At 45.2% G+C, this 71,164-nt stretch overlaps 4 protein-coding genes across 15 annotated transcripts; 3 read left to right on the top strand and 1 right to left on the bottom strand.

Annotated features, from left to right (window-relative positions):
• The first annotated feature begins 25,498 nt into the window (after nt 1–25,498).
• LOC109787223 (probable alpha-amylase 2) lies at nt 25,499–29,972 on the top strand. 12 transcript variants are annotated; one of them, XM_020345782.4, is made up of 13 exons: nt 25,499–25,766; nt 25,894–26,090; nt 26,198–26,237; nt 26,341–26,378; nt 26,967–27,093; nt 27,176–27,402; nt 27,643–27,788; nt 27,901–28,019; nt 28,312–28,400; nt 28,479–28,601; nt 28,715–28,750; nt 29,187–29,285; nt 29,370–29,972. In XM_020345782.4, the coding sequence occupies exons 2-13, from the start codon at nt 26,082–26,084 to the stop codon at nt 29,559–29,561; spliced, it is 1,245 nt and encodes a 414-aa protein (XP_020201371.1). In that variant the 5' UTR covers nt 25,499–25,766; nt 25,894–26,081; the 3' UTR covers nt 29,562–29,972. The 12 variants fall into 12 exon arrangements, with proteins under 12 accessions (XP_020201371.1, XP_020201368.1, XP_073364695.1 ...); XM_020345779.4 differs by having other exon boundaries at nt 25,894–26,093; XM_020345784.4 differs by having other exon boundaries at nt 25,518–25,748.
• An 854-nt stretch (nt 29,973–30,826) lies between these two features.
• LOC109787222 (uncharacterized) lies at nt 30,827–36,788 on the top strand. The gene is made up of 12 exons (XM_020345778.3): nt 30,827–31,832; nt 31,929–32,063; nt 32,260–32,404; nt 32,512–32,793; nt 33,016–33,277; nt 33,427–33,593; nt 33,686–33,796; nt 34,398–34,449; nt 34,541–34,650; nt 34,753–34,881; nt 35,473–35,562; nt 35,878–36,788. Exons 1-12 carry the CDS (start codon nt 30,892–30,894, stop codon nt 36,403–36,405), a joined length of 2,952 nt encoding a protein of 983 aa, XP_020201367.1. The 5' UTR covers nt 30,827–30,891; the 3' UTR covers nt 36,406–36,788.
• Nucleotides 36,789–41,553: 4,765 nt separating this feature from the next.
• On the top strand, nt 41,554–44,921 carry LOC109787225 (DNA cross-link repair protein SNM1). Its single transcript, XM_020345785.4, has 9 exons — nt 41,554–42,181; nt 42,348–42,528; nt 42,635–42,874; nt 42,946–43,090; nt 43,532–43,666; nt 43,755–43,821; nt 43,906–43,983; nt 44,340–44,392; nt 44,472–44,921. Exons 1-9 carry the CDS (start codon nt 41,665–41,667, stop codon nt 44,571–44,573), a joined length of 1,518 nt encoding a protein of 505 aa, XP_020201374.1. The 5' UTR covers nt 41,554–41,664; the 3' UTR covers nt 44,574–44,921.
• Nucleotides 44,922–45,447: 526 nt separating this feature from the next.
• On the bottom strand, nt 45,448–48,683 carry LOC109787229 (protein indeterminate-domain 7-like). Its single transcript, XM_020345790.4, has 3 exons — nt 48,331–48,683; nt 47,449–47,845; nt 45,448–46,534 (listed from the first exon to the last, which is right to left on the bottom strand). The coding sequence occupies exons 1-3, from the start codon at nt 48,467–48,469 to the stop codon at nt 45,685–45,687; spliced, it is 1,386 nt and encodes a 461-aa protein (XP_020201379.1). The 5' UTR covers nt 48,470–48,683; the 3' UTR covers nt 45,448–45,684.
• Nucleotides 48,684–71,164: the final 22,481 nt, after the last annotated feature.

The raw sequence follows: 71,164 nt of genomic DNA, 5'->3' as shown, positions 1-71,164 counted from the left end.
ACATGATATGCAATGATGATCTATGTATAACATACCAAATTGAAAATTTGGGATGTTACAACTGTGTGCATGCTTGCACACGTTTCCTCTCTGTGAACCGTCTCGGATTATGGTGTATATCGCAAACGTTTGTGTTTTACCAACCGTGTGTGCCGTAATGACCTGGAGAGCGTAATTTCACCGTAATTTAATTGCTGTTATTTCAAATTGTACCGAATTTGAATTTGAATGTATGCTATAGCTTTATTCATATCCATCAGGTTCAAACAACCATTGCGTTATTCGATTCATAGGTACGTATGTTCAAGAATTACATAAGAACCAAATAAAGAATAATGAACCATAGTTGTATACTTGTACTATTAAAGACGGTAAAGAAAGAGGCGAAATACATTCTGGTTGCTGAACAAGGTGAAGCGGAATGCGAATGCCCATATTGTGCCCTCCTCCATGCAGAAGGCACACACGACTCTAGTCCAACCCCTTGTGATGGCCACCGCCCATCCTTCACGGTCTTCATGAAAACATCTAGATAATCATCGTGTTCTGGTAGAAATACTTTAACCTTTGCATGCCCACCAATCATGTAGTTTGAGAGGTAATCTTGAGTAAACTGCTTTGGCAACCACTGCAAAGGAAAAAAGATTCAGACATTGTCATCTAACACAACTCATTATGGGCAGTAAAAAGAAGGCTGCAGAGTTCTTACTTACCATCCTGCAGTTCGTTGTTGTCTTGGATAAAGTGTAAACAAATAGTTTAATTGCCATCTTTGGACTCATTTTACTAATAATCTTTATCGGCTTCCCCACTTGTTGCTGGTTCATCGATATCTCATTGCCCCATACGCAGAAAAGGTCGAAGCGCGGATCTTTACCAATGACATATGTACCTAAAAGCACCAAGTTAATATTAGAAGCTAAACATCAATTGCACAATGATGTAGTACAACACTATTTTATAATATCTTATAACATCCAATATACTCACATATTAGATGAATTAACATCTTATATTATGGGCCAGAAGGAGTTTATTGCATTCTTACAATTTATCAGCTGATTAACTGCTGATGTATCCCTGGGTTATAGTTAGTTTGAGCTAGTTCGGGCTCAAATAGCCCTAAAGTATATCTAAACATGAGGGCTAGTTTGAGCTAGTTGCATCTATAACCCACCCAAAAAAACTATCCAACCCAAGAGGTGCTAATTGGAGCTAGTTCTCCTAGTGCATTTATTGTCAATCTAACCCTACCATCCAAACAACTCTTTGGATGGAGTTAGTTCAGGGTTAGTCATGAGCTAGAAACTAACTCTAACCTCTAACTAAGTTGAGTCAGGGTTGTGTTGTTGTTGTTGCTGCTGCTGCTGCTCTTCTACGTATATCTAGACATCATCAGAACATTAATGTAACACTCTTCCTTGTTGCTATGTAGCCTAGGATTGCATATTTAGACATTAAGTACAGTGCATGTTGCTATGTAGCCTCAGATATATTACATATGGCCCTAGTTAACCTAACGATAAATGGGTTGCAGATATATTCGGTTAAAAGTCCGATTCACCGATTAGTCCCTTATCAGCCCCCGGCCTATATGGTACCAGCTACCGATATCCTGAACAGTGAGCATATATAAGCCATGGGACGAAACTAACCTCGATGGAAAATAGCAGTCGTTCCCAAAATTGTCCTGTGTAGGTACATCGAGAAGCATGTTAAGCACAACAGGCTAAACATGAACCAAAATTATCCATGGCAGACAAAATAATCTCCAAAAGATAGCTTCAATGTGCAAGTTTAAGCACACTAGTAAAGCAAAACAAGTGGAAAGGTGTGTTAACTGCAATAGGCCTAACATTTAAGAACAAGCAAACATAGTCATTCAAACTAGTATTGTGCCGGTCTAAGTACACTGGTTATTGTTAAATAAAAATGGAAAGGCATGTTAACTACAAGATGCAGCAACCAAATGTAGTCATTCATAGTGGTATTATTGAAACTGGTACTGATGAAATTGAACTGCATAGTTCATACTTGCAAATATAGAACATCACGTTGTGAATAACTGGAATAAACAAGGCATACTACGAACAACCAAAGATAGCATTTGAAACTGGACATATGCTAACTACAAACAACCAAACAATCAAAAAACTTTAAAAGAGGCATATGCTAGCTATAACAGGCTTAACAGCAAGCAAATATATGCATTCCTATCGGTATGTTTAAACTGGATTGACGAAATGTACTGCACAGTAAATAATTGCACATATAGAGCATCACATTGTGAACAACTGAAATAAACAAGGCATACTACAAACAACCAAATATAGCAATTAAAACTGGACATATTCTCACTACACTACAAAGGGGACTCGACAAACAAATCATGGGTTTCCCCCTATGAAGAGGCACGGCAAAACAAATCATGGGTTTCCTCACTTGTCACAGATGGGCTCATTCCCGTGGGAAGAGCACAGACCCTGGATGCGCTCCATGTTGTCATAGATGGGCTCCTTCCCCTTGGACGAGCACGGCTGTAGGGTGCCCTCCCTGATGTCGCAGACGGGCGCTTTCCCCTTGGAAGAGCAGATGGGATCTTTAACCTTGGAAGAGCCGGAGAGGGTGCCCTCCTCGTGGTCGCCGTCGATAAGGTCTGACTTGGAAGCTGTGGATCCCAAGCCAGCATCGTAGAATGTGTCCTTTAGAAATGACAAAAGGGGCTCGAGTGGCGATGTAGGATGGCAAATTCTTGACAACGAGCCAGAGGAGATCAGCGGCGGGGCCATGGTTGAGATCGATGGTGGTTGAACCCGAGGGGTTGGGGGTGGGCGACTTAACCTGTGACATAGCCTGCCTCAGACTGTCGCTGTCACCGACCTCGATGTCGTAGCCGGCGTCCGCGACGTACCCGCATACTCTAGCCCGCTGATTGAGTGTCTCCGGCCAGTAATGGTCGTCCCTGTTCAAGAATTTGTCCAATTAACCAGTTAACTTGCTGATTAATACCTACTCATAGGATCACCGAGTAGCTGATAAACCGATATATCGTCCGATTAATTGATTAAATGGCTGATTAACTTGCCAATTAGCCTATTAATCCCCTACTCGCCAGCCAACTGAGCAGCTACCAGTTAAAGATTTCCTCAGCAGTGATGGTCGTCAGCTTCCTCGGCGATGTCGGGCGAAGAGACCGTGATACACCTCTTTTGGGCCAGTCGCTCCTCGAGCTCCACAGGAAGCGTAGCCGGGCTTAGGCTGCGACGCTCTAGAGTGGGGGATGGGGATGGGGATCTATGGGAAAGGGGGCGTTTGGCAGGCGTCATCTAAGAAACTCAGGGCAGCCTGGGTATGGAGATCGGTGGGTAAGCTGCACGGGCAAACCGGCAGATGTTGACAATAGAGGCCTTGCGGCGGCGGCGGCGGGGACCTTGCTAGGGTTTCGAGCGAGGGAGGGTGTGTGTGTGGGGGGGTGTTTGAGGAAATGACACGGGTACTGAAAATTTTACTACGCGGGAGTGAAATGCCGGGCCTATTGAAAATTTTGATGATGGTGCATCGCACACGGTCTGGAGATAACAACCGTGTGTTATGAAATAGAAAAACCCTCGAGGCGGGCAGATATTTTCGAGGGATGCAGGCAGGATTGGGAACAGGAAACATCACACACGGCCGAAACACAATAACCGTGTGTTATCAAACAGAAAAAAGCTGCCGGTGGGTAGATATTTTTGAGAGGGGAAGCCTCGTGGAGCCAATGCACATGGTTAGTTTGAGTGAACCGTGTCTGTTGCGTCATCCGACTTGTCTAATGTTCATAAATTTGGCGAAAAATGACGCGGGAGAGGGTCAGAACACAAACACGAACACACTTGCATGTGGACCAAATTTATGTATGAAAAGGGTGGTTTGATTTTCAAATACCAAATGCAACTTCGATGTGGCACCTATCTCGCAAAGCACGCGGTATTGCTTGCCCCCCTCGTGTCGGCACAAAGGGAATCCTAAGCTATGAATGCATGCCCCCTCCCCCCCAACCGAGGTTCACCTAGCAAAGTGCGAAGTAGCTAGCAGCCCCCTCCCTCGTGTCAGCACGAAGGGAATCCTAAGCTATGAATGGATGCCCCCCCCAACCGAGGTTCACCTACAAAGTGCGAAGTAGCTAGCAGCCCCCCCTCGTGTCGGCATGAAGGGAATCCTAAGCTATGAATGCATGCCCCCCAACCGAGGTTCACCTAGCAAAGTCAGCCCCCCCCCCCCACACACACACACTTTCAGTCGGCGGGCCAGAGAGGCATATCTCACCAAGATGGATCATAAAATGGACCAAGAATAATCCACCTTGGTCGTACAACCTCTCTCTTGTTGTTGGTCAAAGTGATGGCCGTCCATGCGACCCCGGAGATGGGCTAGCTCGCCAATAATCACGCAAGTAGCTAGTCCCCAAAGACAACCACTACATGCGTGTGGCCCAAACATATGTATGGAGAGGTGTGTTTTTGAGTACACAATGGAACAACTTTGATGTGGCACCGTGATTTCGAACTAGAAATCCCCGCACTGAGTGAGGGTTAGGTTGACGATGCATGTGTATGTTACACCGCACTTCAAGCCGACGGCGGGGATTCATGCATGCATGAGTGCATAGTATATGCGCTCAAACTTAATTAGGTCTGAATCTCACCATGACCTGTACTACGATAACACGAACCAAATGAAGAATCCGCCATGGTAACCTATCTTGTTGTCAGTCAAGGTGATCATGGATGTCCACGCGGGCCCATGAATATATAGGCTTGTCGCCGATAACCACGCGAGGGAGTGTACCGTTCGAAGGCAACCACTACATGCATATGTATGGAGGTGATGTGTGCATGCATGTTTGAATACCATTCCACAACATTGATGTGGGCGTGCGTCAAAAATCGTACACTTCCCACACAGAGCGAGATCGGTTCATGACGTGTCGTTGTACTAGCCACTTCGACTCGATGGGAGGGATTCATGCGTACACAAGCATGTGTGTGTGCTCAAACTATATCATGCATGTCATCCCAGAGCATGACCTATATATATACCGTATTACAAGCAAAAATAATAATCCCCTCCTAAGTCAAATTAACCTCTCTCGTTGTCAGGCAAAAAGTAGTGATGGACCAAGCGGGCCCACAGATGGAAAGCATCGATATCGCTGATAACCGCTTAAGTGGGTGCGAGAGGACAACCACCATCGCTTTGCATGTGGGCCAAACATATATATGTTGAATACCCAAAATGCACAACTTTGATGTGCCACATGCCTCAAAAACCGTAAACCATGCACCCACACAGAGCGAGGTTCATGAAGCGTACTACATATGATGGTCCCCTTCCCCCCTCTTTGACGCATACTATATGCTCCTACCGTAATACGTACAACCCAAAAAGAATCCTCATTGATGGTGAAATTAAATAACCTCTCCCAATGTAGGTCAAAGTGATGCATGCATGCATCAAGGATGGCCTCGTGGGCCCACAGATGGAAGCATCACACGTGAGTGTCCTAGCTAGGATAACCACCGCATACATGCATGTGGCCCAAAGAGGTGTTGTGTGATGTTTGAATAGCCAATTTCACAATTTTGATGTGGCACCTGCCTCGGAAACTGAAAAGTCCCGACACTGCGTGAGGTGTACTTGTTCACGGACGCGTACGTATAGTATATATGCTAGTCCCCTCCCACCTCTTCGACGCGTACTATATACCACCATAACACAAACAAAAAAGATTCTACCTTGCTAGTCAAATTAACCTCACTGCCGGCTGTTCGTCAAAGTGATGGACGACGACCTCGTGGGCCCACAAAAAGCGTCACATGCGAGTATCGACTGTCGTGTAGGACAACCATCGAATGCATGTGGCCAAAACATGTATGTATGAAAGGGTTGTGTAATGTCTTAAATAACGAATTCACGACTCAGATGTGGCACCGGCCTGCCTAACAAAACGGCCAACCCACACGGTGGCTCACAACTCGTAGTGTACTGCGAGCCACCCGCCACCCCCCAGACGCACACACCCACACACACACCGCGAATCCACCGCAACTACGATGCATGTTAAATTAATTATCCCATGGTGAACATATGTTACCAAAGGAGGGACGTTTTAATTTCCAAAAAAAAGAGATCATTAAGAAGTTTTAGTACATTAATTGATTGATTTTCTACGGGTATAATGTGCAAAAGTCAAAGTTGAGCTACATGCACACGTAACAGTGCACCTAAATGGATTGCAAAAACACATGTGTCTCACTGGGTGCATGTGTACCCCCGTGCAACAAATTTCAAACATTGAGAATCTTGATTTTTAAATTATAGTACATCCAAAACTTATTTGAAGTTCATGAAACTTATCATGTTGTCATATGGACACCAATACAAAGTGGCATTGTACTTTTTTTGTCAAATTTGAGACTAGTTTTGATGTAATCTTAATCTAATTACAAACGGGAGATTATTAATAATTGGGAACCAATATCCCAAATGGATTATTTATTCAAACCGTGAGCGTTGACCAATAATGGATACGTGCCATGCTTCGGTTAAGCAATAAAGCGGCAACATTAATCATCCAAATAGAAAAACAATATACGTGCCGCCACGCGACCCGTGTGTCGTGCGAGCAGGTGTGAGTTGACGGGACGCATGCGAGCAGTCCGCCGCGTAGGCAGACCAGGAGGCGTGCGTGCAGGTGTGTGAATTGACGGAGGCGTGGTCGCTGCGCAATGTCATTGGGAGGCGTGCGAGTAGCTGTGTGAAACTTTGGTAGGCATGCCAGCAGTCCGGTGCGCAGGCTCACCGGGAGGCGAGCCATCGGTTTGACCGCCGCCCGCCTCTCTCCCACAACTCCCACTACTCCATATTAATGGTGCGCCCGAGCAGCCACACCCCCCATCCTCGCCACACACACAATCCTCTCTCTCCGCTTGCATCCTCGACGCCGCTCTCAGTCCTCAAAGCCGTCAGTGTATGAGGATGTCGCCGAAGCGCCCCATCGGAGGGAGTGGCGACGCCGGGCCTGGTAAAGCACCGGAGCACGGCATGGAGATGGAGACAGAGGTTGTCGTCACTGCCGGCGAGTTATCGCTGCACCCTGACGTCATTGACGGCGTCGAGCTTCCACGGCTGGAGGTGGAGTTCCACATCGACTCTGGTGATGACCCCGGCGATGACTCCAACGACCACTTCGGCGACGACTCTGACGACGACGGACAGCTGGTTAGTCATCTATACCCATTTATGTGTCAAATAGATCATAGGGTTTCTCTGGTTACTCCTGCCTCCCCCTTTTTGGAATAGAAATCCTATGGTTATGTTCTCCCAATCCATGAAATCTGAGTAAGTTTCATTAGATCCGTGTAGTGTATTGATTGTTTGAATGGTACAAGTGATAAGTGATTAGTTGTTTCATCTGTGCAAATGATTTCTGCTAGTAATCCGACTAGGGTTAGTGTTCGTGCTAATAATTCCTAGCCAGGACTTGACAATTGATTTTGAATGACCTACATATATTTGTGCCATTATTTTCTTCAAGATTTGTCTGTACATAGACGATTGTGCTTAAAAATCGAACCATAATCTCTGGATATGTATAAATAAATAGCCATAAATTCCTAATCCTACTTCACGACATGTAAACATTGATTTGATGCCAAATTTGTTTTACTATTTGTATAGGTGCTGTCTGACGATGTGGATAGCGAGGATGAAGATGACCAGAGGAGGTACAAGAGGCAAATATTGAGGGAGCTTTATGCGGGAAAGCATAACAGGCGTATTAGGACCTGGAACGGCGGCTATCGATGCCCATTTTGCAACCACAAGCTTCATGACGCGTATCTAAGTGTTCTGGCGCATGCAAGAGGACGGGCCGTTGGCTCCTTCAAGCAGAAGTATTCTCGCAGGATGGCGCACGACGCGTATGCCGAGTACCTGGAGAAGCTTCAGGATCGTGCCGACATGTGAGATGAGATGTGGAATGGAACTATGTACACTTGACTATGCTTAATGACGGTTGAACTATGTACTTATGGTTGAACTGTGCTTGTGTACGTGTACACTCACTATCTATGTCTGAGTATGTTTAATCTATGTTTACTTATGTCTAACCGTGGGATATGGATGCAATCAGTTCGGTTGATGGAATCTACCTCCGTCTTGGTTTATTGGTCCCCTTTGTAATTTGTGTTAAATTTTGACCAAAGGTTTAACTGAAAAATGTTAGTGCAAGTCAGCAAAAATTATATCGTTGGATGGGTATTTGAGCATAGTGTTCAATGATATAATTTTTTGTGACATGCATAAACATTTCTTAGTTAAATATTTGGTCAAAATTTGGTAAAAATTACAAAGGGGACCAATAAACCAGGACGGAGGTAGTACATCAATCACACACGGTTCCCAAAATTGGAACCGTGTGCAATGACTTTCATTTGCATGTTGCGTCAATCACACACGGTTGGCTCTAGCAAACTGTCGCCTCCAAAATTCTTTGTGGGATAGAAAACCCTCACCACCCAATTCAAAAAAGAAAAAAGAAAACCCTCACCATCCCCACATCACAAAAACCCTCACCCCGCAAGCCACCCCCTCTGGTCCCCATTCACACCTGACAAGCTCCTCCGCGTCTATGCATGGCACCGCCTATCGCGGCGGTAACCACTTAGCTCGATGCCTGCCAGAGCCGCCAGGCTGTCGGCAAAGCCCACCGCATTTCTCCACTTCCGCTTGCCGCCACCTATCACCATCGACTTTCTCGACGCTACTCGCATTCGACCCAGCTCCGCTCGGTTGGGGAATCTGCCGTACCGAGGGTTCTTTCTCATGGACAACAAGGTAACTAATTTGATGAGATATTATCTCATCTCTTATCCCAGTTCATCTGCCTCCTTTAATCACCCGACCAAAATTGCCGTGAATTCATTTTTATTCGAGCTGATTTGAGGGTTTTCTTTCGTTCATACACATCAGGACCTTGCAGCCTCCGCCAGACATTCCATCTCACCGTACTAGATGACTTGAGGATGCGCGCGGTATGTTCAATCTCACCCTAAATCGGCTGGCATGGCCTACTTTCCTGAACATATTATAAATATTACTACATTTGGATAAAAGGTGCCACATGCACCATACACGTCAAAGGGGATTTTCCCCCTCTTCTTTCTATATTAGGCAAATTAATGATGTATTGTTTTTTCGATTACTCTCATATTTCCATGACATCATGTTTACCCTATCTGTTTAATTATAGATTTTTGTCCTTCGATTTCGACTGATGTACAGTTCTTTCAATTTGGGCCCATATTTGCATGTTACCATATTTTCTTTAACAATCCTACCACTTTTTGCAGCGCGTCCCTTGCTATGCAACAGAATCTGTAGTGCACAATCTTTCCCTTTACATAAATCAAGACTGCAGGGATGTCATACTGCACACAAACCATGGATTTACAATCGTTGCTACTGTAAGACTTGATGAACGTGGTGACTCCTATTTTGGCACTGGCTTTTGGAAAGAAATTTCTAAGTTTTATGAATTGAAAGCTGGCACTAGAATTGCACTGCACATAAAAGGGCGTGGTCATGAGATATATGCTAACTTCCCCGATGATATCATCCGTCCAGACTTTGTTCGAAGTAAGTTTTCTTTTCAACTATCTGCATGTTGACTTACCCAGCAATGTCAAATGAATTGTGTAGTATTTAAGCAACCAATTGTTATTCCCTTTTCTTACTATATCCTACCTAATAACTTCTAGTTACCAATACACTTTTCTATTGCCCTGTTTTAACTAAATATTCCCTATACTCCCATTTCTATCAGAAAGCGCCGCTGACAAGGAGACACCGGAGGTGGAGAACAGGGCTGCCAACAAGCGGAGGCGGGGCGAGCTAGAACCGCAAGCGACTCCAGCAGGCCTAGACTTCATCAGCAGCCTCCCCGATGATATGTTGACAGTCATCATCTCCCTCCTCCCAATCAAATATGGGGCACGGACAACCGTCCTTTGCCGGCGGTGGCGCCCCCTATGGAACTCCAGCCCTCTCGACCTCATCGACACCCACGAGCTTGGCCATGGCTATCGCAAAGCTTGGATGCATTCTCCAAGATCCTCGGCGGTCACCTTGGCCCAACCAGAGGCCTTAGAATGGGCAAGTTCCATTCCAACGGCAAGGACCGAGCCAACCTTGACGACTGGTTTCGATCCCCCGCCCTAGATCAGCTCGAGGATCTCACTTTGATGATGGGCATATGCGCTCGCTGCCAACGTCCACGCTCCGCCTCGCGCCCACGCTGCACGTCGGCAAGTTTAGGAACTGACATCCCCCCTTAACGACGCACCCGCTCTTATTCTACCATGACTGAAGCACCTCGAGCTCGTCGTCGCCTGCCTCTCAAACAGTGACATGGAGCACCTGCTCCGTGGCTGTACTGCACTCGAGTACCTTCATCTTCAGGCGATCAATGGGCTGAGTACCTTCCACATCACCTCCATGACTCTCCGGACTATTTATGTGTGTTGCTGGTGTGGCAGGAAGACATCACAAGATGTGTACCATGGTATGGTCATTGAGGACACACCTGCACTTGAGAGATTACTTGTAATTGATCAAGAAGGTCCAACAAGAATCAATGTCATTTCTGCGCCAAAATTAATAGTGGTGGGCTACTCATCTGACAAATACTCCGAACTTCTTATTGGATCCACACCCGTTCAGGTACAACGGCCACCTTCTACCTCTTCTTCTAAAAATTAACATTATTTCTAATTTTGAAGATGTCTGTTCGTCTGTCATTCAGAAAATGATTCCGACAAGCTTGACCCCGAAACTGCGCACAGTGAAGGTCTTGGAACTAGAATCTATCAGCCCCAACCTGGAGCAAGTTGACAGTTTCTTGGGATGCTTTCCGTGCCTGGAGAAGCTATATATTGAGGTGATGCTCCTTTCCTGTTAAATGTTAACCATAAGGGAGTTCGATTTGTGACACCTTTTTCCAAGTTTACAATGACAATGTACTACGATTTCTGAAGGATTCTTTTGGAGGATTTTAGTACATACATGTCCCCCCCATATTGGTTGCTTGATCCATATGGTTACAATCAATAAGCATCTCTCATTTGGATTCATCTGTACTAGTTTTATTAGGGACTTTTCATCCACTCCAACCTCTAGTGAAGAAGGCTACATTTTTCTAGAATGTAATCAAATGCCCATGTTAATCATGTCAGATCGAAGATGGCATGTTAGTGCATTTTACAAATCCTGCAAACCAAATAGGCCTGTAGTAGTGTTCAAAACTGCATGTAGGCACTAACACGTTTTCTTCTTTTGTAGATAAGATTAGGCCCAGTGGTGGATAATGTGATACAATATAACAATCACGTCAAATGCCTAGATCTGCATCTCTCAGAAATTACTTTGAACTCCTACCGAGGGACCTTACCGGAGATTATATTCACCAAGTTCTTTGTTCTCAGAGCAAGGGCAAGGTGGCAGGGACCTTTGTTCAAAGAGATAACCATATTGGCCTCCTGGAATATTTGGAAGCAACGCAACAGAGAGATTTTTGATGGAGAGGCAGCCACGCATGCTGAGTGGCTGAGGAAACTCAAGGAAGATTTTGTGATCTTGGGTTACAGGATCAACCCTAAAAAATTAACCTTGTTAGAAGGCTTTAGCAACTCTTTATCTTTGTAATATCTTGTTTTACATAGGCTAGTCTAGCACCTTCCGAGTTCTTTTTAAAGCCATGTAAAACAGCCCTTATCTATAATGTTAACCAATGGTTAACATTTTAAAGAAATAAAGAAAAAAGCAACAGTAGGAGGCTCTCCTGCTGTTTTCACTGGTCAAAAAAAGGTAATGAGGTTTTCCCTACATTTATTTCACAAAAATGAATGGTTTGTTGATCAGCGCCGGCGCCTGTGGCAGAATGGAATAGGCTCCAAAAATGTTGCATCTCATTTTGGAACTTCAGATGACAGAGTAATCAGAAGTCATCGTGTCAACCCCATACATGACTTCTCAGTGGCTGACCCCTTTGCAAAAATTGTGAGGTTATGAAACCAGACTTAGAAGTGGTAATATTACTTTGAACCTCTCTGATATCCATGTTCAGCGGATTAGCGTGAGCGTTTGCAGTTGATGAGCTGAATTTCATTTCTAATATCAGTTTGAACCTTGTAATCTTTGAATTTGAGCCATATAACTCTGGAATTTGAACCTTGTAATATTTTGAGCTTTTGTGGTACAATCATTGAAATGGCATCGTATGAGACTCGTATATTGGTAGCACTATTTTGACCTTAATATGCAATGGTCTTAGATTTTATTAACCATTCTCGAATCTGTTTACCTTGTCAATCTCACAGCACACGATCTATATAGCTAACTCGACTGCGATCTTCGACGTTATTGCACACAGTTGGTTTCTTCCACCGCATGCCCTGTAGAGCGCATAATTAATTATCGCACTCGAGTGTCCATCATCACCCTTCTGTGTAACTTTGACCTCATCACCCACAGGTAAACTTATGACCGAAGTCATTCCACACACTTCGTTTTTACAAAGCTTTTTGCCAATAAACACCCACGATTTGTCCCTCTTCTAGCCGACGCGTGGCCAAACTAGCCGGGCGGGAAGCTTGCGCGGTAAACTACGTGGTAGCGCGGGAACAGGCTCACCGATGATACATTTGGCGCCTCTTCGAGCCCACACGTGCGGTGTGGTGTTGTCAAGCGTGCATTGGAATCCTCCGCTATGAACGCCGTGACAAGACGTGACGATTACAGGCCGACCGGCCCCCATTTATTATAGCGGTCATTTAACCCTTGTGTCTCTTCAACCTTTCGAACGCGCCCCACCATTGCAAGAAGCACACCCACCACGAGAATTTCTTAGAGGGTATCCTGCGTGGCTCCAATGGCGCTCCGAGCGGCTGCCGACGACGAGCAGCAGTTCACCATGCGTGCCGTGGTGGACACCCACAGAAGGTTCATGGACCTCTCGGTGGTGTACACCAACGACCCAGTCTGGGTGGAGCACTCCATCCACATCATGGAGTTGTTGCTTGCCGAGGAGAAGTACAAGGTGGTCGGGTTCGACCTTGAGTACACCCGCGCTCGTGCCGGGTCTCATCCCAAGGTCGCCGTCGCCTAGATGTGCGTGCGCCACCACGTCCTCGTCTACCACTACTGCCTGGCCACAAGGCCTTGCGAGCGTTTCGCCAGGTTTGTCAACAGCCCCCACTACATGTTCGCTACGGTGGACATCACCAGCGATGTAAAGGCGCTCGAGAATTCAGGCATCGCCTGCCAGAATCTTGTCGACATCCAAGGCCAATACAAGATCTGGGGCAGCAAGGAGCATGAGAAGGACTCACTGGTTCACCTCGCCGAGGCCATCATCGACCCCTACTACAGAGACATGAAGAATTCGTGCAACAAGGACAAGCATGCCTGACACTCGGCCTGGATGGAGAAACTCAATAAAGCTCACGTCGTGTACACGGCCAAGGAGGCGTACACGAGCTACGACATGTACAGGTGGATCGTTGACATGAGGAAGTGCCTCCTTCCCCAAAACGGCCAGGGATCCAGCCGGAAGCAGAGCAATGGCAAGCGTCGTCGCAACAATAAGTAGATGATTATATCCTCGTTTCTCCTAGTTTAGTATGCATGTAATTGCTTACTTTGGTGTGTGGAAATGTTATGTGTGTAGTCACTTGTGTAATTGTATGCTTAATTTGGTTATGCAATGCTGTCTTTCTAAGTATATATGTTGATGCTTTGTAGACAGAGCGTAGATGTTGCACGGACAAAGAAAATCACATCGCACACGGACTAAACAATGGAACCCGTCGGTGATGTTTTAATCAATCAATCACAATTGTATACCAGCAATCGTTTGCTCACAACACACACAGCTTGTTAGCAGCAATCGTCTGTGTTGTTATCGGTCTTCGCACACGTTTCCGATTACTGACCTGTTTGCCGCGTATCACACACATCTTGTTAAGTTGAACCGTTTCTGTTCTCTTGTCTCAACGCAAACAGTTCATCCGAGTGAACCGCATGCCGTATATCACACACACCTTCATCTGGCTGCCCGTTTCTTTTGTTCCTCCTCATCGCATACAGTTAATTGAACTGAACGTAAGCCCTGCATCGCACACGCAACTAAAATCTGAACCGTGTTTGATGCATCCTCCATCGCAAACGTTTTGCACCTTTTTTGAAGGTTTTTTTACACCACCGTTTGCGATTATTGCATCGCACACAGTTTTGTCGAAGGGTCTCTGATCGTAGTGTCGCGTTAGCAGCATCCTGCAGTAGTGATCGGTATGTATTATTTCCAATAAGTCACTGGCTCGCTTCATTGTTCCGGAGAACGGAGTTTTAGTCATCTTGCCCATGAGGCATGGTTCGCAAGTATCAAATGATTCATAATCAAGTGATTCCAAAAGTCCATCTGCATGGAGTTTCTTCATGCGCTTTACACCAATATAACCTAAACGGAAGTGCCACAAATATGTTGCACTATCATTATCAACTTTGCATCTTTTGGCATCAATATTATGAATATGTGTATCACCACAATCGGGATTCAACAGAAATAGACCATTCTTCAAGGGTGCATGACCATAAAAGATATTACTCATATAAATAGAACAACCATTATTCTCTCACTTAAATGAATAACCGTCTAGCACTAAATAAGATCCAGATATAATGTTCATGCTCAACGCTGGCACCAAATAACAATTATTCAGATCTAAAACTAATCCCGAAGGTAGATTTAGAGGTAGCGTGCCGATGGTGATCACATCGACCTTGGAACCATTCCCGACGCGCATTGTCACCTCGTCCTTAGCCAATCTTCGTTTAATCCGTAGCTCCTGTTTCGAGTTACAAATATGAGCAACCGAACCAGTATCAAATACCCAGGCGCTACTACGAGCATTAGTAAGGTACACATCAATAACATGTATATCAAATATACCTTTGTTCACTTTGCCATCCTTCTTATCCGCCAAATACTTGGGGCAGTTCCGCTTCCAGTGATCAGTCCCATTATAGTAGAAAGCACTCAGTTTCAGGCTTAGGTCCAGACTTGGGCTTCTTCCCTTGATCAGCAACTTGGTTGCTGTTCTTCTTGAAGTTCCCCTTCTTCCCTTTGCCCTTTTTCTTGAAACTAGTGGTCTTGTTAACCATCAACACTTGATGCTCCTTCTTGATTTCTACCTCCGCAACCTTTAGCATCGCAAAGAGCTCGGGAATAGACTTCCCATCCCTTGCATATTATAGTTCATCATGAAGCCTTTATAGCTTGGTGGCAGTGATTGAAGAACTCTGTCAATGACACTATCATCAGGAAGATTAACTCCCAGCTGAGTCAAGTGGTTATGGTACCCAGACATTTTGAGTATATGTTCACTGACAGAACTATTCTCCTCCATCTTGCAGCTATAGAACTTGTTGGAGACTTCATATCTCTCAACTCGGGCATTTGCTTGAAATATTAACTTCAACTCCTGGAACATCTCATATGCTTCATGACGTTCAAAACGTCTTTGAAGTCCCGATTCTAAGACGTAAAGCATGGCACACTGAACTATCGAGTAGTCATCAGCTTTGCTTTGCCAGACGTTCATAACGTCCGCAATTGCTCCTGCAGCGGGTCTTGCACCTAGCGGTGCTTCCAGGACGTAATTCTTCTGTGCGGCAATGAGGATAATCCTCAAGTTACGGACCTAGTCCGTGTAGTTGCTACCATCATCTTTCAACTTAGCTTTCTCTAGGAACGCTTTAAAATGGAACGGTAGCACGGGCCATTGATCTACAACAACATAGATATGCAAAAACTATCAGGTACTAAGTTCATGATAAATTAAAGTTCAATTAATCATATTACTTAAGAACTCCCACTTAGATAGACATCCCTCTAGTCATCTAAATGATCACGTGATCCATATCAACTAAACCATGTCCGATCATCACGTGAGATGGAGTAGTTTTCAATGGTGAACATCTCTATGTTGATCATATCTACTATATGATTCACGTTCAACCTTTCGGTCTCAGTGTTCCGAGGCCATATCTGCATATGTTAGGCTCATCAAGTTTAACCCGAGTATTCTGCACATGCAAAACTGGCTTGCACCCATTGTATGTGAACGTAGAGCTTATCACACCCGGTCATCACGTGATGTCTCGGCACGACGAACTATACCAACGGTGCATACTCAGGGAGAACACTTATACATTGAAATTTAGTAAGGGATCATCTTATAATGCTACCGCCGTACTAAGCAAAATAAGATGCATAAAGGATAAACATCACATGCAATCAAAATATGTGACATGATATGGCCATCATCATCTTGTGCCTTTGATCTCCATCTCCAAAGTACCGTCATGATCTCCAACGTCACCGGCTTGACACCTTGATCTCCATCGTAGCGTCGTTGTCATCTTGCCAACTATTGCTTCTACGACTATCGCTATCGCTTAGTGATAAAGTAAAGCAATTACATGGCGATTGCATTTCATACAATAAAGCGACAACCATAAGGCTCCTGCCAGTTGCCGATAACTTTTACAAAACATGATAATCTCATACAACAATTTATATCTCATCACGTCTTACCATATCACATCACAACATGCCCTGCAAAAACAAGTTAGACGTCCTCTACTTTGTTGTTGCAAGTTTTACGTGGCTGCTACGGGCTTCTAGCAAGAACCGTTCTTACCTACGCATCAAAACCACAACGATTTTTCATCAAGTGTGTTGTTTTAACCTTCAACAAGGACCGGCCATAGTCAAACTCGATTCAACTAAAGTTGGAGAAACACACACCCGCCAGCCACCTGTGTGCGAAGCACGTCGGTAGAACCAGTCTCATGAACGCGGTCATGTAATGTTGCTCTGGGCCGCTTCATCCAACAATACCACCGAATCAAAGTAAGACGTTGGTGGTAAGCAGTATGACTATTATTGCCCACAACTCTTTGTGTTCTACTCATGCATATCATCTACGCATAGACCTGGCTCAGATGCCACTGTTGGGGAACGTAGCATGCAATTTCAAAAATTTCTTGTGCTCACGCAAGATCTATCTAGGAGATGCATAGCAACGAGAGCGGAAGAGTGTGTCCACGTACCCTCGTAGACCGAAAGCGGAAGCGTTATGTTAACGCGGTTGATGTAGTCGAACGTCTTCACGATCCAACCGACCCAAGTAATGAACGTACAACACCTCCGTGTTCAGCACACGTTCGGCTCGATGACGTCCCTCGAACTCTTGGTCCGGTAGAGGGTCGAGGGAGAGTTCCGACAGCACGACGGCGTGGTGACGGTGATGGTGATATGATCTACGCAGGGCTTCGCCTAAGCACTACGACGATATGACCGAAGGAGTAAACTATGGAGGAGGGCACCGCACACGGCTAAGAAAAAACTGTTGCCCTTTGGGGTGGCCCCTGCCCACGTATATAAAGGAGGGGGAGGAGGAGGCCGACCCAAGGGGGGCGCGCCAAGAGGGCGGAGTCCTACTAGGACTCCGTTCCTAGTAGGATTCGCCCCCCTTTCCTTCCAACGGAGAGGTGGAAAGGGGAAAGGAGCGAGAAGGAGAAGGAAAGGGGGGCCGCGCCCCCTCCCCTTGTCCAATTCGGATTGGGAAAGGGGGAGGCGCGCGCCACCTCCCGTGGCCTGCCTCCTCTTCTCCACTATGGCCCATGAGGCCCATTAACTTTCCCGGGGGGTTCCGGTAACCTCCCGGTACTCCAAAAAATCCCCGATCTTCTTCGGAACCATTCTGGTGTCCGTATATAACCTTCCAATATATCAATCTTTACCTCTCGACCATTTCAAGACTCCTCGTCATGTCCGTGATCTCATCCGGGACTCCGAACAAACTTCGTTCACCAAAACACATAACTCATAATACAAATTGTCATCGAACGTTAAGCGTGCGGACCGTACGGGTTCGAGAACTATGTAGAGATGCCCGAGACATATCTCCGATCAATAACCAACAGCGGAACCTGGATGCTCATATTGGTTCCTACATATTCTACGAAGATCTTTATCGGTCAAACCGCAATGACAACATGCATTATTCCCTTTGTCATCGGTATGTTACTTGCCCGAGATTCGATCCTCGGTATCAACATACCCAGTTCAATCTCGTTACCGGCAAGTCTCTTTACTCGTTCCGTAATGCATCATCCTGTAACTAACTCATTAGTCACATTGCTTGCAAGGCTTATAGTGATGTGCATTACCGAGAGGGCCCGGAGATACCTCTCCGATACTCGGAGTGACAAATCCTAATCTTGATCTATGCCAACCCAACAAACACCTTCGGAGACACCTGTAGAGCATCTTTATAATCACCCAGTTACGTTGTGACGTTTGATAGCACACAAGGTGTTCCTCCGGTATTCGGGAGTTGCATAATCTCATAGTCAGAGAAATATGTATAAGTCATGAAGAAAGCAATAGCAATAAAACTTAATGATCATTATGCTAAGCTAGCGGATGGGTCTTGTCCATCACATCATTCTCTAATGATGTGATCCCGTTCATCAAATGATAACACATGTCTATGGTTAGGAAACTTAACCATCTTTGATTAACGAGCTAGTCAAGTAGAGGCACACTAGGGACACTCTGTTTTGTCTATGTATTCACACATGTACTAAGTTTCTGGTTAATACAATTCTAGCATGAATAATAAACATTTATCATGATATAAGGAAATATAAATAACAACTTTATTGCCTCTAGGGCATATTTCCTTCACGTCTCGCCAACTATTGCTTCTACAACTATCGCTAACGCATAGTGATAAAGTAAAGCAATTACATGGCGTTTGCATTTCATACAACAAAGAGACAACCATAAGGCTCTTGCCGGTTGCCAGTAACTTTTACAAAACATGATCATGTCATACAGTAATGTATATCATATCATGTCTTGACCATATCACATCACAACATACCCTGCAAAAACAAGTTAGACGTCCTCTACTTTGTTGTTGCAAGTTTTACGTGGCTGCTACGGGTTTCTAGCAAGAATCGTTCTTACCTACGCATCAAAACCACAACGGTGTTTCGTCAAGTTTGCTATTTTAACCTTCTTCAAGGACCGGCCGTAGTTAAATTCGATTCAACTAAAGTAGGAGAAACAGACACCCGCCAGCCACCATTATGCAAAACTAGTTGCATGTCTGTCGGTGGAACCGGTCGCATGTGCGTGGACATGTAAGGTTGGTCCGGGCCGCTTCATCCCATAATACCACCGAATAGAAATAAGACGTCGGTGTTAAGCAGTATGACTATCACCACCCACAACTCTTTGTGTTCTACTCATGCATATCATCTACGCATAGACCTGGCTCGGATGCCACTGTTGGGAAACGTTGCATGGAAAAACAATTTTTTTCTACGTACACACAATGATCTATCCATGGAGATGCATAGCAACGAGGGGGAGAGTGTGTCTACGTACCCTCGTAGACCGAAAGGGGAAGAGTTTGACAACACGGTTGATGTAGTCGAACTTCTTCTAGCTCCGACCGATCAAGCACCGAACGTACGACACCTTTGAGTTCTGCACACGTTCAGCTCGGTGACGTCCCTCGCCTTCTTGATCCAGCAAGGTGTCGAGGTAGTAGATGAGTTCTATCAGCACGACAGCGTGGTGACAGTGATGGTGAAGTGATCCGCGCAGGGCTTTGCCTAAGCACCGCGAGAATATGACCAGGGGTGTGAACTGTGGAGGGGGCGCCGCACATGGTTAACAATTGATGTTGTGTGTTCTAGGCGCCCCCCTTCCCACATATATATAGGTGGGAGGGGAGGAGAGGCAGCCAGGGGGCGCCCCAAGTGGCGCCACCTGCCTTTTTTCATCGGAGAAGAAAAGGGAAGGGGGAAGAGAGAAGGAAGGGGGGGCGAACCCCCTCTTTTCCTTCTCCCACTCGGCCTCCTGCCATAGGGGGGCGCGCCACCCCTTGTGGGATTGTGTGCTCCCCTCTCATGGCCCATATGGCCCATATATTCTCCCCGGGGGTTCCGGTAACCCCTCCGGTACTCCGATAAATACCCGATACACTCCGGAACACTTCTGGTGTCCGAATACTATCATCCTATATACCAATCTTTACCTCTCGATCATTTCGAGACTCATCATCATGTCCGTGATCTCATCCGGGACTCCGAACAACATTCGGTCACCAAATCACATAACTCATATAATACTAAATCGTCATCGTATGTTAAGCGTGCGGACCCTACGGGTTCGAGAACTATGTAGACATGACCGAGACACTCTCCGGTCAATAACCAATAGCGCAATCTGGTGCTCATATTGGCTCCTACATATTCTACAAAGATCTTTTATCGGTCGAACCGTTATGACAACATACGTAATTCCCTTTGTCTATCGATATGTTCAGGCCCGGTCCTGAAAATCCGGGGGCCCGGGGCAAAACTATAAACCGGGGCCCCTAATATAAATTCTAAAAAAATGATTGACATATGTATATATAAAATGTTACCAACAAGCACATTTTAATTAGTAAAAGGGTATCCATATAAAATAATTTGTGCATACAACCTTAATTTGTTTTTCTAATGTATTTTTAATGCATATTTGAATGACATAAATGTGATAAAATTTGAAGAAGAAATTACTAATTCAAAAACTGGTGCGAAGTTAAAAAGGTACTAGACAAACTCAATAAAATCATATCGATTATCACGTTGAACTCACAAAGGTCAATGCTCAGATTATATATATCCCTAAAAAGTATTTAATCAATTGACTATTAATAACCCTATTAGAATAATGGAGACATAATATTGTATTTTATAAATCTTTACCCACTATATGATAAAATCACATAGGCCATATGTTTCTTGAAGATGGAGACATACCTTTTCCCCATGGATTGGAATCACACGATCGCTGGTGGACACGATCGACGACGCCTCCCCTTGGATGGCTGTCATCTCCTGCGATGCGGTGTCCTCTGTCTCTGGCCAAAGAGGCTTGCTAGCCCCTAGCACTAGCGATTGGGTGAGCTTGCTAGGGAGCGATTAGAAACAACTAGTGTTCAGGAGAAAGAGAGATGCAGATCGATCGGAAAAATTGGAAGATGGATCGATCTATAGATGCACAGGGAAGATCTCGTCCCGCGACCTCGCGGCGTGGCTATCATCGTTCGTCCCATGGGCCTGCTGTTTCCTAATAATATTACTGCTTCGGGCCATACGCAATAACCATGTCACCATACAAATTAGCTAGCTGGGCCCCCTGGATTAAGGGCCCTGAGGCAGCCGCCCCCTGCCCCCCATCAGGGCCGGGCCTGGGTATGTTACTTGCCCGAGATTCGATCGTCGGTATCTTCATACCTAGTTCAATCTTGTTATCGGCAAGTCTGTTTACTCGTTTCGTAATACATCATCCTGCAACTAACTCATTAGTCACTTTGCTTGCAAGGCTTCTTATGATGTGTATTATCGAGAGGGCCCAGAGATACTTCTCCGATACTCGGAGTGACAAATCCTAATCTCGATCTATGCCAACTCAACAAACACCTTCGGAGATACCTGTAGAGCATCTTTATAATCACTCAGTTACGTTGTGACGTTTGATAGCACACAAGGCATTCCTCCGTTATCCGGGAGTTGCATAGTCTCATAGTGAAGGAATATGTATTTGACATGAAGAAAGCAATAGCAATAAAACTGAACGATCAATATGCTAAGCTAACGGATGGGTCTTGTCCATCACATCATTCTCCTAATGATGTGATCCCGTTATCAAATGACAACCCATGTCCATGGTTAGGAAACCTTAACCATCTTTGATCAACGAGCTAGTCAAGTAGAGGCTCACTAGGGACACAGTGTTTGTCTATGTATTCACACATGTATTTTGGTTTCCGATCAATACAATTCTAGCATGAATAATAAACATTTATCATGAATAAGGAAATATAAAATAACAACTTTATTATTGCCTCTAGGGCATATTTCCTTCATGAAGAGGACGGTGCGGTGGCGGTGATCTCCGGCGACCGAAGGGGAAGGCGGGGTTAGACGCGTCGTCTTGGTGCGTCTCCGGACAAACGAGTGCACGGGGGCGATGAGGACGAGCGCGAGGAGGCTGCCGGACCGGTTGGAACAGCGAGAGGAGGACGGTGGCTATGGCTACGCCAGTGGCGCGTCCATGGCGGCGCTCGGGAAGGAGAGACAAAGAGGGAGAGAGGGAGTGGGGGCAAGTGGGAGAGGGGGCCGAGGAGGCCGCGGAGCTGGCATCCTTATCCCCTCCCTGCGAGGCCGGTGAGGTGGTCGGGTGGCGCCTGGTCGGACGAACAGTGGAGGGGGGAGGAGAGGAAGGCGACAATGGGGGTTGCTGGGCCGGGCCGGCAGGGCCTATCCCTGTGGCCTAAGGCCCAGGGGCAAGGGGCTTTTTGCCTTTTCCATTTCTTTTCAGTTTTTTTTTCTTAGCTTATGTTTGCAATTTCTTTTGACCACCAAATGACTTTTGTAAAATATGCAACTTGCCACATAATTTAAATTGCATTAATTGGCACTGCCACAAAAAGTTTGAACCTCATTTGAAATCATTTGATTTTTGTTTGAATTTAAAAGTGATGGAAGGGTGATGTTGGGTCATTCAAATGTAGCTAGCGGAATTATTGGAGTCTCAATTAATGTTGGTTTTATTTTTATAATAGCTTTGGGAATTTTTGCAATATTATGAACATTTTTGTTTTACTACTTGAAGAAATACTTTATTTGACTTAATTTTATTTGAAATTGGCTTTGACTTTTATCAAGTGGCAATTTGGCTTAGTTAAAACTTGATTACACGGCACCATTAGTGTGAGTCACTGTAGCATGACACTGGGGGTGTTACAGAGGGCCAGAGATTTCTCTTTGTCACATGGAGTGACAAATCCCAATCTCGGTCCATGCAACCCAACAAAAACCTTCGGAGATACCTGTAGAGCACTTTTATGATCACCCAGTTACGAAGTGACGCTTGATAGCACACAAGGTATTCCTCCAATGTCCGGGAGTGACATGATCTCATGGTCCAAGGAACAGATACTTGACATCAAGAAAGTTGTAGCAAATAACTAAGTGATACGATCTGATGCTAAGCTTACGGTTGGGTCTGTCCATCACATCATTCTCCTAACAATGTGATCCCGTTATCAAATAACAACTCATGCCTATGGTTAGGAAACCTTAACCATCTTTGATCAACGAGCTAGTCTAGTAGAGGCTTACTAGGGATATAATGTAGTTTATGTATTCACACATGTATTTAAGTTTTCGATCAATATAATTCTAGCATGAATAATAAACATTTACCATGAACAAAGAAATATGATAACAACCAAATTATTATTGCCTCTAGGGCGTATTTCCAACAACAAAGACAATGAGTACACACCCGACCTTTGCATAGTTAGGATGCGCACAGCCAACACCAACGCACACAAATAAACACGCCCGCAAATAACAAAGTCATATTAGACCAAAGTTTTGCCTAAGTGAGGAAAAAGAAAAGACAGAAGCAACCAATGCAGCGATCGACACCTACAAAAACGACTAAATCCGCATCGATCTTATCCCGACACCACAAGGACAACAAGAAAGATTCTTCGACGATAATCCCTTCTGGGAGGGAGCGATGCTCAAGCACCGCCATTACCAGATCCAACCACCAAAGGCCAGATTCTAAGTTTCCACCCTAAAGAACAAGTCTGAGCATACCCGAGCAATGCCTTCAGCAAGGCTACGACACAAAAACATCGCAATTGCCAGGTAAAACCAACTCGGTTCATACCTTGGGTTTTCACCTCGGAGCTCCAGACTGGGTACTCGAGAAGCACCAACAAATCGAAGTCAATCATGTGTTGTATCCGCCACTTCTCGCAATCCCAACAACTACATTTGTTGTGTCAATAATCCCACTGCCACCGCTGCACAACCATTCCTCCATGTCAAACCGTTGTTCATAGGTTGCATCTCGCTATTGAAAGCAAACATGCCGAAGTGGAAGCCGCCAAAACTCACAAAGAGCCTTCCGTCAGCATCTCACAACATAGCGAGTACAAGCCACCCGCAATAACCACCAGATCTGGAGAGTTTTCGGCGTCCACTCCCGAGGGCAGGCCGGTGCCGCCATGTTTAGATCAGCAGATCCACCCCTCATGAGTATCCACCCGATGAACTAGTCCGCACGGCCGGCCGGATCCAGCGCTTGAGCCATTGCTGCTTAACAATTCTATAGGATGCAGTGGCGCGAGCGATGCAACCGGCTGCCACACGCATAACCGCCATCATGCTCGCACCAAGCCGTCGAATCCACGGGAATTGCTGACAGACGACTAACTCCATGTCCAGCCCACACACACCATCATGGAGGCTTGGCTCGCTGCAGAACAAAGAGCCGGAGGTCATCACCATGCCTGGATCGCCGCCCTGCTGCTACAATGCCTCTCCGCCAGTGCGGATCGTGGCTGCTGCACCATGTGCTGTTGCCGTTGCATGTACATCGCTTCAAATCCGTTGTCGTATGTCGCCGCCATTACCGAGTATAGAACCGCCTGGACCCCGCCGCCACCGTCACCCATAGGGGCTTTGCCCGGCGGCATTATCCGGCAGCGGGGAGGGAGCGAGCTACTGGCCAGGAAGCGGAGGAGTTAGATCGGCAATCACCCGTGCCGTCCGTGCGACCGTGCCCATGCATGTATGTATACATAAGAGCAACTGTTAAAATCATTGACAATTACTTATAGTATGCAACAATTAGAAATGTTTAATGTCCGGCCTGGGTTGAAGTATGTACTTTTGAAGGACCATGTAGAATTTTTATCCCATTTTTGTCTTCTTATTATGAGAGTTGAGAGCTTTTGGACCGAAGAAATGAATTTACCACTAAAAAAAATCCCTGGCTCCTTGGACGATGAATCTTATTTATCTTAAAAAGAATCTATACTTTTGTGAAGCATTGCCTGCAAATCCGTACATGGTTTTGTGTGAGATTTAAGAAATCGTACCATTTCAGCCATTTTTTTATCATCATTCTAGAATATTGCCACATGGGTCCTAAATTTTCCAGGCAACATAAAGATCATAGCACCAAAATCCCCCTCAATTCGCAATTATATATGTCATTTTAAATATTGATACAATTTCATCATTTAAATTCAACAGTTTTTTTTGTTTGTGTGCGTATAAGTTTGAAAAAAAATATGATTTATTTTTGCCATGAGAAAGTGATTTTCAGTTACATATCTTAACATTTTGTACATATCAATTGTAAAGTTACCAAAGTTTGAATGCACGTTTTTTGTGAAGCCATACACATTTTTTTTGGGGGTAAAAGTACCGATTTTGTTTTTTGAGAATTAGAAAAAGTACCGATTGACCTCTCACCAATCGCCATTGGGGAGGGACAGCACGGAGCGCTGTTCCTCTTCTTCCCCCAACCTCACTCCTCCGCACGAACAAGCCTCCAGGGTCCACTCAAAAAAAGAAAAAGAAAAAAGAACAAGCCTCCAGGGCTCCGTCCAGCGGGCGAAGCACGCCAACTCGAAGGATTTCTCTCTCTATAGTCGTCGCCATCCACATAACCCGCTCTACCGAACTTCCGAGGAGAGGAGATCCACCTGGTCTGGTCGATTTCTTCTGTTGGTGACGAACCCCTAACCTGCTTGGATTGTTCTGTTTTTTCCCCCTTCTGTGAGCAGTCCAATCCACGTATTTCTTTCCGGGACTGATATCGACCCATTCCTTTCGCCGCGGTCTCGTTTGCAGCATGGTCATCGTGGAGTTCTAACTGCAGTTGGGTTTCCAGTAATTTTGGGGGTTCAACAGTTCAACAGAACCCCAAACCCTACGTTAGATCCGCCCCCCTGCCGAGCTCCGCTACGTTTATGATATTGTGACGGCATCGTATAGTCCTTCGCTGCTTACTTGGCGCATTGTTGAGGCTGAGACTTTTAATGGGCCAGGTGGTGAGTGCGCCACTGTTGTGCTTTAACATTTTACAAGGTTGTGTGCTCGTCTTATCTGACGACTGAGCCTGTTCTGATGCCCCTGAAATGACGAAATTGTGCAGGTTTCCGATGCTGTTGTCCAAGAACAGGCAGCTGGCAATGGTAATCACGACGTAAACTTACATCTTCTTGCAGCATGTTGTTTTGGTTATTTGTTTGAGCTCCTGATTGGTATGCGGTTGCTTTGTGGCATTTTCTTTGCCAGGCGGAATCATTAAGAATGGGAGGGAAATCCTATTGCAGGTGAGAATATGTCTAAGCATGTATTTCGTATCATGCTGTGTATCAAATCCAGAGATATGGATCTTAGAAATGCGACTGGACTTAGAGACTGTTCATTCCAATCGATAGATATCAGGATATGTGCTCACTTGCTGTGAAACCACAGCCAATAAGAGTGTTCTGTAAGCTGCACCACATAACTTTTTTTCAATTACTATAAAACAGAAATAATTTCATTCTTACCGATAATTATTCGGATGTATCTGATCGGCATCGGTGTGGAAACTCAATGACGTATCAGGGTAATCTAGCATTTAGTTTCTGTTTAGTTTGAGTTATTTTGCTCCTTGTGCAAAGTACAAATGGGAAAGAAGCTATTGCTTATAGTAGTTGGTCTTGTGGTCTTAAGGTTGCGTCATGTCTTGGTGAGCATGCATTTGTGCATCGTCGTAATTTGCATTTAGCTTGACATGTTTCACTCACCAATTCAAGATAAGCTATGATTATTTCCCTTATGATAATGGCAACAGGAGTAGTGCCTTACATGAATACAGAAAAGCTCATTTAATGAACAAGTACGAGTTCTCTCACATATCTTTTGTGTGTCAGGCTTTTAACTGGGAGTCCCATAAACACAATTGGTGGAGTAATTTAGAGGGCAGAGTTGCCGACATTGCTAAATCTGGGTTTACATCAGTATGGTTGCCTCCACCGACACAATCGTTATCTCCAGAAGGTAAGCTAGTCATGAGTTCACCATTACTCTTTTTTATCAAAAGAATAGTTGCAGAAAGTCTGACTGATGTGTTTCTCCACAGGCTATCTGCCACAGAACCTGTACAGCCTTGACTCTTGTTATGGTTCTCTTCAGCAGCTAAATTCGTTGATTCAGAACATGAATGACCACAATATAAGGGCTATGGCTGATGTAGTTATTAACCATCGAGTTGGAACTACTAAAGGATCAACTGGGATGTATAATCGTTATGATGGTATCCCAATATCATGGGACGAACATGCTGTTACATCTTGTTCTGGTGGGAAGGTAGCCATTTTACAAAGACTAAGAATAAAGAATACAAAGAACAAAAAGAAACCCCCGTATAAACACAATGACTAGGGTACTATCGACCTGGAGTTCTACTTAGACTTATAGTGATGGATAAGTATGACTTGGTTTGTGCAAGATATTCCTATTTTGTACAGCCTTTTACTTATCACCATACCTTGATGGCTAAGCACTGTTATTAAGCATTACTCAACTTTGGTGCAACTTATTTATCAGGGGAACAAAAGTACTGGTGATAACTTTGATGGGGTTCCCAACATAGATCATACCCAGCCATTTGTAAGGAAGGATATTATTGAATGGCTGATCTGGCTTCGGGAAACCATTGGTTTTCAAGATTTCCGCTTTGATTTCACAAAAGGGTAAATAGTCAATTGGCTAGAAACATACTATTATGAAACAAACAAATTGACTACTGTTGCCATATTTTGCATTGTGAATGTGCTGATTTGCCACATTTTCTGTTTAGTGCAGTTATGCTTCAAAGTTTGTGAAAGAATACATTGAGGAATCAAAGCCTCTTTTTGCAGTGGGGGAATACTGGGACAGCTGTGAATATGCCCCCTCTGACAACCGTCTGAGCTACAATCAGGGTAAGAGATATGTAATGGCATCTGTACTGATTACTATGCCACAATGATGTAATTTCTAACCAAAGTACTCTTAAGACCAATCCCTTGACTGACTACCATGAATATTATTACCACTGTCTTGGTTTCCTCTCATTTGTCTGCCCATCTCTCTGAACCGTTCTTGGCATGGAAGGTTTAATTTACTACTACGAATGCAAGGCAGTTCTGTAACTACATCAGATTGTCTCCACGCATTTGTCATATTGATGAAACCAAATAAAGATATACAAGCAACATCTTTCATTTTTTACAGATAAACATAGGCAGAGAATTATCAATTGGATAGATAGCACTGGAGGACTTTGCGCTGCGTTTGATTTCACAACAAAGGGTATTCTTCAGGTTAGAAATGATCATGGTTCTACAGGAGTAAACGAGTCTTTGGTGATTAGTTTGACCAGTTTGGTGTTGCTGGAGCAGGAGGCTGTGAAAGGAGAGTTGTGGCGTTTGCGCGACCCTGAAGAAAAGCCGCCTGGTGTGATGGGGTGGTGGCCTTCAAGATCAGTTACATTTATTGAAAATCATGACACAGGGTCAACTCAGGTCCATCTTTCCCCCCTTCTTTGCTCAAGGCTAACTTTTCCAAGTTAATATTTGCTTGGAATTGTTCATAGGGTGCTATTAAGCACATCTAATTGGAAGTTCTATTATTTCAGGGCCATTGGCCATTTCCATCTGATCATGTCATGGAGGTATGCCATCAGTTGTTTGCACTACTTATCCATAGCACTGGTTTTCGTTAGAAGTGAATTGCATGTTCGACGTCAATTTATACAACGATGATGATTTTATAAAACCCTGACGCCAGTTAAATAATGATCGTAGTTATCAAAAAGTTGTTCGTCACATTAAGAATTTCAAGACAGATATCATCAATAAGGATCACATGTTTATATTTGAATAGACAAAGATTTCACCCATATTGTATCTGACTTGATCTAGATAAACTGTTAGTCTGTTTCAAGATGTGACCACTGACCATGCTGCTGCAGCTGGAACTAGTATAGAAGTGAATTGTGTGTCAACAGACGCTTCCGCATCATTTGCTTTAGAACAAGCCAGCTGTTCTCTTCGGAGATATAACTGTTAGTCATTTACTAAACACATGCACAAATAATTGTCTTTCAGGGATATGCTTATATACTTACGCACCCTGGAATCCCCACAGTGTTCTACGATCATTTCTTTGATTGGGGAGATTCTTTCCACGATGAAATAGCAAAACTGGTATTCTGCTCATACCAATCTATTCTAGCATACATCTATGACAGCTGTTTGCCCTAAACTTTGAATATTATTTTGTGTACCCAGATGGAGATTAGGAAATCCCAAGACATACATAGTCGTTCAGCTGTCAAAATTTTGGAGGCAAGCTCAAATCTGTACTCGGCAATAATCGATGATAAGTTGTGCATGAAGATCGGAGAGGGCCCCTGGTGCCCAAGCGACCCAGAGTGGAAGCTGGCGGCATGTGGAGACAGATATGCCGTGTGGCACAAGTAGGCAGCGACAAGCCGCATCAGCGTGCCATATTTCTGCTGAAGAGAAGATATTAGCCTGGTAACTGAAGTACACCACACCAGATTACCGCAGCATACCTACACCTATCTATTATGAATAATGATATGTGTGAGTGGAACCGGGTATTCCTGAAGAGGCGCTAATGCCGCGCTTCTCCTGCCCGTCTAGGTTCGAGTTCTGGGACATACCTGACGGCCACCTTACTTTATTCAAGTGCCAAACTTCGAAAATAGAATAAATTGTTATGAGTGCACCATGTCACTGCATTCATTTGGCTAGCCAATAATATAGGGCATCATCCTATCTCTTTATGTATGAAATGCAGAATGTACAATTATAATGTGACAACTACACACAGCTGCTTGATTATATAGTACTCCCTCCGTCCCACAATATAAGACGTTCCAAAAAGTCACTTTGGTGGACGGGTGCATTGGAGCCCTATATTTTGAATAGTGTCAAAATGATATTTTGAAGTTTAAAAAAATTCCAAAAAAATATTCCACATGTACATATTGATGTATGTTACACAAGAGGAAATTCTGATGATGAAATAAGTAACCAAGTGAGTTACACACAAATGACAAAATCGTGATTTTGGAAAGATGAATAGTGCATGTATTATTCATTACTTAGATATCGTCATTTTATCATTTTTACATAGCTCAAATGCTTACTTATTTTATCGCCAAACTTTACACATGTGTAATATCCATCCATATGATCATGTAGAACTCTTTTCTTTTTTTTTTTTTAATTTTAAATGTGATTCTTAAACTATTTATAATAAAGTCCTCCAATGCACCCATGTTCCAAAAATCCACTCTTAAAAAAACATCTTATATTGTGGGACCGAGGGAGTAGAAAAGAAGTTTCATGTTTTAGTTTCCTCGGTGTTATGTATTCGTGGAAAGTGTATCTGGACAGGTTGAGGCAATTTTCAAAGGTCGTGTGCTCTCGCAGCATTTTGCCTGTTTGCATCATGGCAATCTTCCCTCGGAAGGAGGGATTCCTTCCCCTGCAAGGAGCCAAGGAGTCGCCTGGCATTCTTGCACACAACTCCCTTAGTTCCTGTATATGTACTATGCAGTTCTTAATCTTCATTACAATTAAGTCCGTTTCCCTCTCTTCGCTAGGTGTTGGAGAGAGGGCATATTCTGTAATAATCATCTTATGAGTATTTCGGAACAAAAATCTCATGTATATATACTCGTGCAAAACAAATGGCGGGAACAGGTACAAAATATAAATCCCTGGCTCACCTTCCCGCCGCCGGCTCTTCTCCCCTTCCCAGTTCCGTCCCTCCCACCTCATGGCGGTGGAGGCGCCACCCAGCAACCACCACGGCGACCCATCTACTCCTGGCGGCCTGGGCTACTTCCATCTCCGCCTCCTCGGCCCCGCCGCGTCGCTCTTCCTGCTCCGCTCCGACCGCCTCTATTCTCTCTCCTTTTCCCGCCGCCGGGGCTACCGCCTCCGCCTCATCGCGTCCCCTGCGCGTCGCCGCAGGCGCTGCCGCCGCCGCGATCTTCTGCTCAGCACTTCTGGCTGCGTCCTCCGCCTCACCCACTGCTTCTCCAGTCCCGACGCCGTGCGCGTCAATGGGCTGCCCCTCCACGGCGGCGGCGGCCCGGTCGATCTGGCCGTGGGCGACGAGGTCTCGCTGCTCCTCCTCGGCTCCAGGTACGGATTTGTGGCGGAGAAATTTGTCGCTTGCGAAAGGGGTGACAAGGTACCGGGGTCCTGCGAGGAGGTTCTTGTGCTGAGGGCAGAGTCGCTCCGGAAGCGGCTAAGAGCGATCTCGGAGAGCCAGGACCCTCTTTCTTTCTTGAGGGATTCACACTGTGCACATGCTGGAGTGAAAAAAGCGAGAGAAGGGGGTGGTTTATTGTGCCAGGAAAATCCAGTTAACTCTGTTCCTCAGGATAATTTGCGGCAACAAGAATGCAATTCTGATCAAAACAGATTGGAACACCAACCCGATGTTACAAACGAAGATACAGTTCAGTTGCCTCAAAGAAGCAAACGATGCAGCAATGTAGAGCTCAAAGGATGCAGCAATGGGAATGTAGAGCAGCATCACACGGAGGGTCGCTACTCAGACGGGAGCACATTCTTCCTGAACCGCCTTACCAGCATAAGACCTGAAATGCGAGCGGAGCAACGCAGTGGAGTGACCCTTCCACAGCTTCTCCACCCTATTGGCAGCTTGTTGCGAGTGTTTATCGCAACGTTCACCTCTGACATTTCCTGGTGTGTGCTCTCTCCACTGTTGAATTTTCCCCTTTGTCATGTTGAGATCCATGATTAAATTCCCCATGGAAGTCCTAATTGATGTACATCTCTCAGGTTCCTGGACTACTGTAAGATTCCCCAGTACCTGCCAGTAACAATAGCATGCCACAACAAGGACAGATGCTGGAGTGCGAACAGTGAAAATAGAACTGCAGCCCCTTTCGAAAACCATCCTAATTTACTTCTAGTGTAAGTGGCAACCCAAAAAATCTTGCAAGCTATAATATCTCATGCTTTCATATTTTGAATCCATAGGGTGTAGGCAAGTCAGATACAGCATCTTAGTTTGCAGTATTTGCTGAGCTTTATGGTAGATCAAAACAAGATAAGCATAACTTTCCTGGAGGATTAATACTGATTTGTTGATGTGTATTTTGCCTTTAAGATACCCCCGATTTCCAGAAGTGATAGCATTTGGAAAGGATAGGAAGAATCAAGGAGTTGCATGCCACCATCCAAAGCTCATAGTGTTACAGAGAGAGGACAGCATGCGTGTTATTATTTCTTCAGCTAACTTGGCACCTAGACAGGTCAGTGTTACAGTTCATGCCATAATGCCTTGTCTTGAACTCTTTATTTTTTTGCTGGTGATTTCTGTTACTATGCTCTTACTGAAAGTAAACTATACTTTGTGCAGTGGCATCTCATAACAAACACAGTGTGGTGGCAAGACTTTCCCCGTAGGACATCCCCCGATTATTCAGGTCTTTTTAGTGCATTCGAGGGACCAAAATCTGATTTTGCTGCTCAGTTAGTTTCATTCATAGGATCCCTTATCAATGAAGTCCCTAGCCAAGCATATTGGATAAATGAGATAGCAAAGTATGATTTTGAAGGAGCTGGTGGGTACCTTGTTGCTTCAGTACCAGGGTTGTATATGCCAAGTCCTTGTTATTTGGAGTCCAATTATTGCCTTTCAGTAAGTCTACTCTTATTACTGATATAATATGTGATGTATATTTTCTTGTTTACTGAAGCCCTTAGGAAGAATAACTAAACATATAAACTATATTCAACTAAACAACATGCTATCTATGATTTGCGTACATTCTCAAGTAGAAACACTTGTCCTAACTTCTAGTTCTTCATTAAAATAGTTTCGACCTATTCCCTGACCAGACACTATTGATTATTTATGCAGGAAAAACAGATTATACATACAAAATCTTCACATAGAATATTCCTTGGTTCTGTGCAAACATCTGTAGTTGGTTTATCCCATCGGTTTCACTTACCATCTGATGCCGGTTCACAACTGAAAGCCTTGTCTGTATTTCTTGGAAAATGCCGTGGAAACATGCATGGAACTACAGAAGTGATCTTGAAAAGAAATACAAATATACCTGCAGATGCTAATGCTGTGAGTGTCCTTGTTGCTGATCTGGATAAATTTTGTGAGGAAGGTACATGCAAACCTCAAAATGTGTAACTTTTACTGCATGTTAACTTGCATCCTGATGTGCTTTGTGTTTCATGATTCATGTGCAAATCAACATATTTGCTTTTCTTTCTGTTATTTTAATCAATACCCATGTCCAATGCCCCGAAGCAGATTCTGTCCAACTTGGTTTCTTGCCTAGAGAGGTTGCGAAATGGGTATCTCCCCTTAGCGACACGGGCTTCTTCAAATTTTCTGGATTTATCTACCCTAGAGAAGCCCTGGAAGCTGCATTTGGAGCAACTAACACAAAAGTGCAGTTGCTTATGTATGTATCAAAGGTATTGTAGGAAGATCTCAAGATGCCTCTTGATATCTTTGCAGTAGTTTTGAGAAACCCATGCTGATCTTAAACTCTTTCTATGAAATTCAGGGTCCAGAGTTTTCTCAAATTTCAGGGCTGATCCAGGATGAGCATCTTCCTTCATTGTGCTCACTAGTAGCGTGCCTGAAAAGAAGCCCTGGGCTTTGGCGGTTAGAAGAGGTAATAAACCAAACTAAAGTTTGATAACATAATTTACTATTCCATATTTTTTGTTAAATTAGTGGTAATACTTACTCTGGGATACTTGAAATTCGTAGCTCCATAGCACTATCAGGTGATTGACGTAGCTCACATTAATTTTTTGCCACCATTTAAAGGGAACAGTCTTCTATTCTTCGGTTTCATACCACCTTACATATTTTATTTCGTTCAAGTATCATTGGCGTAAGTTGAATTATCGTTTGTATATGACTTGCCAATATATATGATAAATTACTCCATGAAAATCCTGTGAGAATTACAAATAGTATAGGATAGATGCGATAGTGTCTTTCTGGTTTAATTGTCTCCCCAGTCCCCACTGTTCCGCGTGCGCACTCTATCCAATATGATTCTGTTAGTTCTTAAATAGACTGACTAGGAAATTCAGCGTTTATTCTTCTTGCCTCGTATTTTTTTCACGGGGATTTCATGCCTCCTTTTATCAGCTTGTGTTTAAAGTTTCCTAAGTTACTTAGTGACTGTCTAAGTTAATCCTTTGCCCCCTGCTATGTTTAGTAACCCATTGTCTTAAACTATGATCTGCATTGTTCTGCAACAGGTATTGTCACACTTTAAGTGGCCTGAAACACTGGAGACTGATTTTATGTACAGTGAGTAAAACCATCTTTCTTTTGTTACTGGAAGCCAATCATCTTAATATGGGATTTTAACTGAACACGTTTATTTCGAATTATATTATAGGTGCTTCATCCATCGGGACTTCTATTAATCCACAGTTCATTGCACACTTCGCTTCAGCGACAGGTAAACGATCCAATCACGATGTTGACTCCGAAGAATCTGATCCAGAGGTAATATTTAATTGCCCCATGAACCACACCATCTCAGTAACTTCCTGGCTTTTTACTCATTATTCATGGACATTCATTTTCCATGTTCCTCGATCTTCCTAGTGGGGTGGCTGGACAGCAGGCCATGAGCTAAAGAAGCCATCAATCAGTTTGTTATTTCCAACAATTGAGAGGGTGAAAAGCGCGGCTTGTGGAATTCAGTTGTCCAGATATTTGCTTTCTCTACCTGAGGTTGATTTCTCTTTCCAAAATTTTGATTATGTGCTTATTTTATCGGTTAAAGAGCTCATGACACATTCACATCATATTTGAAGTTCCTATGGCCTAGCTACTTCCTTCAGGATGAAGTTGCATATTAATCTGGGATGCTTTAGTTCAATGAATTATGTAGCTGTGCACAATGAAATAGGCGACACACATCTCTGTAGTTGGAGAAGCAAGTGATAAGGATATTAATGACTTAGAGGTGTTCCTTGTATAGCAGATACATTGCAGTGGGAATAGTTTTTCTTCCATTATAATATCCTGTCCAGAATATTGTAGTCTGGTGGTTGAAGAAAGAAGGCATAAGTTATATTTTATGGGTTTTTTTTTAGAACGAAGACGCTGGGGGCGTCCGGCTTTAAATTAATAAAGCCCACAACAGGCAGAGTAGCGATAGGACAGCTGTTACACGAAACATACCAAAAGCCCACGGCATATCTAGAGACTTAAGTTAGGGAAGGGTTCAAGCCGGGCAGCGAGCATATTACAAGGCATAAAGCCCATGACAGCGAGCATATGGTTTTACTTCTACCCATCTCATATACTCCATTTTTACAGAAAACGTGGCAAAGATTGAGATCTACCGGCATATTTCATGATGCAATCCCACATCCACATGATAGGATAGGGCATCCTATGCATGTTAAGGTATGCTCAATATCATAGCGTAAATATTCATTGCCTTCTCTTGTTAATGCTGAGGTGGATAGCATATGTAGGTCTTAGGCGACATCTATATTAGGGAGGATGATGATTCAAGGAAAAATTATTATATAACAATTCGATTTAATGGATAATGGGGGAAAGGAATTCACAATGATGAAAATAATTCTCTCACCCTCAACAGGTCAATGGAGTGGTCAGCTTAGTAGAACTAGAGGCTAACTTTAATCATCATCCCCAATATGGATGTTGCTAACTAATGAACCCCAGTTACAATATTGACATCATACTCTATACCAGGTTGCTCAGAGGCGATTCCGGTCTCGGTTAGGTGGCCATTCATTTGGCTGGACTTACTGTGGATCTCACAATTTCAGCCCAGCTGCCTGGGGACAACCGTTGCGCCCTACGTCCAAAGCGAATCCTACTGATGCCACCAGAGGAGCTCCTTCTGGGTCAAGGCTGCACATTTGCAACTATGAGCTGGGCATCATTCTCATTGCCCCGCCGCCAGGCATGTCAAAGGAGGGCAATGGAAGGAGGCATGGGATTGATGGCATATCCCTTCCATTTGTCATCCCTGCACCACAATACAAGTACAGTGATAGGCCTGCGACACCGCTGGCTATGCGACAAGCCATGGCCGAAGCTTGTATTCCGCAGAGCGACTTGTCGGAAGAGACTGACGAGGATATACCAGATGAAGATGACGAGCATGTGGTTGAACTATCTGACTGCTGTCCTGAAGAGAAAGAAGAGGAGAAGATCTACGCAGAGACTCTATGGGGTCAGGTGGATTCTTCGCAGAGCCAGGGAAAAGATTCGTGAAATTGGAGGCTGGCTCTGCAGTCTTTCACAGAAAGTACAGATCAGATATTCATTGAATAAGAACGTCCATGGAGAGTACATTAGATCTAAACATGACAGTTTACAGACAGATTCCAAAAGTTCCTTGAGGACGCTGGTTCTCATATGAAGTTACAGGCATAAATCACATGAACAGCCGCCTGAATCACCAGGATTATTTCTTATTAAAGGATTGTAGATGATTCAATTGCTTTTTTAGCTTATATTGTGTGTACATGTCTTGTTATTTATTGTTGTATTGATAATTATCATTTGTACACTTATCGACAGAGCCTGGAAGGCAACAATTTCTGATGTAAAGAAACATTGGAACGAAATGTTTTACTTAACTTTACTGTGCATGATGTGCCTTGCCTAGTTGAGTAATTCATCAATCTTCAATCTGTTATTCTATTTTTTTTTCTGCATGAATACCTTTGTAACCCTGCTATAAGGTAATCTGCAAATGAAATAATTTTTCGCCTTTGAAATTAAAATAAAACCTGCATCTTTGATATATTTTGTAATTTCATCTTTTCCATCTGCAAATTGCATGTAAGCAAGAAATACTGTGCTGGTTGACCACACGTAGATAATTGCAAAACCCTTAGCGCATCTCTAGCTGATCCTTATATCTTAACTCCTTATACTTAACTCATAATTTGAGGAGTTAAACGGTGTCTGGACCTAGTCGAATCCTTATATCACATACATTTCAAATTATTGTTTGAGTATCCATGGGATCTTCGACCTCCTCCACATCCGGATCATTGTTCTCCTTGAGCATACCTAGCACTATCATGATTGAGATCGTCGAGGCCTTGGATGTGACGAATGCAATTGAGACATGAAACTTGAGCATACCCTCCACGCTACAATGAACAACAACAAGCTCAAACCCCACAGCCGCAAACCACCATCAATGTTTTGGCCGAAAAAGAAAAGGAATTTATTTACCTATGGCATTTCATTGAGCAGTTGGTTGCGGGCGCGGCGGCCAATCCGGCCTGCGGAGGTGTAGGGTTGGCCGGAGTGGGGCTATGATCCATCGAATGAGAAGAAGGTGGTGTGGGCGTCGGCGCAACCTTCTTCTTCTTCGCGCTGCCTCGGTGATCGCCTCCGCCAGCTACCTTGCTCGCTTGCCGTTGATCGGAACAGCGGGAGGGCGCTAGGGCATCGCCGCAACCGTTGAGGCCTTGCCGCCGGCCTTTGATGCTGGCGCGGCGGTCTGGAGTAAGTTTTTTTGTCCCAACCTCTTCCTTGGCACGCGCGGCGGTGGAAGGGTTGATTCCGACGATGTTGAGCCAGCGGGGTTGCAAAGTCAGCTTCCGTTTTCATTCCGCCTGGCATAGAAGGCAACGACGGTGGTGACGGCAAGGTTTGGTGGTGCTGGCGAGAAGAGATGACGCCTCGGGCGGGACGGGGAGCAGCCAAAAATTATCCTAAGAAGTGGTGTTGGTCAAGTATATTTGAGAGAGTTAGGCTCCCTTTTAGGATAACTCCTTAAAATTTTGCTCCTCCAACCTCCTAAACCTAGCCTACTACGAAGATGACAAACTTTATTAACTTTCTGATGCGTTTCACACAAAACACCAACTTGCTTGTAATTAAATCTGCCCACACGGATTCAAGTCCTAGACTTGCGCCAGGTGATCATATTTTCTTGAATTTATTGCACGCTTTCCATCACTACTCTTTCAATAGTATTGTGTGCCCCTCAAGCATGACGTGTACGAGGCGACTTTGCAATATAAAGATCTGCGTCAGTTTCTCAAAGATGTTCATATGGATATGGTGTGCGTGTATGTTTGTTTCTAAAAAGAAATAAAAATAACACTGACATACATACCCTTAAGCCAGCATGCAAAATAAAATGGGAACAAAGAATGCGCCACCCAAATTAATATTTAATGCTCGCATCCGCATTTGGTATAGTACGAAACTAGGTAATTGCCCGTGCGTTGCTACGGGTGTAAAAATATTTTGGTTGTTACACACTAATTGTGTAAGCGTGTCCCTTCAGAATCCGCACGCATAAATCATGCTTCGATTTTTCAGGAAAACATTGTAGGCTTTTTCCCTCAAAAGTCCTTCTTCCTCCATCCGCTACCTGTCTCCACAACACAAATATGCCACTGTTAAAAGCGCATCAGGCACCCCTACAAAAGAACACAAAATACAATCTACACATGAGCAATGATGTAAACATATGTAAATTTATGATCTGCAAGAAAATCACTGTGAAAATAACTTGAATGGAATATTGTGGAGACCCTAAGGTGTTGAACTATAAAATGCAAGTTACAACTGCTCATACACCTACTTTTTTTCACATGAGTATTACTTATATGGATTACAAAAGAAATATTGTTGTAGAAAATGGTCTACTGGGAACTGCTACTAAACTTCAGACATCTTTACTACACCATGAATCTTACACACCAAATACTGCAGGACATAGAACAAGCACACCATCTTGTAATTCTTTAGTTGGAGAGGTGCATGCATGATTAGCCAGCATATATACAGTCTGCAGGCCATCGAATGTAATGAATTGTGCTCAATGGTGAAGAATCTTGCAGCAAAGTGTTTCCTACTCATACTAAATGACCTATCGAATTCAACGTTGGTGGGTCCACTCGACTAAGGTGTGCTATGTCAATTACAAAATATACTTGTTTTATCCATCGCAATCATTAAAGGTAAACTGATTTTTTTGCGGGTAAAAGCTGAACTGATTTTCAAATATAAGTTAATCTAAAGATTATGTCGTGTTCTCAACTTCTCCCTTCTGGCTCCTTTCTCTTTCTTCCCTTCGGTCCATTGAGTCCCTTCTTCAAAATCACAATGAGTAGCAAGAAAAAAAATTAGTACATTGCAAAAGCTTATCTTGAGAGAAAATTTATACAAGTAAAATTTAGCAGCTTGACAAAAACTTGCAATCGATATAAAACACTGTGATTTCTGCATAAGAACAATACAAATTATAAATTTTCTTAAAAAACTGACGAAAACACCTTTATTCTATCTCAATGCCCGATGTAAGTCTAAAAGAGTGACAACAAAGAGGTTGATCACATCATGAACTGAAAGCTCTTAACTAAGGCAACATATCCTTTCTCAATATCATAATAATTCCAGCCCTCATCTCCTAAATTCTCAAGCAAGCATTTTCTCCTAAAGAAAAATTGGTGACGAATTTCATACTACAAGTAAATTAGAGAATAGATGAAAGTATCATATGAGAATTACATGTGTGTTTTTAATCGACAAACCCAACTCTAGATGGTTTATACCTGCTGCTGCTCCTTCGATGTCAGCACCAGCTAAAACATTTACCTTCCTTTGATGTACATATATCAAAGACCCCAGGGCTAAATTTCCTTGTAAAATTTGTACACAGATATAAACACATGTCGGAGCAAAGAGAGATAATAGAGAGAGGACAGAAAAACAGAATGCAAAGGACTATTTGCAGGGGCATGAAAGGGCTAATAATTCCACTGTGACAGATCTCGAATAGCTTTGCTTGTACATCCGTACAAGCCCTAAATAAAGCAGAATGCTTACAATTTTGAGCATACAACCAAATTACAACAATTCAGTATCATTATCATAATATAGTTGTGGTTGGTTCAATCAGCAATTCAGTATCATTATGTACTCCCTTCGTCCGGAAATACTTGTCATCAAAATGGATAAAAATGGATGTATCTAGATGTATTTTAGTTCTAGATATATTTCTCTTTACTCATTTTGATGACAAGTATTTTCGGACGGAGGAAGTATTATTGAAGGTGGTAGTACATACAAATTTCCTTTGTAAAATTCTGAATATCTGCACTAATTCAGTTGCACTACTCGACATCCATTGGTTCTGCAAACAGGGTAGTATTTCTTGCATGCAACAGCAGCCGGTTGCCATGAACTCCTGGACTGTTCTAAAAGCCTCTTTGTGCTTCCTCTGCAGAATTCAACGGGGCAACAACAATTAAAATAAAAAGGCACAGAAAAAAAGGAAAATCATGTCCGCTGGCCACAGAAGAAAGTGGACGGTGCTAGGAGACCTCCTGCAGAAGATTAAGGTTTTCGCTAGCCCGCGGAGAAAAACGGAGATGTGATGGAGCTGCTGGCGGAGGTCGTGTCGGACTGATGGGGTTAGATTTCAGGGAGGTGGCATGGTCTGGTGCAGTGCTCACGCGCGCGCTGCTTCAGAGCTCGCAGCGCACACTGACTTGGACCCCGGCAGCCATGGCTTGGCCTCTGTCAAGAGGAAGTCACAAAGTTGCTGCTCGTGATGTAGGCAGCGGTTCAATCAGGGGATGACTGAAAGGAGAGCTGCGATCCCGATCTGGCCAGTCTCGGTGGTGCTCGGCAGATCTCGTCCGTCACGTCGGGGGAGAGAGCAGGCACTGGTGGACGACTTGAGTGCCCCTTTCCTTGTCGTGGTTGTGGATCCCTTCAGATCGGGGTCTCCGTCGTCGATCTAGGAAGGATCGCAGGTTGGGGCTGGACGACCGCGCCCCGTGCCGATAGCTGGTGGTGGTGGTGTTTGGCGGGGGCTGCCACAGCTAGGCGACAGGAACGGGGTAGGGGCGAGGCCACAGGTGGGAACCCTACCCGGATAGGGAGGAGGCCGATCTACCCTATAGCTCACGAGATCGGAAGAGAAGGGGGAGGGCGACGCTGGATTCGATGGCGACACATGATCGGTGGCGACGACCATGGGAGGGGTAGCGCCAGGGGAACCGATTGGGGGAGACCGTGGATTCGGGAGCGAGAGGGAGAAAGAGGGAGGGCTGTGGATTCTGTTTGAGTTTTTTTCAGTGGAAAACCAACGTGGGAAGACGCGATCGAGTGGGAGGAGGGGTCGATGAAAGGTACGGCGTAAGAGGGGAGACGGAACCTTACGTTTCTTTTAGGTAGTAGAGAAAAACCAATGTGGGAAGACGCGATCGAGTGGGAGGAGGGTTCGATGAAAGGTACGACGTAAGAGGAGAGACGGAACCTTGCGTTTTTTTTAGGTAGTATAAGTAGAGATAGAGATAGAGATACCACAGACCGAACCAAGGACGCGACGCTGGATCGTCGATCAAAAACTGATCGGACGATCGGCAGTCGCCGCAGCGCGTTCACACCACACCCTATTCGTTTCCCACCCCAGGCCACTCCTCCCCGTTCCTCTTCCTCCCTCCCCACTCCCGCCGCTCGTTTCAAACCCTCCTTGCGACCCCAGCCGCGATGGCCGCCGCTATCGCCGGCGACGCCGAAACCGACCTCACCCTGCCCATCTCGGATGACCTCGACGACAACGGTTTCCCCGCGTCACCCCCCACCGCAGCCACCACCAGCAGCTTCGCCGACGACTTCTACCGCAGCGGCATCGACTGGTCCTCCCTGCAAGCCCCTCCTTCTCATCGGAGGAGGCCAGCCGCTGGAACAATAGAGACAGTGTGCGGCCCGTTGGTTCAGAAGAATCTCTTCCAGGCGTGGGGGATCGAGAAGCCAGCCGCTGGAATGGCGCAGAAAGTTTGCGGCCCGCAGGTTCAGAAGAACCTCTTCCAGGCGTGGGGAATCGAGAAGCCGCCGCGGGAAGAGGCGGCGCAGGGGGCCCCTGTTGGGGCTCGGGCCTCCTCCTCCTCTCCTTCTCCTTCTCCTTCTGGTGCTTGGCCCGGTAGGAAGCGGCGCTGGGGAGGCTCGGACGAGAACGGGGCGTCCAGGAAGCCCGTCGCTTGCCCCTTCTACAAGAAGATTCCCGGTAATTCCTGCACTCACGGTTGGGATTATGGCCGCGTATTTGCGTCACTAAGATCCATTGATGAGCTGCTGTAGTGATTTAATTAGTTTACTACTACCATATTGAACGCTAACCATGCTTGATGTCACTGATTTGTTCTTTTCATGCATCTTTAAATTGGATCTAGGTACGCCGTTCACGGTGGACGCATTTCGGTATGGAGCAGTTGAGGGGTGCTCTGCTTATTTTCTCAGCCATTTCCATTGTGATCATTACGGTGGGTTAACCAAGAAGTGGTGTCGTGGTCCTATCTATTGTACTGCACTCACTGCACGCCTGGTGAAGATGTTACTATCAATTGACTCTGCGTAAGGCTTCATTTTTCGGAGTGTTTGATGATGACCTCTCCTATTCTCTACCACCAACAGCAGCAGCAGTAGTACCAACTACTGAGTGGCAAATTGATGTTTGCAGGTATGTTTGTCCCTTGGAGCTTGATACTGAGTATGTCATCGACGGAGTGAAGGTTACCTTCTTGGAGGCCAATCATTGCCCTGGTGCAGCCCTAATTCACTTTCGTCTTAGTGATGGCAAGACCTATCTCCACACTGGGGATTTTAGAGCATCAAAATCAATGCAATTGCACCCACTCCTCCAAACTGGCCGCATAAGTTTGCTTTATCTGGATACAACATATTGCAATCCAAAATACAAGTCAGCTCACAACCTTGAAATTAAGCATTTCCTCTATAATGTTTACTTTGCTAACCTGATAGCTGTTTCAGATTTCCACCACAGGAGGATGTTATTGATTTTGTTGTCAGGACAGCTCAAAGGTATCTAAAGAAGCAACCAAAAACACTTATTGTTGTTGGGGCATATAGCATCGGGAAAGAGAATGTCTATCTAGCAATTTCTCAAGCTTTAGAGGTACTGTATAGCTGGGATTTTACTATTTATTGCTGTCTTTCTTGCCAAGTAGTATTTCCTAATGCTGTGCTGTCTGGAATGGCCATGAGCGTCTTTTAGTTCTCAGATACTCCCTCCATTTACTTATACAAGGCCACTATGGAATATACATTTTGCATCTATACAAGGCCACCAATAGTAATCGAGGCAAAAATTTATGATATTTCCTCGGACTAATAACCTGTTTAAAACTTGCATGCATGCATGCAGTCATAATGACACTCAGCTCTTCCTCCAATCAGTTTTCTTGCATGCATGTGGCGTATTAATGATCCTAGTAAACGAAAAGAAAAGCTAGCTTGCAAAGCATGTATTAAATTTTATCCTGGTACCTGTAATATGAGATTGTGGCCTTGTATATAAAAATGGAGGGAGTAAGACATTTTTGTATATTCTTTAAAGGTCCCTATATACACTGATGCATCACGAAGGCGGATTCTTCACTCATTTGGCTGGCCAGACTTGTCCAAAAGGATAAGTTCATGCAATCAAAGTTCACCACTTCATGTTCTGCCCCTTGCATCACTGCAACATGAGGTTGGAAATGAATATCTGATTAAATTAAATTTTGTGGCTTACTGGCTTTATCTAGTAACATCTCTCACCAGAAAGTAGCTTTTAATAGAACTTGAAGAAGTACTTGGAGACTCTTGACCAAAGATTTCTAGCTGTGCTGGCTTTTCGACCTACAGGTTAATGATCTCTAGGAGATAAATTCTGTATTCCATAATTTGTGATTGCATAATTCTTAGTTCTCTTTCCTAATCTTTTATCAGGTTGGACTTTTTCTGAGGCAGCTGGAAAGGAGCTTGACTTAATTAAACCTAGCTCTAGAGGCAGAGTTACAATCTATGGTAGGATTTGTTAGAGCTGATAATGTATTTTCCGTCCGTGTTTGCTTTATTAATGTGAAGGTAGGTAACCACCAAATTCATTTTCAGAAATTAAACCACATCTTATGCACCCTATATTAGGCCGTCCTACATGGATTATGTGTTTTGTTGAACCTTAAAATGAACTATCCTTTTAAGCCAGAAGCTGAACCGTATAAAAAGCATATGTGGTTCAAATTCAGATTTTTAACTGTAATATGATGATTAACCTCATTCTTATCCAATCTGTGTCAGGTGTACATGTTCAGCATTTCCAAACTTGCATACATTTTCTGCCCCTTTATGAGTTCTGTTAAAGTAATTTCTTCTCCTTGTAGGTGTACCTTATAGCGAGCACTCAAGTTTCAGCGAGCTTAGGGACTTTTTGAAGGTAAATCCCCAAACTGTCGTTACATTGTTAGTCTTTGCTGCGATGTTTTCTAACTATAGGATAATATTTTTCTGGTTAGTTTCTGAGACCTCAAAAGGTAATTCCCACTGTTAATGTTGGTAATGCGGCAAACCGAGATAAAATGCAAGCTTATTTCCGGGAATGGCTCAAGAGCACGTGATGGATGGAGGCATGAAGCGTGATCAGTTATGTAAGCCTCATATGTGGAATTTTCAGTGTGGTATCTGTTGTACGCCTTCCTACATTTAACAGTCTAACAATGGTTTGTATCTTGGTGAATTTTTCTGTGGAGAATATTTTCTACTCTCGCCGTCCTAAAATAAGTGTCTGAAGTTTAGTATAACTTTGTACTAACGTTAGTACAAAGTTGAGACACTTATTTTGGGACAGATGCCTTATTTATGTCCCAGCGGCATCGTGATGGTACATGAAGATCAACCAAAACCTTTAGAGGATTATGCCTTTTTATTCTTTTCTGTGCTGAAAAGATATGTTTGAAGAGGTGCCATTTCTCCCCACATTTTGTAAAGGCATGCATTTTTTGCGAGGAAACACTAAAGCTTTTGTCTTGATGCATTGATAGAAATATAAGTTTTTTTTACAAGCCTAAGAATAGGGATCACAACCCCAGCAGATGATGCCACACCTGACACCCCTGAGCACTAAGCTCTGCCAGTAGTGACGCCTGAAGCCCTTGTACTGGCCCACAAACTGTTGTCTGCCTGTATTGTGTCGCAACAGCTTGGTGAGTGACATTGAGCCTCTCTGTTGAAGATGGCAGCGTTTTGCTGCTTCCGGATCCAGTATGCTGTGAGCATTGTCATTTGAGGCATGTATTTTACTGAAGCAGATAAAAATGTATTCTGTTGCTTTCTCATTTGAGAAGCAGCTCTGTTTTTTGTTGCTCACATGTCGCTTGTCATTGAAGTCATAACATTCCAGACTCTGGTTATTAATTATTGTTCAGTCAAATACATGTTCTGCACTCTTTATTCCAGCATCCACAATTATAATTTTGCACTGAACTTTATTCTTATTGAATGCAATACCAGATTTCTGTAAAGCCACACTGGCCGTGTCAGTTTTGTTTCAGCTCAGTTTTCAGAATTTCATGAAATCATCTTCTAGCCATATTTTGACTTAAATAATAAAGGTTTATATCGTAGTACATGTTATTGAAGGAACTTCAGTCGATAACATAAGCTGAAACTATTTGTTGTAAGTAAACTATTGTGCTTATGAATCCCAAATGGGTCTATAGATTCATGAGACTACTGATGGTAGGAGTAGATATCTTGCTCAGATTTCTGCTGCTCATTTGAATAGCTTAATGCCATTTCCCCATTGTAGGTGTCATCGTGCATCTCGGCATTACCATGGCCTCCTAAACCTAGAAAGTCTTGCGTTAGTCCCACATCTCTAACCCCAAAAATGGTCTCATGCGCATTTTGCTGCATATGATCCGCGTCAACCATGATAGAGCTTCTATTTTCTGCCCCCATGGAAAATGGTGGTAGTCCGATCCAAGGCACTGCATTAGGAGGTCTCATGCAGCTACCAGTCCATGTTGAGTTCATGTAGGAGCTGTTGTCTTCAGCAGTCTTCTTTCTATCACTATTAGCTATTGGGGTCCCTAGGATGCCAGAAGATATTCCAATGTGACCTTTGGTGGTGAAATAGTTCGGGAAACCTTTCAGAAGCAATGGCGTGGTAGGATCTTCACTGGTCTTTGCTCCCATCTCTGCTGCTTTCTGTAGCAGGGCTGTGGCTGACATGTATGGAGAGCTCATGGACATGTAAGGAGAGCTTGGTTCACTCCCATCTGCTAGAGTGCCAGAATCGTGTGGTAATATCATCTGGTTGGAGAACAATGAAGTGGACCTTCGGATGAAAGTATAAGGTGATAAAGACCCCAGATGGTCGTCTGAACTCTGGTCATTACCAGAGAAGTTTCCGGCTGCATCAGTTGGGGAAGAGTCTGCACCAGGTATCGTGTGCGGAAAGATGCACTGCTGTTGGCCGTGCAAACTTCCCACCATGGCAGCAAGGCTTTGGTTGATTCTGGAGTTATCTTCAGTTAATGCATCACAGAAGGCTCGATGTGTGATGAAGCTGTCCTTTCTGTAACAATATTGTAACGGAAAGAAATGTCAGTTTGTAAATATCGGCATTTCAGATGGTTACACTTGTGATTGTTCACTCATGTGGTGTAGATTGCCTGGAGAAGGTAGGGAAATGTTTTTCTACTAGGATTCCCAGCTTATTGTGTTTGAGATTCACTCTGAAACAAGAACAACTTGGCAAAACATCATGTAACACTTAGAAACAAAGATATTCTTTGACAAAACTAAAAAAAAGTGGCAAGGATATTCAGGTGAAACGGATGGTGGATCTATGCATGCTAGGTAGCATGCATGGCAGAAAATAAACTATATATGATTCAATCCTATGTTTGCACCAAGTGTGGGAAATTGATGCTTGCTTGTTTTGTTTTTGTAATTGAATTTCTAGCTGGTGAAAACACGGTTCTTTTAGGTCAAAGGATTATTTAAGAATTTCGTAGGATTCTAATCCACATGAAATTTTCCTTTAGGTTCATCTGATTCAAAGGAATGAATCCTCCCAAATTCCTATGGATTGCTTTTGTACACTACAATTCCATAGGATTCCTCGCAAGAGGTTAGATTGCATGGAAAATTTCTTCGAGTCTATGACAACTATGATATCCACTCAAATCTCTAGAAAATTAGTGTTTTCCAAATGGTGAAACCAAATAGCCTTAATACTAAATCCCCTGTACTTTTGATTTCTGTAGGATTTGAAATGCCATGACATCCTATTCCTATGATTTTCCTATTCCGGTGCTTTTTGAATACTGCAAACCAAAAAGGCCCTCAGGGGTATTGAATATCACATTTGGAGCAGTCATAATCAACAATTAATCTAGCTGAAATATCTACTTGTTGAAATACCAGACAACTCCAGGATTTAAGAGCCTGTTGTGCATTATAGTTCTTGATTGATGAGAAAAATACCTTGAGAATATTGTTCCGCAATCACAGCGGTACTCCTTGGTGCCACATATCTTCGTGTGTGCTCTCCAGTCCGATTGGACTGCATATTTCTTAGAGCATCTTTCACACTTCCATTTCTTCTCGCCATGCTTCCTTGAGTAGTGCTTCTTTATCCCTGTTAGATCACCCAAAGCACGGGTTGCATCATGGTGAGGGCAGGTGGCTTCAGGGCAAATATACACCTTCTTCTTAGCGTCGGTGCCGCTTGTCTGCTTGAGCTTCCATGGTAAGTTGTGACACCTCCTATGGAGTTGAAGGTTTTGGTCTCTCTGGAAACCCTTATGGCAGACTTCACATATATATCTGTTTGTTGCCAATAATGTCTTGGGTGAGAATGCAACTACTTCTGCATCTGGATCTGCACAATGAACAAGATGAACAGATGGGTGATGTTAACAGATTTGTTGCTCCCGTCCGCATCCTACTTTCATCCGTCATTTCACCTAACAACAAACTGTTTGAATGCTATGTGTTTGATTAGTTGCTGCATGGCTTAGAGCTATTTATTACCCGTGAAATAAATTAGCCCTGGGGTGAATCATGACAGGATTGGACTGTAAAAACAATAGTTCAGCAGTGAAAGTAGGTTGTTTACAAGTGATTGTTCAGACTCGCTAATATCATAATCTGTCTTTATACGCACGTTTCTAATCAACTTGATATTATGACAGCATTCTATCATCTTTATATGAGAACCACTCCATGTTGGCAGAGTTAAAGTTTATACTTGGATTATGCCTGGATCCATCTTTCGTGCCATCATGTTTTTGCCTTTGTGGTAGTTGAAAGTATGGGTTGAACTCATAAATACTGAAACAATATGTGCTACAACTGTTACCTTACCTGGTTGGCCAGGATGACCTCGTCTCTTTTTCCCTGCATGGATGATGGGGTTGCCTTTGCTCAGTGCTGCTTCACAGAGTGCCAGCTTCTGTTGCTGCCGGAAGTTGAATAGAGACTCTTCCTCAGATGTCTGAGACATTGTTTGGCAGCTCAGTTTCTGGTGTTGGGATGTACTCCAAGAGAGGAGAGCGCTGATTTAAGCATGAGGGAATGAATAGGAGAGGTCAATTTCTTTTCTGTCAACATCAGGAACTGTAGCTTCACCATTCGCCATTAAACAGCCAAATATATATTGTTTCCTCAATTATTTTATATTATTGTTATCTAGTTGATTGATCTAATAGTTTTTGAGACCACTGGAACAGCTGGAGGGTCATATTAACATTAGGAAGATATTAACTTTCATGTCACTTTTTTTACAGGTTAGAAGCTGTACACATTATAAATACCGACAAGAGAGGATTAAGCGCATCAGGCATCTTACTCTGGGAGGGTATAAACTTACTAGCCTGTCATTGTCGACGTGAATTCTGTGACGTGTATGTACAGTATATTATATCTAGGAGACAATGTCACAATCAAACGAAGGAACTGATGGAGGATCAAGAGTAGATTATGCTTAAAAGTGCAGGCATGAGACGGCGGAAGGGTAATGACAATGGAGAGATCCGCTAGATGTGACAAACGCTGGCCACATTTTTTAGTCGTTGTCCTTCGTATGAACCCTGTGTACTGATACGATTGGTTTTACTTAACTACCTGGCGCAATGTTTCAGTAATAAGGAAGAAAATTGATGGTTATGGGTTTGGATATTGCTGTGTAGCTCATCTAGGATTGGCCACAAACCACCAAGAGTTACACTTCGTTGGTTTTACAAGGCCAGTTACTTGCATTTGTGTTAAATGAGTTAGAAAAAAAGTATCATTTTCATTAAAAAAACGTGCTTGAAATCTTTCCTTTCCTTTTCCTATTTTAGATGTATCTCCTGTCGAACATAAAGATCACTAGTGTAGCATACTTTGTGGCTATGTTCAGAAGCTCCGGAATTCGTGCTGTCCGGGCGCTTGTTGGGATGGAAACGTATGTTTAAACTCGGCGCTTGTTGGAATGGAAATGTATGTTTAAACTTGGCATGCGATGATTCCAGAGAACCGAAAGCTGGGAGCATTTTGGTCGCGTGGTGGAGCTTTCTGATGGGCGGTTTCCCCGAGAGAGCACGGAGAGCGACACCCCGCTCCTCTTTGGCTCCTTGTGTGCGAGCCTGCAGCCGGAGTTGAACCAAGAACAGGCAACAGGTCCTCCAACAATATTCACCAAACGGCCATGCTCAAATGTCCGGATGTGTCCATGGACAGCGGACGCCGGTCATTCAACTTTATACCTCATAAGAGCAACTTCAATGGGGCGACCCATTTCGTCCGCTCGCGTCCGTTTGGATCGCGTGGACAAAAGTGGCGGCTTAACGCGCCGACCCAAATGGATGCGCGTCCGTTTTTCGTCCGCGTGCGACCCATTTCTGGCCTAATTTTGAGCCGGATTTGCGTTGGCGCGGACACGAGACGGACGCGCGCGCGTGCGCCTACTCCTCTCCCCGGGCCCGCCGGTCGGTGGCAGCCACCACCATTTCCCCCTATTTTCCCCAAAAACACTCCCGCCCGCGCGCGCCCCCGCCCCCCAACCAGCCATGGAGGACGCCATCGACCTCGACCTCGACGCCGCCGCCGGCCTCGCCTCCCTCGCCTCGTCCGGCGCCGTCGCCCCTCCGGGAAAGGCAAGCCTTGTGCCCCGCGCAAGACCGCCGCCGCGACCAAGCCGAAGAAGGCGCTGACGCCCGAACAACGGGCAAGGGAGTCGGCCAAGAGGAAGGGCCGGAGGCACGCCGCGGACGCGAGGGATGAGGCCGCCGCGCAGGCCGCAGCCGTCGCCGCCGCGCAGCAGGAGTTCACCAACGCCCGCGTCGTGGCGGCAACGAGGGGGGCGCTCTACATGCTAGGGGTAAACCCTAGCCATCACAGCCTCGTCCAAGCAGCCGTCGCCGTGGCCAGCACCGGCTCGTCGGCCTTTCCTCGGATGGTGCTGCCCGACTCACCCCGCGCGTCGGCTTGCAACCGGGTCCCCGGCTTCCACGTCTACCCGCAGGCCTCCCGCCTCTCCGGGGAGTGCTCACCCGACGTGAGCGTGGTCGCGCCTTCCACGCCCGCGCCCGCGCCCATCGACCTCAATGCCACCCCGGTGGTCGGTGGCTCGTCGTCCGGCGGCACGAGGAAACGCGCGCGGCAGACTTCGGCCGGCGGGCTCCCGGACGCCCGTAACCTGTTCGAGGAAATGTCGTCCGCCGTCGACGAGGACTACATGCAAAACCTCATCTTCGAGGGTGGTGCGCCGGGCGCTGGCTACGATCCCGATGAGACACAAAGCCAGGACGGCCACGGGGCGTTCACGCCGGCCGCTGGCTATGATCCCGATCAGGCGACCTTCATGCGTGATCAGGTCGACATCGACCTGGACGGCTTCCCCCTCGACCACGAGTTCCCGGACGACTATGGGCTAGAGGAAGAGGACGAGTGCGACATCAAAGTGGAGCCTTTGTTTGAGGACGAGCTCGCCAACCAAGCTGCCGGTCCTAAGCCGAAGCGCAAGAGCAAGCGCACGAAGACGTACACAGCTGCCGAGGACAAGCTTCTTTGCGAGTGTTGGTGAGACATTGGACAAGACCCAAAGACGGGCGCCGAGCAAAAGCATTCGACCTTTTGGACTCGTGTGCACCGAGAGTTTCATGAGCGCAAGAAGTTTCCACCTTACCAATTTGTGAGCACGCGTGGCCGCGGGGGAAGACCAACTCCAAGAAGGAGGACAAGCAAGATGCGGCCACCAACGCCTTGATCGCAAGCGTGGACGGCATGATGAATAAGAAGGACTCAAGGGAGGAGGAGCGCCGGCATTTCAAGGCGGAGCAAATGGATGCTTTCATGGAGATCCAAAGGAGGAGGCTTGATCTTGACGCCGAGAAGCAAGCCAAGATGTTCGAGCTCGAGGCGGAGAAGCAAGCCAAGATGCTAGAGATCGAGGCTGCCAACGCCAAGACCAAGGTGAAAGAAGTGGCTCTTGCGAGCATGATGACCGGGGTGGAGATCATGAAGGTGGATCTCAACACCGTGTCGCCAAGGAAGAGGCCGTGGTTCGAGAAGATGCAGGCCGACATGCTCAAGTTCGACGACGAGTGATCTATGGCGGCGAGGGCCATCTTTTTTGTATGCCGGCATGACCACGGGAGCCGCTATGGCGTGGTCGAACTAAAGTCCCACCCTTTTTTGTGTGCTGGCATGTGTGCCGGCCGGCTGGCGAGTGCGCCAGCATGAACTGTGGTGATATTTTCTGAAGCCGACATTGTATGCCGGCGCTGGCATGGTGCCGGCATGAGACATGGCCGCTGGCATGATCGGCCGCGGGCCCTTTTTATTTAAAAATTGAATGCGGGCATGAAATGGGTCGGCGTTGGGAGCACTGCCGACCCAAATGCAAAACTGGGCGGACGCCGGGCGGGTGGCCGACCCAAACGGACAAAAAGCGGACAAATGCGCGTCCTTTTGGGTCGGCCCGTTGGAGTTGCTCTAATTTCATATTTATTCGCCCTTTATGCAATGAAGAGAGAAGAGATAAGAGGCAAAAAAAAGATATGTAGTAGGGTCTGAGGCTGATCATAGCTAGCATCATGCATGCCAACTAGGCAATTTTGATGAAGTGTCATAAAATTAAATAAAGAAAGAGAGGGTTGAGTATTATATCATCATACCGTATCATAATAAATGCTATGCTACTATGTGTCATGCATGACAATAAATAAAGTATTACATGATACTAATATATGATACTATGCATTATGGAGATAGTATCATACACTAGTATCATATACATGATACTAGTATATGATACTCCCCATTACAACCCACCTGAGGCTGCGTTAGCGCTGTTTGTGGACAGTTCAGACTCCTCTAGAGCTCCGCTTGATTTGTGGATAGTATAGAGAAATTTTGGACGTTCGGACAATTAAGGAATAGCGTCGGAGACCTAAAAGTGTCCGGACTATTTGGTCCCGAATATAGGGAAGATTTGATGAGCTGTGTTGGAGATGCACTTAGTAGGCCAAAATCACGGTCTCTCTCTCAAAATTGTGTCTGATCAGAAAGATTAATCACGTCTTTCACTCATCGAAAACAAGAGACCATATCAATTTTCAAGCTCCATGACTTAAGTTCTTTCCCGTTTATGAAAGAACTATTCTTTTTGAGGAATGAAAGAACTAGTTTTTTTTTTGCGAAGAAGAACTAGATTTTATTACCCAGAAGAAAGAAAGAAAAGGTTAAAATCAGCTAGCACAGCTTGTGCTGCACCCCTGAAACCTCATGTAACAGAACATTGTTGCACCATCACATTTGCTATAGCTAGCTTAAAATCCCACAGTGTGTAAGATCGGTTTTGGGTCTTTAGACGGACTCATGTGCATGTTACTTACTCATGTTCACACTCTATTTCTTTTCTAGGGGATGGAGAGAGAGGAGAAGAAAATTAATTTTCTATTCCTTGTGGCTTGGTCTTAGTGTTATTACCCGATTTTTGAAGTTTAGCTTAAGACCTTCCTCTGCAATATTTGTAACAGGGTCTTAAGGTTATTTCATTGCTTAAGACCTATATATTTCACACATTGGAGAACCCTAATTCGTTGAACAATAAACAATAATACTCTGGTCTTTAATAGTTTTTTTTTCTTGAACACCTCATGGTTGATGTATTATCACATAAAAAGAAGAAGGCCACACATCAGCTACAACGCCCTCGCTAGCCTAGCAATTCGATTACTACAAGTTTAGTTAGCTGGTGTTCATCCATGCAACCGCTCGACCTGATAAAAGCCAAGACTAACTACCTCTAAACATGTTTGGGGTGCGTTTAGTCAAAACTTATCCTACCAACTTTGTGACCTAGCATGATTGGTTTGCCACCAATATTTGGCTAGCCAAATGTTGGCATTGCCAAATATTAGCAATACCAATACTTGCCAAATATTGACAACTTTATGTGAGATAGGCAAGATAACTTGGTAACCAACCAATTAGTAGCCAATATTTGGCACAATGCTAAACATTGGCATTGCCAATTTTTGGCACCAAACCAATTATGCTCGAAATTGGTCCATCTTTGGTTGGTTGCTATTTTTTGGCATGCCAATGGCTTAATGGTCATTTTTGTTTATGTTTTTTTATCAATGTTGACCAACTCATGGGCAAGAAAATAGTTAGTCAATTTTGACTAGCAATGTATTTGTTAGGGAAAGTTTGGGCTAACCATACATATCCTTCCTCTTATCCAGTGTTTCGCTTTAGAATGAATCATATTACAGATGGTGTTTGCACCTGGAGGCTTGTTGTTGAACACCACATCATTCCTATGGCACTACGTGCAAATGATAGGTTTATCGCTATCACTAGGTCGCGCCGTTGGTTGACAGGGGCGTGAAAAGAAGGCCACCAACATCAAGGCACCAAAGTTGATCTCTATATTCCGATGAGGCATCCATTCCTGCCTATTCCAAGATTTTAAAATTTCACTCGATACCCGTTTCGCCATGTCGTCGAGTAGTAGATGGGAGATGGTATTTGGTCCTTGACAGCATAGTTGAATGCATCGTCATTGAAGCCGATCATCAACCATCCAATATCAATCTTGGACTGGTGGCCATGCAAATATTGCTTAGATTGGAATTCCATACCCCAACTAGAATAGAGTAGATCCTTCGTCGTGGAATGCCGATGTAGACACAACATCAAAATTTGACCTAGATTAATGTGGCACATGGATCTTGAATTCTGGACACAACATCAAAATTTGACCTAGATTAATGTGGCACATGGATCTTGAATTCTGTAAGTGCATCTAGTGTCCCTTAGTGATTTTGGTGTATTGAAGACTTATAGGTTAAGGGACTAATGTGTTTGTGAGTGTACACAGGTCTATAAGTCTATGAGGAGTTTGATATTTACGATCAAAGTCGACCCCTAAAAATGAATGTGTTCAGCTAAAGAATTTGGTTTTCTTGAAGACTTTGAAAGTGAAGAAATTGGTGTGATCGTGAAGACTTGATATTCATGCGAGGATTATGAAGCGTGAAGACTTTTGTTTTCGTAGTTTCATTTTCTCTTTCTTGAGTCATAGGAAACACCGTACTGTTAAAGGGGGTCGAGGTAAAACTAAGGAAAAGTTTCCAAGTGTTGCTCATCCCAAAATCCTACACCTACCCAATCTTTCGAGTGAAGCCATTGGAAATCTCATACAGTTCAGTCAATTTCTTCAGTGACAGAGACGAAGATCTTCTATTCTCTGAGAAATTTGTTCTGACCGAGGAGTTAGGAATTCGCCAGTGCGGATTGCCTACAAGTGAGGACCATGATAGCCCTGAAGAATTTGATAGCTCAAATTTTCGACCGTTGCTGTGCTACGCGCCAGCTGTCCCAAAATATCTACCCACCTAACGGTCATATCATTGAAGGGCATTTATGTCTTATCATATCGGGCTGCTCCCTAGGCTATAAATAGCCGCCCCCTAGAACCACTAGTTGGTTGGCTGCTCCGAGAGAAACTGACACTTGTCATTTAAAGCATCCCATCATCCGAGGACTTTGAGCAAAAATCATCAAGTGAGGAAAACCCAAACCCAAACACCTACAAACCCAAAGTGATTGAGCATCACTGAAGAGATTGTTCCTGTGTGGAACCGACGCTTGTTACCTTTGAGGACTATGTATCCTCCAGACGGTTAGGCGTCATGGTCTAGAGCATCCAAGAGGAATTGTGGATCGCTAAGTGACCGAGTCTGTGAAGGTCTGGAAGTCACCTGAAGACTTACCACGAGTGATTGGATGAGGTCTGTGTGATCTTAGCTCAAGGAGAATACAGTGAGGACTGTGTGTCCGGGACTATGTGTCCTCGGGTTTAAATACCTAGCCGCTCCAACCAGACGTACGACTGTCACATCAGTTAGAACTGGTCTACCAAATCATCGTCTTCACCAAGCTACTGGTTCTATTTCCTCAACCCTTTCATTTCCTCATTCATGTGTTGATGAACTTGATTGTTACTGATTGAAGACTTTGACTGAAGACTTTCTCAATTTCCTCAATCCTAATTCTTCAGTCACTTTGTCTTCAACCTGCTTATCCGGTTTACACGCTACTTGTACTCTGTGTATGTTTCATTTCATCATGATGACTGTGCTACTGTTCTGTTATGCATGCATCTGAGTACCTATTCCGCTGCTAAGTAGTTCATTGCTTAGGAATTTCCTCACCTTGAAATTCCCCAGTGATGAATTTGTAAAAATTGCCTATTTACCCCCCTCTGGTCGATATAACACACTTTCAATTGGTATCAGAGCAAGGTGCTCCCTTGTTCTGTGTGATTTTGGTTTAACCACCTGGAGTTTTAGTTATGTCGACTGCAGGAATGAAGAAAGTGACATGCCCCATCTTTGATGGTCATGATTACCCCAAGTGGAAGGCCATGATGAGGAAGCGCTTCATGGCGATGATCAGCGAGCTGTGGACCGTCACTGAGATTGGTGTTACTGATCTTTGCAAGATGGAGGAGGCTGATGATATTCGCAAGTACACTCGACTTGACATTATGGCGAAGGATATCATCTGCTCCTGCTTATCCAGAAATCAGTTCAGGAACATTATGCATCTCTGCAATGCAAAGCTTGTCTAGGACCGAATTTCTGATGCCTATGAAGGTCATCGAACTCGTCATGATCCCTGGTTTGAGGATTTCAAGGAATCTCTCAAGACGATGACTTTCGAATCTGAACCATCATCTTCTGCACCATGCCTCATGGAAAAAGGTGCCAAGGTAATCGAATGTTCCTCATCCGAGTCTAGTGATGATGATTTTGGACCTACCTATACCAAGCTTGCTTCTATTGCCACTAAACAACAAAAAACTTTGGAAAAGGTTCAAAATATGCTAGACAAAAGCGATGACCTGTTGGGTCAAGAAATGGATCAAACTCAAACTCTGACTGAAAATCTTCAGAGACTTCAGTCTAAGTTTGATAACCTTCAGAGTCATCATAACACTCTCTTGGCCGACCATGAGAAGCTTTCTTATGGATTTCTTCAAAGAAAGCAAGATCTTGAGAAGCTAAGGGTGAGTTATGAAGATCTTCAGAAGGACTGTGATTCATTGCTTGCTCAACATATCAGTTCTGCTCAGGATGAATTCATTCCACCATGTTTGAAATGCATTGAACATGAATCTGCTAATTCTTCACCTGAAAGTTCAAATGCTTCTATTGCTGCAAATTCTTCAACTATCTCTGTGGCCACAAACTCCTCATCTGAGGATACCACAAGTATCACTGACAATGCAGGGTTGAAGGAATTGTATGTGAAAGGCATGTACAAAAGCCTCAAAGGGCATCAGGCTCTTTGTGATGTGCTTAAAAAGCAGATCCTCAACAGGAAGCCTAGGAAAAGAGGGTTTTGCCTTTGAGAGGAAACTCAATGCTGATGGGACCTACTGGAAACCTGAGCAATATCCCAAAACCTCATGGGTCGCTGCGAAAGGACCTCCCGTAGATCCATCCACTTTATCTGGCTTTACTTGTCAATCTTCACATTCATCTGATGATTCATTTGACTCCAACTATAAACTGTTCAAAAATTAGAATGGTGAAGTATTTGCTAGATATGTTGGAACTAACTGCAGGAACGGTCCTCCTATGAAGAAAATCTGGGTTCCCAAAAGGTGCCTTGAAAGTCTTCAGGTGAATGTCATCATGACACCACCTATGAAGAATAGGAACCCCAGATCAAATTCTTCATATGGATTCAAGTCCTCATATGGACCAAATTCCTCACGTGGATCAAGTTCCTCATATGGATCCAAATCCTCATATGAACATCATCGTGCTAACACTTCTGTTTCGCAGGGAAAGCCTAAGGGCTATGAATATGTGCATTATTCTTCAAATCATCATGTTCATAAGTCCTCGAAGAATTTCTTTGCTTATTCATATGCTTACCTAACCCCTCTCCTGTGAAACAAAGTGGACTGGCTTCTATGCCACCTTTTTCATATGGAGCTCATAGAATGATGAACTCTTTGCCACCCCTCCAGATGTGGGTGGTGAAGAAAAAGAACTAATCTCTTATGCAGGGTCAGGCCTCCAGACGAACTTGAACGTCTGAAGAATTTGCTGGAGACCTGAGTATGCTTGAAAGGACGCAAGCTAACCATGAAGATATGAATATTCATTTCTCACGTCCTCATACTGCTATATCTGTTGTATTGCTTGATGAAATTCAAACTGATGAATTTGATGTCATATTCTTCACTGATGAAGTATATGAGTTCGTAAGCTGCACTAATTCATCTGCAGGATGATCAACCCAAAGCTACTGAGTGGGTCCTCGATAGTGGATGTACAAATCACATGACTGGTGACAGGAACTTATTGATGGACACTGCTTTATCCCCATTGCATCTGAAGCATATCACCTATGCAGACAAAGGCAAGAGCAAGGTATTGGGGTCTAGGTAGGGTTGCGATCTCTAAGGATCGACACATGGACAAAGTCATGCTTGTCGAGTCCTTAGGATTCAACCTCATGTCTGTCTCAATGCTTTGTGATCTTGATATGGTTGTCGTCTTTGGCAAGTATCATTGTGTTGTGATCATGGAAGCTGACCATTCCGAAGTCTTCGAAGGATTTAGGAGAGGAGACTTGTATATTGTTGATTTCTCTACAGGACCACAGCCTGCCACATGTCTACTTGCAAAAGCTTCAGAAGGCTGGTTATGGCATCGACGACTAGGTCATGCTGGCACGAGGAACTTTGTGATGCCCCTGACTCGACCGTACACTAATCATACACGCAAATGTGTATGATCAAGATCAGGGACTCACGAGAAGATATCACAACACAACTCTAGACACAAATAGAAATAATACAAGCTTCATATTACAAGCCAGGGGCCTCGAGGGCTCGAATACAAGCTCGATACACAACAGTCAGCGGAAGCAACAATATCTGAGTACAGACATAAGTTAAACAAGGATGCCTTAAGAAGGCTAGCACAAAAGCAACACGATCGAAGAGGCAAGGCCTCCTGCCTGGGACCTCCTAACTACTCCTGGTCATCGGCGGTCTCCATGTAGCAGAATCCGTTGGCGGTGGCATCTTGCTCCAAGGATCCACCATCTGGTTGCATCAACCGGAAAGAACAAAGAAGGGGGAAAGGGGTAGCAAAGCAACTGTGAGTACTCATCGAAAGTACTCGCAAGCATCAGATCTATACTAAGTATGCATTGGTATCAAAGGAGGGGTTGTATCTGTGGACTAAACTGCAGAATGCCAGAATAGGGGGGAAGGCCTAGCCTATCGAAGACTAGCATCTTCAAGCAGCTCCAAGCATCTTGCAGCATGTAGAAGAGTAAAGAATAGCAGTTTAATTATCAAGCATGTTGTAGCAATAATGCCCAGAGATCCTTCCACGACTCCCTGCAAGAAAGCAATCCCGGAGCCACATATCTCAAGTATCCATTTCTAGTTGTATTAGATCAAGATATAAGTCTGAACATCCATTACCGTGGACACGGTATTCGAATAAAGATCTTCCCTGCAGGGGTGCACCATGTTTTCCAACACGCTTGATTACTTTGGCCGGACACACTTTTCTGGGTCAATGCCCGGCCTCGGAAAATCAACACGTCGTAGCCCTACCTAGGCTCAGGAGAGAGGTCCCCGCCGGTCTACATCCTAAGCACTCCGGGGTCTGGGCCCATCGCCCGTTGCACTCCGGGTCGTTGTGCGCAAGGGGATACTAGCACCACCTCTGCCTGGATGGCGCGATTCGGCCCGGCCACAATGCTGAACTGGACGTCTGACAAAGCTTCGGCTGATACTGCGACGTCGAGGCCCATAACTATTCTCGCGTGGTGGTTAGTGCGTAAAGGCCAAAGGCCAACTCAGAACAAATACCCAAACTGTAGTGTATTATTAGCTTGCGGAGACGAGCAGAGACTCACGATAATGTGACCCCGTCGCCCCGTCTCGAGGAAATACGACAAGGGCTAGCCTAGCCCACTCGGGGGCGGCCTGCTGGCCCGGCCGTGCCTCGTAACCATCTTGCGGGTGCTCACCGGGCCCGCCCGACTTCCACCAAGGTCTCAAGTAAAGTCAAGGTAACCGTGTGTCCAGATATCAAGGGGAATACCCGAGGAATCACCCCCGGTGGATTCCACTCAATGTAATCATCAAGGTGAACGTAATAGGGACCACCCTCGAGGTTCACACTTGAGGTGTTGCACGACAGGGCCGTATCGGGAATGGTGAAAGAGGAAATCACCCTCGATGACCACGACCGAATAGCTACACTACAGAATTATCATCAGGAGTGCGTTATGAGGGATCACCCTCGGCACTCGATAGTAGCTCTGCAGAGTCGAGCAACAAAAAGGGCGCGATGTGATGTGAGGTGTCGGGATCTGGTCGTCGATCACGTTGATCGAGTCGTCGATGATGAAGAAGGGGCAACAAGGACAAGGTGGAGGTCACTGATGGATCACTATCCAACCTATACTAAGCAGTTTAGGATAAGCAGGTAGGTAACAATAGCAGATACAAAAGCAGGCTATGCATCAGAATAGGAGCAATCAATAACAGTAGCAAAATCTAATGCAAGCATGACAGAATGGAATGGGCGATATTAGGATGATCAAAGGGGGGGCTTGCCTGGAAGCTCCGCTGAAAGGGAAGAAGGGGTCGTCATCGACGTATTCGATCACAGCGGCATCGGTAGCCGTCACGGGGTCTACCGAAGAGAAGAGGGGGAAGAAACAATAAATACATAGCAAACAAGTGCATAACAGGACAAACGGACGTGTTCTAACACAGCGTTAGGCAATACTGGCGAAGGGGGAAACATCCGGGGAAGTTTTCCCGGTTCTGGACGTCTGTCAGACAGATGAACCGGAGGGGAAAAGTTGCATGTTCGCTATGCTAGGAACGTGTGGCGGACGAACGAACCGCGTGTTCGGATTCGTCTCGTCGTTCTGAGCAACTTTCATGTAGAAAACTTTTTCATCCGAGTTACGAATTATTTTATATTATTTTTTCAAAGTTTTAAACATTTTCTGAAATTATTATTAATTCGAAAATAATTGCTAAAATGCTAAGCACACCCAGCGCAGGGTACACAGAACTGTACCCAGTGGCTGACAAGTGGGCCAAGGGGTCCCAGTTGACCAGTCAACGTTTGACTAGTCAACTGGGGGGTGGGGCCCCCTGTCATAGACTATTTGATTAACTACCTAGTGTAATTAGTTAAACTAGGTAATTAGCCTATTTAAACCAGATTAAACTAATTAATTAATTAATTAATTTAATTATTATAAATATTAAAAAAAATATTTTATTTTTTTAAACCCCTTTTTTTAAAGGGCAGGGCGTGGGGCCCACTGGCAGTGCACGAGGCCAGCCCAGCGGGGCGGGTGTGGCCACGCGGTTGCGGGCGCCGGGCGTGGGCGCCCATTTGGTGTACGAGGCCACTAAAGGGCGCCGGCCACGGCGGCTGGCCGGAGTAGGGCGGCGCGGCGAGTGCCGCAGAGGTACGGGCGAGCGGCGGGGAAGGCGGAGAGGCGCAAGCAGGTGCGGGCTCGCACGGGCGCGTGGCGCGTAGGCGCGGCGAGACCAGGGCGCTAGCGCGGGAGGCAAGTCCGGCGGGCGCGAGCGCGACCTGGCGAGACTGGGAGCTGGTGGCTACGTCGACGAGGTCGGAAGGGGGGACAGGGGACGGTGCGTTCGGCGCAGGAGCTCACCGCGGGAGCGTGGGGTCTAGGCAGAGGGCTCGGGGAGGTTCGGGGAGGTCCGGCGAGGGAGAGGACGAGGCGGCGTGTCCGGCGAGGGCGTCACCGGGGTTGGGTGCCGGCGACGGAGGCGCGGGGCGGCGCGGGATCAAGCCCCTCCCGCGATCCAGGATCAGTTGAGGGGGGGGGTCCGGGGAGGAGGACGATGCGTCCGACGAGGGGGCAGGTCTTCGAGCGGCGGCGGCGATTGGCGGGGCCGGCAACGGCGGGCGTCGGGTGGCGGCGACGTCAGAGTTGCTTCCCCCTCGATCCAGGCGGGATCGAGCAGAGGAGGGTCGTGGGAGAGGGGGTCGGCGAGAAGGGGGGTTCGGTGATGGGGCGTCCGATGACGAGGGCGGCAGGAGGCGCCGGGCGTCGTCGTCGGGGAGGCGGGGTCCCGATCCAGATCGGGATCGTGGGAGGGGAGGAGTGGACCGAGAAGGGGAGTGGGGTACATGGGGGGTTAGGGTTAGAGCCTGGGGTTGCAGGCGCCGGTTGGGCCAGGGGAGGGAGTTGGGCCGGCCAGGTGGGTTGAGGCCCAAGGGGGGCGCTGTGGCCAGCTGGGCTAGTCGGCCTAGTTGAGGGGGGGGGGGCTTTCTCCTTATATATATATATATATATAGAAACTTTTCTGTTAAAAAGGATAGGTACTGTTTTGGATAGAATCAAGGCATCAAATGATTTTTGTTGAATGTGAAGCTTGGCAAATAATTTAGGCACAACATTGTGGTGTTGCCTAAAAAGTTTCAGGACCAAAGGAATTGTTCAAGCGTTTTTAGAAATTGAAAAGGACAATTTAATTGCTGCTGGACCAACATTAAGTCCCAGGGGCATTTTGGGAATTCAAGAGAGGTTGGTTCCAATATGACAAATATCAAGGGATTATTTGTCACACTTTGAACATTTCAGTTTACTGCTTGAAGAAATAATTTATTTGACTTTATTTTACAATTTGAATTTGAACGGTGATTTGAATCAATGCGAGTTTATCAACAGTAACAGTGGTGACGTGGCATCATTAGCAGAGATTTATTGTAGCTTAATTATCCGGGCGTCACAAATCTCCTCCACTACAGGAAATCTCGTCCCGAGATTTACGTGGTGAAGTAAGGGGGAAAGACTCGAGAAGGACGGAGCTCATCACAAGATAGGTACCTGTGGGCTATCTCACTGAACGTGGCATAAATGCATCTCTTGAGTTGAAATTTAAGAAAGTCATCGAGAGCAAGATAAGAAGGTGCAATAAGAAGGTTCAACCGGGTAGGCAATCGCTCGTTGCCTGAAACAGAGGGTGAAAAGGGGTTCAGAACAATGAGAATAAGTATTGCGTTTGATACCAGAACAGATCACTAGGAATGTGGTTAGTAATTTACATACGAAGTCAAGTGCGAGGAACAATTTTGGAAAACAGGGATGTACAGGAGAGTCAGGTTTCGATCCTGTGGAACTGTGGGTTATGGGCCCACCATGTGGGTTGAAAACAGGAAGGGTGCTAACATTTTGCACGGTCATGATAGCAAGGCAGGTCAGAGGATAGCCTATCAATTACATTGCCAACAACGTCGATACCAAGGGCGAGGGACGAAGAGAACCATTTTCCTGCTTGTTAAGACGAGGTGGACCAATAGGAAAAGTTCTCGTCCATCGGTGGCTACCGGAATGTCATCAACAATAGTAACAAGGTCTTATTGACAGAGTTTGTACACCGAGGTGTTTACATAAGCAGGAAATTATCACTACTCAGATATGATAGGTTACAAGAAAGTTTAAACAAAACAATGGAAGGGAAAGTGTAGACTCGAATCAGTTATCGGTGTTCTCGAGTGTCCAACAACTCAGAATCTGTGGACAATTGGAATCGATAAGAAATAATAGTTGATGAAGAACTCATAATAAGTTATGTAGTTCCGTGATATTCTCAAGATACCAGAGGGTAATACTTGAAGGTAGAACAGAATAGAGGTTGGACAGGTGAAAAGACCTGCAAAAGACAAGTACTTTAACTCATCTGAGAAATGGGATCAAAGAAGAAAAATATGGTCGGAACCACGGTTGTGAAGGACCAAACATAGATACCAGATTAACTTATCACAAGGGGATTATTATCATAACAAGAAGCTTCCAAGATAAGTTCCACATCGGGTCCATGGGCATGAACACAAAGTCCAAGGTCGACTCCCACTTCTCTAATGTACAACTTTCCATTCACTCCTCGCATTCGAAGAAGTTGTAGTGTTGAAATTTTACCTGGCGAAAAGCCAGTAGAGTATAACCCGCATAACTTCCGAGTTCACACGGATTTAGGGAAGACATAAGTTCAACCCATCGGGGCATCTTAGGAACATATATCATAAACTTCACGAGTAAATAGCTCAAGCCCGGAAGCAGAGTATGGTTGACAAGAGCGGGGATACAATTTACCAAAGGCATTATGTATCCGAGGAAAGGCTCACAAGGTTACTAAATATGAAGGACGCAGTTGGATAAAACCCAGCAAGGACCTGGTGGTCCCCAAGGGATATGATGTGAGCATCGGTACTCAACCAAAAGAAGAAAGAATGCAAGGAGATCAGACTATAGAAACAACTAACTAATTCAAGCTCAAATGCAAAGGAATTATGATTTCCAAATCAAGGGATCAGAAGCAAACACTCTGATTAAGGATGGATAGGTTGAACAGACTTAGAATGACAATCAATCAAGGCTTGATTTGTCGAACACCAGCTCATGTCCTGGGTGACGTCCGAGCCGAAGGGAAGAATTCTAACTGTGAATCATGATTGCAAGCATTCACAAGCATATCGAATCAAATGTTCAAAATAAAGATGATAAAGGATACTACTGAATATTGCCAGACATATGGAAAATTTCCATAATGCAAGCAGACAAGTATTTGCAGAGCAATAGTTGGAGAGGATTATCGGAAGATCGGATAGTATTCCAAAGTATCTTGTGAATCACTTGATCAACTAGGAATGAAAAAATCCTCGAAAGGTGTGAGGAATTATTCATAGGGTTATTCATGCGGGAAGGAACTGCAGGGCATTAAGCATAAAGTATTCTCGGAACATCAAAGAGTATTTCAGGACATCGTGTAATAACAAGAGCAACTGGGGATGAAGGTATGAACGACAATGTAGGTAGTTACCCATAAGGATTTATCGGTGGTAGGGATCGCAACGGCGAAGGGCATAAGGGTCTCGGGAAAACATCGGAGAGTATCTTCAGAGTCTTCTGGTGCACCAAGCAATCATGTGAAGTGAGGGGCTCTCCGGGAGAAAGTATTTACGAGAACCTAGAGTTAGAGTTAGCAAAATCATTTAACCTGAATAGAAGAGAGATCAGAGTCCCAAAGTATAGACGAGGAGTAAAAGATCCTAATACCACCCAATGGCGACATGGGCCCGTAAGCCACACAACCATGTTAGAAAATCAGATTTTCAAAGACTAGACTCAACTTCGGCCAAGGAGTTGGAAAGGGGGTTCCTACAGGTAGTTGGCTCTGATACCAACTTGTGACGCCCCCGACTCGACCGTACACTAATCATACACGCAAATGTGTATGATCAAGATCAGGGACTCACGGGAAGATATCACAACACAACTCTAGACACAAATAGAAATAATACAAGCTTCATATTACAAGCCAGGGGCCTCGAGGGCTTGAATACAAGCTCGATACACAAGAGTCAGCCAAAGCAACAATATCTGAGTACAGACATAAGTTAAACAAGGATGCCTTAAGAAGGCTAGCACAAAAGCAACACGATCAAAGAGGCAAGGCCTCATGCCTGGGACCTCCTAACTACTCCTGGTCGTCGGCGGTCTCCATGTAGCAAAATCCGTTGGCGGTGGCATCTGGCTGCAAGGATCCACCATCTGGTTGCATCAACCGGAAAGAAGAAAGAAGGGGGAAAGGGGTAGCAAAGCAACCATGAGTACTCATCCAAAGTACTCGCAAGCATCAGATCTATACTAAGTATGCATTGGTATCAAAGGAGGGGTTGTATCTGTAGACTGAAGTGCAGAATACCAGAATAGGGGGGAAGGCCTTACCTATCGAAGACTAGCATCTTCAAGCAGCTCCAAGCATCTTGCAGCATGTAGAAGAGTAAAGAATAGCAGTTTGATTATCAAGCATGTTGTAGCAATAATGCCAAGAGATCCTTCCTCGACTCCCTGCGAGAAAGCAATCCCAGAGCCACATATCTCAAGTATCCATTTCTAGTTGTATTAGATCAAGATATAAGTCTGAACATCCATTACCGTGGACACGGTATTCGAATAAAGATCTTCCCTACAGGGGTGCACCATGTTTGCCAACACGCTTGATTACTCTGGCCGGACACACTTTTCTGGGTCAATGCCCGGCCTAAAAAAATCAACACGTCGTAGCCCTACCTAGGCTCAGTAGAGAGGTCCCCGCCGGTCTACATCCTAAGCACTCCGGGGTCTGGGCCCATCGCCCGTTGCACTCCGGGTCGTTGTGCGCAAGGGGATACTAGCACCACCTCTGCCTGGATGGCGCGATCCGGCCCGGCCACAATGCTGAACTGGACGTCTGACAAAGCTTCAGCTGATACTGCGATGTCGAGGACCATAACTATTCTCGCGTGGTGGTTAGTGCGTAAAGGCCAAAGGCCAACTCAGAACAAATACCCAAACGTAGTGTATTATTAGCTTGCGGAGACGAGCAGAGACTCACGATAATGTGACCCCGTCGCCCCGTCTCGAGGAAATACGACAAGGGCTAGCCCAGCCCACTCGGGGGCGGCTTGCCGGCCCGGCCGTGCCTCGTAACCATCTTGCAGGTGCTCTCCGGGCCCGCCCGACTTCCACCAAGGTCTCAAGTAAAGTCAAGGTAACCGTGTGTCCAGACATCAAGGGGAAAACCCGAGGAATCACCCCCGGTGGATTCCACTCAATGTAATCATCAAGGTGAACGTAAGAGGGACCACCCTCGAGGTTCACACTTGAGGTGTTGCACGACAGAGCCGTATCAGGAATGGTGAAAGAGGAAATCACCCTCGATGACCACGACCGAATAGCTACACTACAGAATTATCATCAGGAGTGCGTTATGAGGGATCACCCTCGGCACTCGATAGTAGCTCTGCAGAGTCGAGTAACAAAAGGGGCGTGATGTGATGTGAGGTGTCGGGCTCTGGTCGTCGATCACGTTGATCGAGTGGTCGATGATGAATCGGGGTAACAAGGAAAAGGTGGAGGTCACTGATGGATCACTATCCAACCTATACTAAGCAGTTTAGGATAAGCAGGTAGGTAACAATAGCAGATACAAAAGCAGGCTATGCATCAGAATAGGAGCAATCAATAACAGTAGCAAAATCTAATGCAAGCATGAGAGAATGGAATGGGCGATATCAGGATGATCAAGGGGGGGGGGGTTTGCCTGGAAGCTCTGCTGAAAGGGAAGAAGGGGTCGTCGTCGACATAGTCGATCACAGCGGCATCAGCAGCCGTCACGGGGTCTACCGAAGAGAAGAGGGGGAAGAAACAATAAATATATACAAGCAAGTGCATAACAGGACAACGGGCAGAGCTAGACGTGTTCTAACACAGCGTTAGGCAATACTGGCGAAGGGGGAAAACATCTGGGGAAGTTTTCCCGGTTCCGGACGTCTGTTAGCCAGATGAACCGGAGGGGAAAAATTGCATGTTCGATATGCTAGGAACGTGTGGCGGACGAACGGACCGCGTGTTCGGATTCGTCTCGTCGTTTTGAGCAACTTTCATGTAGAAAACTTTTTCATCCAAGTTATGAATTATTTTATATTATTTTTCAAAGTTTTAAACATTTTTTGAAATTATTATTAATTCGAAAATAATTGCTAAAATGCTAAGCGCACCCAGCACAGGGTACACAGAACTGTACCCAGTGGCTGACAAGTGGGCCAGGGGGTCCCAGTTGACCAGTCAACGTTTGACTGGTCAACAGGGGGGTGGGCCCCCCTGTCATAGACTATTTGATTAACTACCTAGTGTAATTAGTTAAACTAGGTAATTAGCCTATTTAAACCAGATTAAACTAATTAATTAATTAATTTAATTATTATAAATATTAAGAAAAACATATATTTTATTTTTTTAAACCCCTTTTTTTTAAAGGGCAGGGTGTGGGGCCCGCTGGCCGTGGCACCAGGCCAGCCCAGCGGGGCGGGTGCGGCCACGCGGTTGCGGGCGCCGGGCGTGGGCGCCCATTTGGTGTACGAGGCCACCAGAGGGCGCCGGCCACGGCGGCTGGCCGGAGTAGGGCGGCGCGGCGAGTGCCGCAGAGGTACGGGCGAGCGGCGGGGAGGGCGGAGAGGCGCGAGCAGGTGCGGGCTTGCACGCGCGCGTGGCGCGTAGGCGCGGCGAGGCCAGGGCGCTAGCGCGGGAGGCAAGTCCGGCAGGCGCGAGCGCGACCTGGCGAGACCGGGCGCTGGTGGCTACGTCGACGAGGTCGGAAGGGGGGACAGGGGACGGTGCGTTCGGCGCAGGAGCTCACCGCGGGAGTGTGGGGTCTAGGCAGAGGGCTCGGGGAGGTTCGGCGAGGTCCGGCGAGGGAGAGGACGAGGCGGCGTGTCCGGCGAGGGCGGCGCCGGGGTTGGGTGCCGGCGACGGAGGCGCGGGGCGGCGCGGGATCAAGCCCCTCCCGCGATCCAGGATCAGTTGAGGGGGGTCCGAGGAGGAGGATGATGCGTCCGACGAGGGGGCGGGTCTTCGAGCGGCGGCGGCGATTGGCGGGGCCGGCAACGGCGGGAGTCGGGTGGCGGCGACGTCGGAGTTGCTTCCCCCTCGATCCAGGCGGGATCGAGCAGAGGAGGGTCGGGGGAGAGGGGGTCGGCGAGAAGGGGGGTCCGGTGATGGGGCGTCCGATGACGAGGGCGGCAGGAGGCGCCGGGCGTCGTCGTCGGGGAGGCGGGGTCCCGATCCAGATCGGGATCGTGGGAGGGGAGGAGTGGACCGAGAGGGGGAGTGGGGTACGTGGGGGGTTAGGGTTAGAGCCTAGGGTTGTAGGCACCGGTTGGGCCAGGGGAGGGAGTTGGGCCGGCCAGGGTCGGGCAGGTGGGTTGAGGCCCAAGGGGGGCGCGGTGGCCAGCTGGGCCAGTCGGCCCAGTTGAGGGGGGGGGGGCTTTCTCTTTTTTTTTTATATATAGAAACTTTTCTGTTATAAAGGATAGGTACTGTTTTGGATAGAATCAAGGCATCAAATGATTTTTGTTGAATGTGAAGCTTGGCAAATAATTCAGGCACAACATTGTGGTGTTGCCTAAAAAGTTTCAGGACCAAAGGAATTGTTCAAGCGTTTTTAGAAATTGAAAAGGACAATTTAATTGCTGCTGGACCAAAATTAAGTCCCAGGGGCATTTTGGGAATTCAAGAGAGGTTGGTTCCAATATGACAAATATCAAGGGATTATTTGTCACACTTTGAACATTTTAGTTTACTGCTTGAAGAAATAATTTATTTGACTTTATTTTACAATTTGAATTTGAACGGTGATTTGAATCAATGCGAGTTTATCAACAGTAACAGCGGTGACGTGGCGTCATTAGCAGAGATTTGCTGTAGCTTAATTATCTGGGCGTCACAAACTTGCACACACTCACGAAGAAGAAGCACATCATTGGCATTGAGGGTGTCAAATTCCTCAAGGACCATCTGTGTGGAGCTTGCGAGGCTGGAAACATGACCAAGTCCAAGCATCCCTCGAAGACTATCATGACTACCACTTGTCCATTTGAATTGCTTCACATGGATCTCTTAGGCCCTACTCACTATGCCACATTCACTAATGCTGCATCTTTATATGGCTTTGTTATTGTTGATGACTATTCTTGTTACACATGGGTGCATATCATCACTTACAAAACTGAAGTGCAGGAAGTCTTCAAACGATTTTCCTTGAGGGCTTCAACAAACTTCAGTGTGAAGATCAAGCACATTAGGAGTGACAATGGGACCGAGTTCAAGAATACTGGTCTTGATGACTATCTTGATGAACTTGGTATTACTCACGAGTTATCTGATCCTTATACTCCTTAGCAAAATGTCGTCGTGGAGCGCAAGAGTAGGACTCTTGTTGAGATGGCTCGCACTATGCCTGATGAATACAAGACGCCTCCTCGCTTCTGGCCTGAGGCAATTTGATACTGTGTGCCACATCATCAATAGGGTATATCTTCACAAATTCTTCAAAAAGACCTCATATGAACTCCTCACTGACAAGAAACACAATGTGAGTTATTTCAAAGTCTTCGGTGCTAAATGTTGGATTAGAGATCCTCATCACAATTCTAAATTTGCACCGAATGCAGATGAAGGTTTTATGCTTGGTTACAGAAAGGACTCGCACACCTACAGAGTCCTCAACACCTTTCACCACAAGGTTGTTGAAACTGTAGACGTGCGGTTCGATGAAACTACCGGCTCGCAAAGAGAGCACCTACCTCCTGTGCTAGATGAAATGTCTCCTGAGGAGTCCATCAAGTTCAAGGCTACTGAGGATGTCATTCCTACCGAAGAATCTGCTAGAGAAGTCATTCCAGAACGTGAAGAACATCATGCTGGTGCACCTGAGGAAAATGGCTCTGAGGAAAATGCTGAGCCCAATCAACGTCGTCAACCTGCTCATCCTCGCGTCGCAAATGAAGTGCAGATTGAGAAAATCATCGACAACATCAACGCACCAGGTCCTCTCACACGCTCAAGGGCTTCTCATTTGTCTAACTTTTGTGGGCACTTTGCTTTTGTCTCTATCACAGAGCCCGCCAAAGTTGATGAGGCATTTCTGGAGCCTGAGTGGATTCAAGCGATGCAAGAGGAACTACATCAATTCGAGCTCAACAATGTCTGGGAACTCGTCAAGCGACCAGACCCACGCAAGCACAATATCAACGGTACCAAATGGATCTACCGTAACAAGCAAGATGAAAATGGCCTTGTGGTGAGGAATAAGGCTCCACTTGTAGCCCAATGCTACACACAGGTTGAAGGAATTGATTTTGATGAAACTTTTGCACCTGTTGCTAGACTTGAGGCTATTCACATATTGCTTGCTTATGCTAACCATCATAATATCATCTTATATCAAATGGATGTGAAAAGTTCATTCCTCAATGGTAAGCTTGAGGAAGAAGTATATGTTGCTCAACCCTCAGGTTTTGAAGATCCTAAGCATCCTGACAAAGTCTTCAGACTCAATAAGGCTCTCTATGGCCTCAAGCAGGCCCCTTGGGCATGGTATGATACTTGGAAGGAATTCCTCATGAAGAAAGGCTTCAAACCCGGTTCACTTGACCCAACTCTTTTCACTAAAACCTATGATGATGAATTATTCGTGTGCCAAATATATGTTGATGATATTATCTTTGGCTGTACTAACCAACATTACAGTGACAAATTTGCCTATATGATGAGTGAGGAATATCAAATGTCTATGATGGGAGAATTGAAATTCTTCTTAGGTCTTCAAATTCATCAACAGCGCAACGGCATCTTCATTTCTCAAGAGAAATACCTCAAGGATGTGTTGAGGAAATTCGGCATGCAAGATTGCAAAGGCGTCAAAATCCCTATGCCCACAAATGGCCATCTATGCGCTGATGAAAATGGTATAGACTTTGATCAAAAGGTATACCGCTCCATGATTGGCTCTTTATTGTATCTATGTGCATCTAGGCCAGATATTATGCTTAGTATTTGCATGTGTGCCCGTTTTCAAGCTACATCGAAGGAATCACACCATAAGGCTGTGAAGCATATTCTTCGATATCTAGCTCACACTCCAACACTTGGATTATGGTATCCCAAGGGCTCGAGTTTTGATCTCATTGGATATTCTGACTCTGACTATGCTGGTGATCATGTGGACCGCAAGTCAACATCATGCACATGCCATTTCCTCGGACGATCCTTGGTATGTTGG

Source organism: Aegilops tauschii, chromosome 2 (genome assembly GCF_002575655.3).
Source record: "Aegilops tauschii subsp. strangulata cultivar AL8/78 chromosome 2, Aet v6.0, whole genome shotgun sequence".
NCBI classification, from domain to species: domain Eukaryota; kingdom Viridiplantae; phylum Streptophyta; class Magnoliopsida; order Poales; family Poaceae; genus Aegilops; species Aegilops tauschii.
Note: the sequence above shows the minus strand (reverse complement) of the source record. Positions and strands in the feature narration are given on the sequence as shown.

Excerpts from the sequence above, each read along its gene's own strand:
- LOC109787223 (XM_073508591.1), top strand. Across the intron at positions 26,238-26,340 it reads AGAACAGGCAGCTGGCAATG|GCGGAATCATTAAGAATGGG; the intron begins GTAATCACGACG and ends TTTCTTTGCCAG. Across the intron at positions 27,403-27,642 it reads CATCTTGTTCTGGTGGGAAG|GGGAACAAAAGTACTGGTGA; the intron begins GTAGCCATTTTA and ends CTTATTTATCAG.
- LOC109787229 (XM_020345790.4), bottom strand. The coding sequence starts at position 48,469 with ATGTCTCAGACATCTGAGGAAGAGTCTCTATTCAACTTCCGGCAGCAA. Across the intron at positions 47,846-48,330 it reads AGGTCATCCTGGCCAACCAG|ATCCAGATGCAGAAGTAGTT; the intron begins GTAAGGTAACAG and ends TTCATTGTGCAG. Across the intron at positions 46,535-47,448 it reads TGCGGAACAATATTCTCAAG|AAAGGACAGCTTCATCACAC; the intron begins GTATTTTTCTCA and ends ATATTGTTACAG.
- LOC109787225 (XM_020345785.4), top strand. The coding sequence starts at position 41,665 with ATGGCCGCCGCTATCGCCGGCGACGCCGAAACCGACCTCACCCTGCCC. Across the intron at positions 42,182-42,347 it reads CTTCTACAAGAAGATTCCCG|GTACGCCGTTCACGGTGGAC; the intron begins GTAATTCCTGCA and ends AATTGGATCTAG. Across the intron at positions 44,393-44,471 it reads AGCTTAGGGACTTTTTGAAG|TTTCTGAGACCTCAAAAGGT; the intron begins GTAAATCCCCAA and ends TTTTCTGGTTAG.
- LOC109787222 (XM_020345778.3), top strand. The coding sequence starts at position 30,892 with ATGGCGGTGGAGGCGCCACCCAGCAACCACCACGGCGACCCATCTACT. Across the intron at positions 32,405-32,511 it reads CTAACTTGGCACCTAGACAG|TGGCATCTCATAACAAACAC; the intron begins GTCAGTGTTACA and ends TACTTTGTGCAG. Across the intron at positions 33,278-33,426 it reads GGATAAATTTTGTGAGGAAG|ATTCTGTCCAACTTGGTTTC; the intron begins GTACATGCAAAC and ends GCCCCGAAGCAG.